Here is a 72,089-nt window from a genome sequence, read left to right as displayed (position 1 = left end):
TTTCCATATTTATAGAGAAATCTGTGTAGATATTTCCATGAATATGCAGATAGCTGTGCAGATATTTCCATGTTCATGCAGATAGCGGTGTAGATATTTCCATGTTCATTCAGATAGCAGTGTAGATATTTCCATGTTCATACAGATGGCGGTGTAGATATTTCCATGTTCATACAGATGGCGGTGTAGATATTTCCATGTTCTTACAGATGGGAGTGTAGATATTTCGAAGTTTATAGAGATAGCGCTGTAGATATTTCCATATTTATAGAGAAATCTGTGTAGATATTTCCATGTATCTGCAGATAGCTGTGTAGATATTTCCATGTTCATGCAGATAGCTGTGTGGATATTTCCATGTTCATACAGATAGCTGTGTAGATATTTCCATGTTCTTACAGATGGCGGTGTAGATATTTCCATGTTCATACAGATGGCGGTGTAGATATTTCCATGTTCATACACATGGCGGTGTAGATATTTCCATGTTCATAGAGATGGCGGTGTAGATATTTCCATGTTCATACAAATGGCGGTGTAGATATTTCCATGTTCATAGAGAAGGCGGTGTAGATATTTCCATGTTTATACAGATAGCAGTGTAGTTATTTCCGTGTTTATAGAGATAGCAGTGTAGATATTTCCATTGATATACAGATAGCTGTGTAGATAATTGCATGTTCATACAGATAGCGGTGTAGATATTTAAATGTTCATACTGATAGCGGTGTAGATATTTCCATGTTCATACAGATAGCGGTGTAGTTATTTCCATGTTCATGCAGATAGCGGTGTAGTTATTTCCATGTTCATACAGTTAGCGGTGTAGATACTTCCAGGTTCATACAGATGGCGGTGTAGATATTTCCGTGTTCGTACAGATGGCGGTGTAGTTATTTCCATGTTCATAGAGATGGAGGCGTAGATATTTCCATGTTTATGCAGATAGCGGTATAGATATTTCCATGTTTATACAGATGGTGGTGTAGATATTTCCATGTTTATAGAGATGGCAGAGTAGATATTTCCATGCTTATAGAGATAGTGGTGTAGTTATTTCCAAGTTTATAGAGACGGCGTTGTAGATATTTCCATGTTTATACAGATAGCGGTGAAGATATTTCCATGTTTATACAGATAGCGGTGTAGATATTTCCATGTTTATACAGATAGCGGTGTAGATATTTCCATGTTTATACAGATAGCGGTGTAGATATTTCCATGTCTATAGCGATAGTGGTTTAGGTAATTCCAATTTTATACAGATAGCAGTGTAGATATGTCACAGTTTATACATATAGCGGTGTAAATATTTCCACGTTTATAGAGATGGCGGTGTAGATATTTCCATGTTCATACAGATGGCGGTGTAGATATTTCCATGTTTATAGAGATGGCTGTGTATATATTTTCATGTTTACACAGATCGCGGTGTAGATATTTCCATGTTTGCACAGATAGCGGTGTAGACATTTCCATGTTTACACAGATAGCGGTGTGGATATTTCCATGTTTACACAGATAGCGGTGTAGATTTTTCCATGTTTATACAGATAGCGGTGCGGATATTTCCATGTTTATACAGATAGTTGGGCAGATATTTCCATGTTTATACAGATAGCAGTGCAGATATTTCCATCTTAATACACATGGCGGTGTAGATATTTCCATCTTAATACAGATGGCGGTGTAGATATTTCGAAGTTTTTAGAGATAGCACTGTTGTTATTTCCATATTTATAGAGAAATCTGTGTAGATATTTCCATGTAGATGCAGTTAGCTGTGTAGATATTTCCATGTACATGCAGATAGCGGTGTAGATATTTCCATGTTCATCCAGATGCCGGTGTAGATATATCCATGTTCATACAGATGGCGGTGAAGATATTTCCATGTTCATACAGATGGCGGTGTAGATATTTCCATGTTCATACAAATGGCGGTGTAGATATTTCCATGTTCATAGAGATGGCGGTGTAGATATTTCCATGCTCTTACAAATGGCGGTGTAGATATTTCCATGTCCATAGAGATGGCGGTGTAGATATTTCCATGTTTATACAGATAGCACTGTAGTTATTTCCATGGTTATAGAGATAGCAATGTAGATATTTCTATTGATATACAGATAGCTGGGTAGATATTTGCATGTTCATACAGATAGCTGTGTAGATATTTCCATGTTCATACAGATAGCGGTGTAGATATTTCCATGTTCATACAGATAGCGGTGTAGATATTTCCATGTTCATACAGATAGCGGGGTAGATACTTCCATGTTCATACAGATAGCGGTGTAAATATTTCCATGTTCATACAGATGGCGGTGTAGATATTTACATGTTCATACAGATGTCGGTGTAGATATTTCCATGTTAGTACGGATGGCAGTGTAGATATTTCCATATTCATAAAGGTGGCGGCGTAGATATTTCCATGTTTATAGAGATAGCATTGTAGATATTTTCATTGATATACAGATAGCGGTGTAGATATTTCCATGTTCATACAGATAGCGGTGTAGATATTTCCATGTTTACACAGATAGCGGTGTAGACATTTCCATGTTTACACAGATAGCGGTGTGGATATTTCCATGTTTATACAGATAGCGGTGTAGATATTTCCATGTTTATAGGATAGTGGTGTAGATAATTCCAATTTTATACAGATAGCAGTGTAGATATTTCCCAGTTCATACAGATAGCGGTGTAGATATTTCCACGTTTATAGAGATGGCGGTGTAGATATTTCCATTTTCATACAGATGGCGGTGTAGATATTTCCATGTTTATAGAGATGGCGGTGTAGATATTTTCATGTTTACACAGATGGCGATGTAGATATTTCCATGTTTACACAGATAGCGGTGTGGACATTTCCATGTTTACACAGATAGCGGTGTTTATATTTCCATGTTTATGCAGATAGCGGTGTAGATATTTCCATGTTTATACAGATAGCGGTGCGGATATTTCCATGTTTATACAGATAGTTGGGCAGAAATTTCCATGTTTATACAGATAGCGGTGTAGATATTTCCATCTTAATACAGATGGTGGTGTAGATATGTCCATGTTCATACAGATGGTGGTGTAGGTATTTGGAAGTTTATAGAGATAGCGCTGTAGTTATTTCCATATTTATAGAGAAATCTGTGTAGATATTTCCATGTATATGCAGATAGCTGTGTAGATATTTCCATGTTCATGCAGATAGCCGTGTAGATATTTCCATGTTCATCCAGATGCCGGTGTAGATATATCCATGTTCATACAGATGGCGGTGAAGATATTTCCATGTTCATACAGATGGCGGTGAAGTTATTTCCATGTTCATACAAATGGCGGTGTAGATATTTCCATGTTCATAGAGATGGCGGTGTAGATATTTCCATGCTCTTACAAATGGCGGTGTAGATATTTCCATGTTCATAGAGATGGCGGTGTAGATATTTCCATGTTTATACAGATAGCACTGTAGTTATTTCCATGGTTTTAGAGATAGCAATGTAGATATTTCCATTGATATGCAGATAGCTGGGTAGATATTTGCATGTTCATACAGATAGCTGTGTAGATATTTCCATGTTCATACAGATAGCGGTGTAGATATTTCCATGTTCATACAGATAGCGGTGTAGATATTTCCGTGTTCATAGAGATAGCGGTGTAGATATTTCCCTGTTCATACAGATAGCGGTGTAGATATTTCCATGTTCATACAGTTAGCGGTGTAGATATTTCCATGTTCATACAGATGGCGGTGTAGATATTTACATGTTCATAGAGATGGCGGTGTAGATATTTCCATGTTAGTACGGATGGCAGTGTAGATATTTCCATGTTCATACTGGTGGCGGCGTAGATATTTCCATGTTTATAGAGATAGCAGTGTAGTTATTTCCATGTTTATAGAGATAGCATTGTAGATATTTCCATTGATATACAGATAGCTGTCTAGATATTTTCATGTTCATACAGATATCGGTTTAGATATTTCCATTTTCATACAGATAGCGGTGTAGATATTTCCATGTTTACACAGATAGCGGTGTTGACATTTCCATGTTTACACAGATAGCGGTGTTGACATTTCCATGTTTACACAGATAGCGGTGTGGATATTACCATGTTTATGCAGATAGCGGTGTAGATATTTCCATGCATATACAGATAGCGGTGCGGATATTTCAATGTTTATACAGATAGTTGGGCAGATATTTCCATGTTTATGCAGATAGCGGTGTTGATATTTCCATCTTAATACAGATGGTGGTGTAGATAAGTCCATGTTCGTACAGATTGCGGTGTAGATATTTCCATGTTCATACAGATGGCGGTGTAGATATTTCGAAGTTTATAGAGATAGCACTGTAGTTATATCCATATTTATAGAGAAATCTGTGTAGATATTTCCATGTATAGGCAGATAGCTGTGTAGACATTTCCATGTTCATGCAGATAGCAGTGTAGATATTTCCATGTTCATCCAGATGGCGCTGTAGATAATTCCATGTTTATAGAGATGGCGGAGTAGATATTTTCATGTTTACACAGATGGCGGTGTAGATATTTCCATGTTTACACAGAAAGCGTTGTAGACATTTCCATGTTTACACATATAGCGGTGTGGATATTTCCATGTTTATGCAGATAGCGGTGTAGATATTTCCATGTTTAAACTGATAGCGGTGCGGATATTTCCATGTTTTTACAGATATTTGGGCAGATATTTCCATGTTTATACAGATGGCGGTGTAGATATTTCCATCTTAATACAGATGGCGGTGTAGATATCTCCATGTTTGTACAGATGGCGGTGTAGATATTTCCATGTTCATACAGATGGCAGTGTAGATATTTCGAAGTTTATAGAGATAGCGCTGTGGTTATTTCCATATTTATAGAGAAATCTGTGTAGATATATCCATGAATATGCAGATAGCTGTGTAGATATTTCCATGTTCATGCAGATAGCGGTGTAGATATTTCCATGTTCATTCAGATAGCTGTGTAGATATTTCCATGTTCATTCAGATGGCGGTGTAGATATTTCCATGTTCATACAGATGGCGGTGTAGATATTTCCATGTTCTTACAGATGGGAGTGTAGATATTTCGAAGTTTATAGAGATAGCGCTGTATTTATTTCCACATTTATAGAGAAATCTGTGTAGATATTTCCATGTATATGTAGATAGCTGTGAAGATATTTCCATGTTCATGCAGATAGCAGTGTAGATATTTCCATGTTCATACAGATAGCTGTGTAGATATTTCCATGTTCATACAGATGGCGGTGTAGATATTTCCATGTTCATATAGATGGCGGTGTAGATATTTCCATGTTCATAGAGATGGCGGTGTAGATATTTCCATGTTCATAGAGATGGCGGTGTAGATATTTCCATGTTCATACAGATAGCAGTGTAGTTATTTCCGTGTTTATAGAGATAGCGGTGTAGATGTTTCCATTGATATACAGATAGCTGTGTAGATATTTGCATGTTCTTACAGATAGCAGTGTAGATATTTAAATGTTCATACAGATAGTGTTGTAGATATTTCCATGTTCATACAGATAGCGGTGTGGATATTTCCATGTTCATGCAGATAGCGGTGTAGTTATTTCCATGTTCATATAGTTAGCGGTGTAGATATTTCCAAGTTCATACAGATGGCGCTGTAGATATTTCCATGTTTATACAGCTAGCGGTGTAGATATTTCCATGTTTATACAGATAGCGGTGTAGATATTTCCATGTTTATAGAGATAGTGGTTTAGATAATTCCAATTTTATACGGATAGCAGTGTAGATATGTCCAAGTTTATACAGATAGCGGTGTAGATATTTCCACGTTTATAGAGATGGCGGTGTAGATATTTCCATGTTCATACAGATGGCGGTGTAGATATTTCCATGTTTATAGAGATGGCTGTGTAGATATTTTCATGTTTACACAGATCGCGGTGTAGATATTTCCATGTTTACACAGATAGTGGTGTAGACATTTCCATGTTTACACAGATAGCTTTGTGGATATTTCCATGTTTATGCAGATAGCGGTGTAGATATTTCCATGTTTATAGAGATATCAGTGTAGTTAATTCTATGTTTATAGAGATAGCATTGTAGATATTTCCTTTGATATACAGATATCTGTCTAGATATTTTCATGTTCATTCAGATAGCGGTATAGATATTTCCATGTTCATAGAGATGGCGGTGTAGATATTTCCATGTTTATACAGATAGCACTGTAGTTATTTCCATGGTTATAGAGATAGCAATGTAGATATTTCCATTGATATACAGATAGCTGGGTAGATATTTGCATGTTCATACAGATAGCTGTGTAGATATTTCCATGTTCATAAAGATAGCGGTGTAGATATTTCCATGTTCATACAGATAGCGGTGTAGATATTTCCATGTTCATACAGATAGCGGTGTAGATATTTCCATGTTCATACAGATAGCGGTGTAGATACTTCCATGTTCATACAGTTAGCGGTGTAGATATTTCCATGTTCATACAGATGGCGGTGTAGATATTTACATGTTCATACAGATGGCGGTGTAGATATTTCCATGTTAGTACGGATGGCAGTGTAGATATTTCCATGTTCATAAAGGTGGCGGCGTAGATATTTCCATGTTTATACAGATAGCAGTGTAGTTATTTCCATGTTTATAGAGATAGCATTTTAGATATTTCCATTGATATACAGATAGCTATGTAGATATTTTCATGTTCAGACAGATAGCGGTGTAGATATTTCCATGTTCATACAGATAGCGGTGTAGATATTTCCATGTTTATACAGATAGCATTGTTGTTATTTCCATGTTTATAGAGATAGCATTGTAGATATTTCCATTGATATACAGATAGCTGTGTAGATATTTTCATGTTCATACAGATAGCGGTGTAGATATATCCTTGTTCATACAGATAGCGGTGTAGATATTTCCATGTTTACACAGATAGCGGTGTAGACATTTCCATGTTTACACAGATAGCGGTGTGGATATTTCCATGTTTATACAGATAGCGGTGTAGATATTTCCATGCTTATAGGGATAGTGGTGTAGATAATTCCAATTTTATACAGATAGCAGTGTAGATATTTCCAAGTTCATACAGATAGCGGTGTAGATATTTCCACGTTTATAGACATGGCGGTGTAGATATTTCCATGTTCATACAGATGGCGGTGTAGATATTTCCATGTTTATAGAGATGGCGGTGTAGATATTTTCATGTTTACACAGATGGCGGTGTAGATATTTCCATGTTTACACAGATAGCGGTGTAGACATTTCCATGTTTACACAGATAGCGTTGTGGATATTTCCATGTTTATGCAGATAGCGGTGTAGATATTTCCATGTTTATACAGATAGCGGTGCGGATATTTCCATGTTTATACAGATAGTTGGGCAGAAATTTCCATGTTTATACAGATAGCGGTGTAGATATTTCCATCTTAATACAGATGGTGGTGTAGATATGTCCATGTTCATACAGATGGCGGTGTAGATATTTGGAAGTTTATAGAGATAGCGCTGTAGTTATTTCCATATTTATAGAGAAATCTGTGTAGATATTTCCATGTATAAGCAGATAGCTGTGTAGATATTTCCATGTTCATGCAGATAGCCGTGTAGATATTTCCATGTTCATCCAGATGCTGGTGTAGATATATCCATGTTCATACAGATGGCGGTGAAGATATTTCCATGTTCATACAGATGGCGGTGTACATATTTCCATGTTCATACAAATGGCGGTGTAGATATTTCCATGTTCATAGAGATGGCGGTGTAGATATTTCCATGCTATTACAAATGGCGGTGTAGATATTTCCATGTTCATAGAGATGGCGGTGTAGATATTTCCATGTTTATACAGATAGCACTGTAGTTATTTCCATGGTTATAGAGATAGCAATGTAGATATTTCCATTGATATACAGATAGCTGGGTAGATATTTGCATGTTCATACAGATAGCTGTGTAGATATTTCCATGTTCATACAGATAGCGGTGTAGATATTTCCATGTTCATAGAGATAGCGGTGTAGATATTTCCATGTTCATACAGATAGCGGTGTAGATATTTCCATGTTCATACAGATAGCGGTGTAGATATTTCCATGTTCATACAGTTAGCGGTGTAGATATTTCCATGTTCATACAGATGGCAGTGTAGATATTTACATGTTCATACAGATGGCGGTGTAGATATTTCCATGTTAGTACGGATGGCAGTGTAGATATTTCCATGTTCATACAGGTGGCGGTGTAGATATTTCCATGTTTATAGAGATAGCAGTGTAGTTATTTCCATGTTTATAGAGATAGCATTGTAGATATTTCCATTGATATACAGATAGCTGTCTAGATATTTTCATGTTCATACAGATAGCGGTTTAGATATTTCCATGTTCATACAGATAGCGGTGTAGATATTTCCATGTTTACACAGATAGCGGTGTTGACATTTCCATGTTTACACAGATAGCGGTGTGGATATTTCCATGTTTATGCAGATAGCGGTGTAGATATTTCCATGCTTATACAGATAGCGGTGCGGATATTTCAATGTTTATACAGATAGTTGGGCAGATATTTCCATGTTTATGCAGATGGCGGTGTAGATATTTCCATCTTAATACAGATGGTGTTGTAGATAAGTCCATGTTCGTACAGATTGCGGTGTAGATATTTCCATGTTCATACAGATGGCAGTGTAGATATTTCGAAGTTTATAGAGATAGCACTGTAGTTATATCCATATTTATAGAGAAATCTGTGTAGATATTTCCATGTATAGGCAGATAGCTGTGTAGACATTTCCATGTTCATGCAGATAGCAGTGTAGATATTTCCATGTTCATCCAGATGGCGCTGTAGATAATTCCATGTTTATAGAGATGGCGGTGTAGATATTTTCATGTTTACACAGATGGCGGTGTAGATATTTCCATGTTTACACAGAAATCGGTGTAGACATTTCCATGTTTACACATATACCGGTGTGGATATTTCCATGTTTATGCAGATAGCGATGTAGATATTTCCATGTTTATACCAATAGCGGTGCGGATATTTCCATGTTTATACAGATAGTTGGGCAGATATTTCCATGTTTATACAGATAGCAGTGTAGATATTTCCATCTTAATACAGATGGCGGTGTAGATATTTCCATCTTAATACAGATGGCGGTGTAGATATGTCCATGTTCATTCAGATGGCGGTGTAGATATTTCGAAGTTTTTAGAGATAGCACTGTTGTTATTTCCATATTTATAGAGAAATCTGTGTAGATATTTCCATGTATATGCAGATAGCTGTGTAGATATTTCCATGTTCATGCAGATAGCAGTGTAGATATTTCCATGTTCATCCAGATGCCGGTGTAGATATATCCATGTTCATACAGATGGCGGTGAAGATATTTCCATGTTCATACAGATGGCGGTGAAGATATTTCCATGTTCATACAAATGGCGGTGTAGATATTTCCATGTTCATAGAGATGGCGGTGTAGATATTTCCATGCTCTTACAAACGGCGGTGTAGATATTTCCATGTTCATAGAGATGGCGGTGTAGATATTTCCATGTTTATACAGATAGCACTGTAGTTATTTCCATGGTTATAGAGATAGCAATGTAGATATTTCCATTGATATACAGATAGCTGGGTAGATATTTGCATGTTCATACTGATAGCTGTGTAGATATTTCCATGTTCATACAGATAGCGGTGTAGATATTTCCATGTTCATACAGATAGCGGTGTAGATATTTCCGTGTTCATACAGATAGCGGTGTAGATATTTCCATGTTCATACAGATAGCGGTGTAGATATTTCCATGTTCATACAGTTAGCGGTGTAGATATTTCCATGTTCATACAGATGGCGGTGTAGATATTTACATGTTCATAGAGATGGCGGTGTAGATATTTCCATGTTAGTACGGATGGCAGTGTAGATATTTCCATGTTCATACAGGTGGCGGTGTAGATATTTCCATGTTTATAGAGATAGCAGTGTAGTTAATTCTATGTTTATAGAGATAGCATTGTAGATATTTCCATTGATATACAGATATCTGTCTAGATATTTTCATGTTCATTCAGATAGCGGTTTAGATATTTCCATGTTCATACAGATAGCGGTGTAGATATTTCCATGTTTACACAGATAGCGGTGTTGACATTTCCATGTTTACACAGATAGCGGTGTGGATATTTCCATGTTTATGCAGATAGCGGTGTAGATATTTCCATGCTTATACAGATAGCGGTGCGGATATTTCAATGTTTTTACAGATAGTTGGGCAGATATTTCCATGTTTATGCAGATGGCGGTGTAGATATTTCCATCTTAATACAGATGGTGTTGTAGATAAGTCCATGTTCGTACAGATTGCAGTGTAGATATTTCCATGTTCATACAGATGGCAGTGTAGATATTTCGAAGTTTATAGAGATAGCACTGTAGTTATATCCATATTTATAGAGAAATCTGTGTAGATATTTCCATGTATAGGCAGATAGCTGTGTAGACATTTCCATGTTCATGCAGATAGCAGTGTAGATATTTCCATGTTCATCCAGATGGCGCTGTAGATAATTCCATGTTTATAGAGATGGCGGTGTAGATATTTTCATGTTTACACAGATGGCGGTGTAGATATTTCCATGTTTACACAGAAATCGGTGTAGACATTTCCATGTTTACACATATAGCGGTGTGGATATTTCCATGTTTATGCAGATAGCGATGTAGATATTTCCATGTTTATACCGATAGCGGTGCGGATATTTCCATGTTTATACAGATAGTTGGGCAGATATTTCCATGTTTATACAGATAGCGGTGTAGATATTTCCATCTTAATACAGATGGCGGTGCAGATATCTCCATGTTCGTACAGATGGCGGTGTAGATATTTCCATGTTCATACAGATGGCAGTGTAGATATTTCGAAGTTTATAGAGATAGCGCTGTAGTTATTTCCATATTTATAGAGAAATCTGTGTAGATATTTCCATGAATATGCAGATAGCTGTGCAGATATTTCCATGTTCATGCAGATAGCGGTGTAGATATTTCCATGTTCATTCAGATAGCTGTGTAGATATTTCTATGTTCATACAGATGGCGGTGTAGATATTTCCATGTTCATACAGATGGCGGTGTAGATATTTCCATGTTCTTACAGATGGGAGTGTAGATATTTCGAACTTTATAGAGATAGCGCTGTAGTTATTTCCATATTTATAGAGAAATCTGTGTAGATATTTCCATGAATATGCAGATAGCTGTGCAGATATTTCAATGTTCATGCAGATAGCGGTGTAGATATTTCCATGTTCATTCAGATAGCTGTGTAGATATTTCCATGTTCATACAGATGGCGGTGTAGATATTTCCATGTTCATACAGATGGCGGTGTAGATATTTCCATGTTCTTACAGATGGGAGTGTAGATATTTCGAAGTTTATAGAGATAGCGCTGTAGTTATTTCCACATTTATAGAGAAATCTGTGTAGATATTTCCATGTATATGTAGATAGCTGTGAAGATATTTCCATGTTCATGCCGATAGCATTGTAGATATTTCCATGTTCATACAGATAGCTGTGTAGATATTTCCATGTTCATACAGATGGCGGTGTAGATATTTCCATGTTCATATAGATGGCGGTGTAGATATTTCCATGTTCATAGAGATGGCGGTGTAGATATTTCCATGTTCATAGAGATGGCGGTGTAGATATTTCCATGTTCATACAGATAGCAGTGTAGTTATTTCCGTGTTTATAGAGATAGCAGTGTAGATGTTTCCATTGATATACAGATAGCTGTGTAGATATTTGCATGTTCTTACAGATAGCGGTGTAGATATTTAAATGTTCATACAGATAGTGTTGTAGATATTTCCATGTTCATACAGATAGCGGTGTAGATATTTCCATGTTCATGCAGATAGCGGTGTAGTTATTTCTATGTTCATACAGTTAGCGGTGTAGATATTTCCAAGTTCATACAGATGGCGCTGTAGATATTTCCATGTTTATACAGTTAGCGGTGTAGATATTTCCATGTTTATACAGATAGCGGTGTAGATATTTCCATGTTTATAGAGATAGTGGTTTATATACTTCCAATTTTATACAGATAGCAGTGTAGATATGTCCAAGTTTATACAGATAGCGGTGTAGATATTTCCACGTTTATACAGATGGCGGTGTAGATATTTCCATGTTCATACAGATGGCGGTGTAGATATTTCCATGTTTATAGAGATGGCTGTGTAGATATTTTCATGTTTACACAGATGGCGGTGTAGACATTTCCATGTTTACACAGATAGCGGTGTGGATATTTCCATGTTTATGCAGATAGCGGTGTAGATTTTTCCATGTTTATACAGATAGCGGTGCGGATATTTCCATGTTTATACAGATAGTTGGGCAGATATTTCCATGTTTATACAGATAGCAGTGTAGATATTTCCATCTTAATACAGATGGCGGTGTAGATATTTCCATCTTAATACAGATGGCGGTGTAGATATGTCCATGTTCATTCAGATGGCGGTGTAGATATTTCGAAGTTTTTAGAGATAGCACTGTTGTTATTTCCATATTTATAGAGAAATCTGTGTAGATATTTCCATGTATATGCAGATAGCTGTGTAGATATTTCCATGTTCATGCAGATAGCCGTGTAGATATTTCCATGTTCATCCAGATGCTGGTGTAGATATATCCATGTTCATACAGATGGCGGTGAAGATATTTCCATGTTCATACAGATGGCGGTGTACATATTTCCATGTTCATACAAATGGCGGTGTAGATATTTCCATGTTCATAGAGATGGCAGTGTAGATATTTCCATGCTATTACAAATGGCGGTGTAGATATTTCCATGTTCATAGAGATGGCGGTGTAGATATTTCCATGTTTATACAGATAGCACTGTAGTTATTTCCATGGTTATAGAGATAGCAATGTAGATATTTCCATTGATATACAGATAGCTGGGTAGATATTTGCATGTTCATACAGATAGCTGTGTAGATATTTCCATGTTCATACAGATAGCGGTGTAGATATTTCCATGTTCATAGAGATAGCGGTGTAGATATTTCCATGTTCATACAGATAGCGGTGTAGATATTTCCATGTTCATACAGATAGCGGTGTAGATATTTCCATGTTCATACAGTTAGCGGTGTAGATATTTCCATGTTCATACAGATGGCAGTGTAGATATTTACATGTTCATACAGATGGCGGTGTAGATATTTCCATGTTAGTACGGATGGCAGTGTAGATATTTCCATGTTCATACAGGTGGCGGTGTAGATATTTCCATGTTTATAGAGATAGCAGTGTAGTTATTTCCATGTTTATAGAGATAGCATTGTAGATATTTCCATTGATATACAGATAGCTGTCTAGATATTTTCATGTTCATACAGATAGCGGTTTAGATATTTCCATGTTCATACAGATAGCGGTGTAGATATTTCCATGTTTACACAGATAGCGGTGTTGACATTTCCATGTTTACACAGATAGCGGTGTGGATATTTCCATGTTTATGCAGATAGCGGTGTAGATATTTCCATGCTTATACAGATAGCGGTGCGGATATTTCAATGTTTATACAGATAGTTGGGCAGATATTTCCATGTTTATGCAGATGGCGGTGTAGATATTTCCATCTTAATACAGATGGTGTTGTAGATAAGTCCATGTTCGTACAGATTGCGGTGTAGATATTTCCATGTTCATACAGATGGCAGTGTAGATATTTCGAAGTTTATAGAGATAGCACTGTAGTTATATCCATATTTATAGAGAAATCTGTGTAGATATTTCCATGTATAGGCAGATAGCTGTGTAGACATTTCCATGTTCATGCAGATAGCAGTGTAGATATTTCCATGTTCATCCAGATGGCGCTGTAGATAATTCCATGTTTATAGAGATGGCGGTGTAGATATTTTCATCTTTACACAGATGGCGGTGTAGATATTTCCATGTTTACACAGAAATCGGTGTAGACATTTCCATGTTTACACATATACCGGTGTGGATATTTCCATGTTTATGCAGATAGCGATGTAGATATTTCCATGTTTATACCAATAGCGGTGCGGATATTTCCATGTTTATACAGATAGTTGGGCAGATATTTCCATGTTTATACAGATAGCAGTGTAGATATTTCCATCTTAATACAGATGGCGGTGTAGATATTTCCATCTTAATACAGATGGCGGTGTAGATATGTCCATGTTCATTCAGATGGCGGTGTAGATATTTCGAAGTTTTTAGAGATAGCACTGTTGTTATTTCCATATTTATAGAGAAATCTGTGTAGATATTTCCATGTATATGCAGATAGCTGTGTAGATATTTCCATGTTCATGCAGATAGCAGTGTAGATATTTCCATGTTCATCCAGATGCCGGTGTAGATATATCCATGTTCATACAGATGGCGGTGAAGATATTTCCATGTTCATACAGATGGCGGTGAAGATATTTCCATGTTCATACAAATGGCGGTGTAGATATTTCCATGTTCATAGAGATGGCGGTGTACATATTTCCATGCTCATACAAATGGCGGTGTAGATATTTCCATGTTCATAGAGATGGCGGTGTAGATATTTCCATGCTCTTACAAACGGCGGTGTAGATATTTCCATGTTCATAGAGATGGCGGTGTAGATATTTCCATGTTTATACAGATAGCACTGTAGTTATTTCCATGGTTATAGAGATAGCAATGTAGATATTTCCATTGATATACAGATAGCTGGGTAGATATTTGCATGTTCATACTGATAGCTGTGTAGATATTTCCATGTTCATACAGATAGCGGTGTAGATATTTCCATGTTCATACAGATAGCGGTGTAGATATTTCCGTGTTCATACAGATAGCGGTGTAGATATTTCCATGTTCATACAGATAGCGGTGTAGATATTTCCATGTTCATACAGTTAGCGGTGTAGATATTTCCATGTTCATACAGATGGCGGTGTAGATATTTACATGTTCATAGAGATGGCGGTGTAGATATTTCCATGTTAGTACGGATGGCAGTGTAGATATTTCCATGTTCATACAGGTGGCGGTGTAGATATTTCCATGTTTATAGAGATAGCAGTGTAGTTAATTCTATGTTTATAGAGATAGCATTGTAGATATTTCCATTGATATACAGATATCTGTCTAGATATTTTCATGTTCATTCAGATAGCGGTTTAGATATTTCCATGTTCATACAGATAGCGGTGTAGATATTTCCATGTTTACACAGATAGCGGTGTTGACATTTCCATGTTTACACAGATAGCGGTGTGGATATTTCCATGTTTATGCAGATAGCGGTGTAGATATTTCCATGCTTATACAGATAGCGGTGCGGATATTTCAATGTTTATACAGATAGTTGGGCAGATATTTCCATGTTTATGCAGATGGCGGTGTAGATATTTCCATCTTAATACAGATGGTGTTGTAGATAAGTCCATGTTCGTACAGATTGCGGTGTAGATATTTCCATGTTCATACAGATGGCAGTGTAGATATTTCGAAGTTTATAGAGATAGCACTGTAGTTATATCCATATTTATAGAGAAATCTGTGTAGATATTTCCATGTATAGGCAGATAGCTGTGTAGACATTTCCATGTTCATGCAGATAGCAGTGTAGATATTTCCATGTTCATCCAGATGGCGCTGTAGATAATTCCATGTTTATAGAGATGGCGGTGTAGATATTTTCATGTTTACACAGATGGCGGTGTAGATATTTCCATGTTTACACAGAAATCGGTGTAGACATTTCCATGTTTACACATATAGCGGTGTGGATATTTCCATGTTTATGCAGATAGCGATGTAGATATTTCCATGTTTATACCGATAGCGGTGCGGATATTTCCATGTTTATACAGATAGTTGGGCAGATATTTCCATGTTTATACAGATAGCGGTGTAGATATTTCCATCTTAATACAGATGGCGGTGCAGATATCTCCATGTTCGTACAGATGGCGGTGTAGATATTTCCATGTTCATACAGATGGCAGTGTAGATATTTCGAAGTTTATAGAGATAGCGCTGTAGTTATTTCCATATTTATAGAGAAATCTGTGTAGATATTTCCAGGAATATGCAGATAGCTGTGCAGATATTTCCATGTTCATGCAGATAGCGGTGTAGATATTTCCATGTTCATTCAGATAGCTGTGTAGATATTTCTATGTTCATACAGATGGCGGTGTAGATATTTCCATGTTCATACAGATGGCGGTGTAGATATTTCCATGTTCTTACAGATGGGAGTGTAGATATTTCGAACTTTATAGAGATAGCGCTGTAGTTATTTCCATATTTATAGAGAAATCTGTGTAGATATTTCCATGAATATGCAGATAGCTGTGCAGATATTTCAATGTTCATGCAGATAGCGGTGTAGATATTTCCATGTTCATTCAGATAGCTGTGTAGATATTTCCATGTTCATACAGATGGCGGTGTAGATATTTCCATGTTCATACAGATGGCGGTGTAGATATTTCCATGTTCTTACAGATGGGAGTGTAGATATTTCGAAGTTTATAGAGATAGCGCTGTAGTTATTTCCACATTTATAGAGAAATCTGTGTAGATATTTCCATGTATATGTAGATAGCTGTGAAGATATTTCCATGTTCATGCCGATAGCATTGTAGATATTTCCATGTTCATACAGATAGCTGTGTAGATATTTCCATGTTCATACAGATGGCGGTGTAGATATTTCCATGTTCATATAGATGGCGGTGTAGATATTTCCATGTTCATAGAGATGGCGGTGTAGATATTTCCATGTTCATAGAGATGGCGGTGTAGATATTTCCATGTTCATACAGATAGCAGTGTAGTTATTTCCGTGTTTATAGAGATAGCAGTGTAGATGTTTCCATTGATATACAGATAGCTGTGTAGATATTTGCATGTTCTTACAGATAGCGGTGTAGATATTTAAATGTTCATACAGATAGTGTTGTAGATATTTCCATGTTCATACAGATAGCGGTGTAGATATTTCCATGTTCATGCAGATAGCGGTGTAGTTATTTCTATGTTCATACAGTTAGCGGTGTAGATATTTCCAAGTTCATACAGAAGGCGCTGTAGATATTTCCATGTTTATACAGTTAGCGGTGTAGATATTTCCATGTTTATACAGATAGCGGTGTAGATATTTCCATGTTTATAGAGATAGTGGTTTAGATAATTCCAATTTTATACAGATAGCAGTGTAGATATGTCGAAGTTTATACAGATAGCGGTGTAGATATTTCCACGTTTATACAGATGGCGGTGTAGATATTTCCATGTTCATACAGATGGCGGTGTAGATATTTCCATGTTTATAGAGATGGCTGTGTAGATATTTTCATGTTTACACAGATGGCGGTGTAGACATTTCCATGTTTACACAGATAGCGGTGTGGATATTTCCATGTTTATGCAGATAGCGGTGTAGATTTTTCCATGTTTATACAGATAGCGGTGCGGATATTTCCATGTTTATACAGATAGTTGGGCAGATATTTCCATGTTTATACAGATAGCAGTGTAGATATTTCCATCTTAATACAGATGGCGGTGTAGATATTTCCATCTTAATACAGATGGCGGTGTAGATATGTCCATGTTCATTCAGATGGCGGTGTAGATATTTCGAAGTTTTTAGAGATAGCACTGTTGTTATTTCCATATTTATAGAGAAATCTGTGTAGATATTTCCATGTATATGCAGATAGCTGTGTAGATATTTCCATGTTCATGCAGATAGCAGTGTAGATATTTCCATGTTCATCCAGATGCTGGTGTAGATATATCGATGTTCATACAGATGGCGGTGAAGATATTTCCATGTTCATACACATGGCGGTGTAGATATTTCCATGTTCATACAAATGGCGGTGTAGATATTTCCATGTTCATAGAGATGGCGGTGTAGATATTTCCATGCTCTTACAAACGGCGGTGTAGATATTTCCATGTTCATAGAGATGGCGGTGTAGATATTTCCATGTTTATACAGATAGCACTGTAGTTATTTCCATGGTTATAGAGATAGCAATGTAGATATTTCCATTGATATACAGATAGCTGGGTAGATATTTGCATGTTCATACAGATAGCTGTGTAGATATTTCCATGTTCATAAAGATAGCGGTGTAGATATTTCCATGTTCATACAGATAGCGGTGTAGATATTTCCATGTTCATACAGATAGCGGTGTAGATATTTCCATGTTCATACAGATAGCGGTGTAGATACTTCCATGTTCATACAGTTAGCGGTGTAGATATTTCCATGTTCATACAGATGGCGGTGTAGATATTTACATGTTCATACAGATGGCGGTGTAGATATTTCCATGTTAGTACGGATGGCAGTGTAGATATTTCCATGTTCATAAAGGTGGCGGCGTAGATATTTCCATGTTTATACAGATAGCAGTGTAGTTATATCCATGTTTATAGAGATAGCATTTTAGATATTTCCATTGATATACAGATAGCTATGTAGATATTTTCATGTTCAGACAGATAGCGGTGTAGATATTTCCATGTTCATACAGATAGCGGTGTAGATATTTCCATGTTTATACAGATAGCATTGTTGTTATTTCCATGTTTATAGAGATAGCATTGTAGATATTTCCATTGATATACAGATAGCTGTGTAGATATTTTCATGTTCATACAGATAGCGGTGTAGATATTTCCTTGTTCATACAGATAGCGGTGTAGATATTTCCATGTTTACACAGATAGCGGTGTAGACATTTCCATGTTTACACAGATAGCGGTGTGGGTATTTCCATGTTTATACAGATAGCAGTGTAGATATTTCCAAGTTCATACAGATAGCGGTGTAGATATTTCCACGTTTATAGATATGGCGGTGTAGATATTTCCATGTTCATACAGATGGCGGTGTAGATATTTCCATGTTTATAGAGATGGCGGTGTAGATATTTTCATGTTTACACAGATGGCGGTGTAGATATTTCCATGTTTAAACAGATAGCGGTGTAGACATTTCCATGTTTACACAGATAGCGTTGTGGATATTTCCATGTTTATGCAGATAGCGGTGTAGATATTTCCATGTTTATACAGATAGCGGTGCGGATATTTCCATGTTTATACAGATAGTTGGGCAGAAATTTCCATGTTTATACAGATAGCGGTGTAGATATTTCCATCTTAATACAGATGGTGGTGTAGATATGTCCATGTTCATACAGATGGCGGTGTAGATATTTGGAAGTTTATAGAGATAGCGCTGTAGTTATTTCCATATTTATAGAGAAATCTGTGTAGATATTTCCATGTATATGCAGATAGCTGTGTAGATATTTCCATGTTCATGCAGATAGCCGTGTAGATATTTCCATGTTCATCCAGATGCTGGTGTAGATATATCCATGTTCATACAGATGGCGGTGAAGATATTTCCATGTTCATACAGATGGCGGTGTACATATTTCCATGTTCATACAAATGGCGGTGTAGATATTTCCATGTTCATAGAGATGGCGGTGTAGATATTTCCATGCTATTACAAATGGCGGTGTAGATATTTCCATGTTCATAGAGATGGCGGTGTAGATATTTCCATGTTTATACAGATAGCACTGTAGTTATTTCCATGGTTATAGAGATAGCAATGTAGATATTTCCATTGATATACAGATAGCTGGGTAGATATTTGCATGTTCATACAGATAGCTGTGTAGATATTTCCATGTTCATACAGATAGCGGTGTAGATATTTCCATGTTCATACAGATAGCGGTGTAGATATTTCCATGTTCATACAGATAGCGGTGTAGATATTTCCATGTTCATACAGTTAGCGGTGTAGATATTTCCATGTTCATACTGATGGCAGTGTAGATATTTACATGTTCATACAGATGGCGGTGTAGATATTTCCATGTTAGTATGGATGGCAGTGTAGATATTTCCATGTTCATACAGGTGGCGGTGTAGATATTTCCATGTTTATAGAGATAGCAGTGTAGTTATTTCCATGTTTATAGAGATAGCATTGTAGATATTTCCATTGATATACAGATAGCTGTCTAGATATTTTCATGTTCATACAGATAGCGGTTTAGATATTTCCATGTTCATACAGATAGCGGTGTAGATATTTCCATGTTTACACAGATAGCGGTGTTGACATTTCCATGTTTACACAGATAGCGGTGTGGATATTTCCATGTTTATGCAGATAGCGGTGTAGATATTTCCATGCTTATACAGATAGCGGTGCGGATATTTGCATGTTTATACAGATAGTTGGGCAGATATTTCCATTTTTATGCAGATGGCGTTGTAGATATTTCCATCTTAATACAGATGGTGGTGTAGATAAGTCCATGTTCGTACAGATTGCTGTGTAGATATTTCCATGTTCATACAGATGGCGGTGTAGATATTTCGAAGTTTATAGAGATAGCACTGTAGTTATATCCATATTTATAGAGAAATCTGTGTAGATATTTCCATGTATAGGCAGATAGCTGTGTAGACATTTCCATGTTCATGCAGATAGCAGTGTAGATATTTCCATGTTCATCCAGATGGCGCTGTAGATAATTCCATGTTTATAGAGATGGCGGTGTAGATATTTTCATCTTCATACAGATGGCGGTGTAGATATTTCCATGTTCATACAAATGGCGGTGTAGACATTTCCATGTTCATTGAGATGGCGGTGTAGATATTTCCATGTTCATTCAAATAGCGGTGTAGATATTTCCATGTTCATAGAGATGGCGGTGTAGATATTTCCATGTTTATACAGATAGCAGTTTAGTTATTTCCATGTTTATAGAGATAGCAGCTTAGATATTTCCATTGATATACAGATAGCTGTGTAGATATTTGCATGTTCATACAGATAGCGGTGCAGATATTTCCATGTTCATACAGATAAAGGCGTAGATATTTCCATGTTCATACAGATAGCGGTGTAGATATTTCCATGTTCATACAGATAGCGGTGTAGATATTTCCATCTTCATAGAGATAGCGGTGTAGATATTTCCATGTTCATACAGATGGCGGTGTAGATATTTCCATGTTCATACAGATGGTGGTGTAGATATTTACATGTTCATACAGATGGCGGTGTAGATATTTCCATGTTCGTACGGATGGCAGTGTAGATATTTCCATGTTCATACAGGTGGCGGTGTAGCTATTTCCATGTTTTCACTGATAGCAGTGTAGTTATTTCCATGTTTATAGAGATAGCTGTGTAGATATTTCCGTTGATATACAAATAGCTTTGTAGATACTTGCATGTTCATACAGATAGCAGTGTAGATATTTCCATGTTCATAGAGATAGCGGTGTAGATATTTCCATGTTCATACACATAGTGGTGTAGATATTTCCATGTTCATACAGATAACGGTGTAGATATTTCCATGTTCATACAGATAGCGGTGTAGATATTTCCATGTTCATACAGATGGCGGTGTAGATATTTACATGTTCATACACATGGCGGTGTAGATATTTCCATGTTCATACAGATGGCGGTGTAGATATTTCCATGTTCATAGAGATGGTGACGTAGATATTTCCATGTTTAGGCAGATAGCGGTAGAGATATTTCCATGTTTATACAGATGGTGGTGTAGATATTTCCATGTTTATACAGATAGCGGTGTAGATATTTCCATGTTTATAGACATAGTGGTGTAGATAATTCCAATTTTATACAGATAGCAGTGTAGATATTTCCAAGTTCATACAGATAGCGGTGTAGATATTTCCACGTTTATAGAGATGGCGGTGTAGATATTTCCACGTTCATACAGATGGTGGTGTAGATATTTCCATGTTTATAGAGATGGCGGTGTAGATATTTTCATATTTACACAGATGGTGGTGTAGATATTTCCATGTATAGACAGATAGCGGTGAAGACATTTCCATGTTTACACAGATAGCTGTGTGGATATTTCCATGTTTATGCAGACAGCGGTGTAGATATTTCCATGTTTATAGAGATAGCAGTGTAGATATTTCCATGTTCATACAGATAGCGCTGTATATATTTCCATGTTCATACACATAGCGGTGTAGATATTTCCATGTTCATACACATAGCGGTGGAGATATTTCCATGTTCATACAGATAGCGGTGTAGATATTTCCATGTTCATACAGATAGCAGTGTAGATATTTCCGTATTCATACAGATAGCGGTGTAGATATTTCCATGTTCATAGAGATAGCGGTGTAGTTATTTCCATGTTCATACAGATTGCAGTGTAGTTATTTCCATGTTTATAGAGATGGCGGTCTAGGTATTTCCATGTTTATAGAGATAGTGGTGTAGTTATTTCCAGGTTTATAGAGAGATCGGTGTAGATATTTCCATGTTTATACAGATAGCGGTGTAGATATTTCCATGTTTATACAGATAGCGGTGTAGATATTTACATGTTTATAGAGATGGCGGTCTAGATATTTTCTTGTTTATACAGTTAGCGGTTTAGATATTTCCATGTTTATAGAGATAGCAGTGTAGATATTTCCAATTTTATAAAGATAGCAGTGTAGATATTTGCATCTTCATACAGAGAGTGGTGTAGATATTTCCATGTTCATAATGATGGTGGTGTAGATATTTACATGTTCATACAGGTGGCAGTGTAGATATTTCCATGTTCATGCAGGTGGCGGTGTAGATATTTCCATGATTATACAGATAGCAGTGTAGTTATTTCCATGTTATAGAGATAGCAGTGTAGATATTTCCATGTTTATACAGATAGCTGTGTAGATATTTGCATGTTCATACTGATATCCGTGTAGATATTTCCATGTTCATACAGATAGCGGTGTAGATATTTCCACATTCATACAGATAGCGGTGTAGATATTTCCATGTTCATACAGATAACGGTGTAGATATTTCCATGTTCATACAGATAGCGGTGTAAATATTTCCAAATTTATATGGATAGCGGTGTAGGTATTTCCATGTTTATAGAGATAGCAGTGTAGATATTTCCAGTGATATACTGATAGCGGTGTAGATATTTCCATGTTCATACAGATAGCGGTGTAGATATTTCCATGTTCATACAGATAGCGTTGTAGATATTTCCATGTTCATACAGATAGCGGTGTAGATATTTCCATGTTTATACACATGGCAGTGTAGTTATTTCCATGTTTATAGAGATGGCGGTGTAGATTTTTCCATGTTTATAGAGAGAGTGGTGTAGTTATATCCAAGTTTATAGAGAGATCGGTGTAGATATTTCCATGTTTATACTGATAGTGGTGTAGATATTTACATGTTTATAGAGATGGCGGTCTAGATATTTTCTTGTTTATACAGATAGCGGTTTATATATTTCCATGTTTATGGAGATAGCGGTGTAGATATTTCCAATTTTATAAAGATAGCAGTGTAGATATTTCCATGTTCATACAGATAGCGGTGTAGACATATCCATGTTTACACAGATAGCGTTGTAGATATTTACATGTTTATAGAGATAGCGGTGTTGTTATTTCCATGTTTATACACATAGTGGTGTAGATATTTCCATGTTTACACAGATAGCGGTGTGGATATTTCCAAGTTTATACAGATAGAGGTGTAGATATTTCTCTGTTTATAGAGGTGGCGGTGTAGATATTTCCATGTTTACAGATATAGTGTTGTGGTTATTTCCAAGTTTATACAGATAGCGGTGTAGATATTTCCATCTTAATACAGATGGCGGTGTAGATATCTCCATGTTCGTACAGATGGCGTTGTAGATATTTCCATGTTCATACAGATGGCGGTGTAGATATTTCGAAGTTTATACAGATAGCGCTGTAGTTATTTCCATATTTATAGAGAAATCTGTGTAGATATTTCCATGTATATGCAGATAGCTGTGTAGATACTTCAATGTTCATGCAGATAGCGGTGTAGATATTTCCATGTTCATCCAGATGCCGGTGTAGATATATCCATGTTCATACTGATGGTGGTGAAGATATTTAAATGTTCATACTGATGGCTCTGTAGATATTTCCATGTTCATACAAATGGCGGTGTAGACATTTCCATGTTCATAGAGATGGCGGTGTAGATATTTCCATGTTCATTCAAATAGCGGTGTAGATATTTCCATGTTCATAGAGATGGCGGTGTAGATATTTCCATGTTTATACAGATAGCAGTGTAGTTATTTCCATGTTTATAGAGATAGCAGCTTAGATATTTCCATTGATATACATATAGCTGTGTAGATATTTGCATGTTCTTACAGATAGCAGTGTAGATATTTCCATGTTCATACAGATAGCGGTGTAGATACTTCCATCTTCATACAGATAGCGGTGTAGATATTTCCATGTTCATACAGATGGCAGTGTAGATATTTACATGTTCATACAGATGGCGGTGTAGATATTTCCATGTTCGTACGGATGGCAGTGTAGATATTTCCATGTTCATACAGGTGGCGGTGTAGGTATTTCCATGTTTATAGAGATGGCGGTGTAGATATTTCCATGTTTATACAAATGGCTTTGTAGATATTTCCATGTTTATAGAGATGGCGGTGTAGATATTTCCATCTTTATACAGATGGCGGTGAAGGTATTTACATGTTTATAGAGATGGCGGCGTAGATATTTCCATGTTTATACAGAAAGTGGTGTAGATGTTTCCATGTTTACACAGATAGTGGTGTAGACTTTTCCATACTTACACAGATAGCTTAGATATTTACTTGTTTATAGAGTTAGCGGTGTAGCTATTTCCATGTTTACACAGGTAGCGGTGAAGATATTTCCATGTTTACACACATAGCGGTGTGGATATTTCCATGATTATACAGATAGCGGTGCAGATATTTCCATGTTTATGCAGATATCGGTGCAGATATTTCCATGTTTATAAAGATAGCGGTGTAGATATTTCCATGTTTATACAGGTAGCGGTGTAGATAATTCCAAGTTTATACAGATAGCGGTGTAGATATTTCCATTTTTATACAGATAGCGGTGTAGATATTTCCATCTTAATACAGATGGCGGTGTAGATATTTCCATGTTCCTACAGATGGCCGTGTAGATATTTCCATGTTCATACAGATGGCGGTGTAGATATTTCCAAGATTATTGAGATAGCGGTGTAGTTATTTCCATGTTTATAGAGAATGCTCTGTAGATATTTCCATGTATATGCAGATAGCTGTGTAGTTATTTCCATGTTCATACAGATAGCGCTGTAGATATTACCCTGTTCATCCAGATTGCGGTGTTGATATATCCATGTTCATACAGATGGCGGTGAAGGTATTTCCATGTTCATACAGATTGCGGTGTAGATATTTCCATGTTCATAGAGATGGCGGTGTAGATATTTCCGTGTTCATACAGATGGCAGTGTAGATATTTCCAAGATTATTGAGATAGCGGTGTAGTTATTTCCATTTTTATAGAGAATGCTCTGTAGATATTTCCATGTATATGCAGATAGCTGTGTAGTTATTTCCATGTTCATACAGATAGCGCTGTAGATATTACCCTGTTCATCCAGATGGCGGTGTAGATATATCCATGTTCATACAGATGGCGGTGAAGGTATTTCCATGTTCATACAGATTGCGGTGTAGATATTTCCATGTTCATAGAGATGGCGGTGTAGATATTTCCTTGTTCATAGAGATGGCAGTATAGATATTTACTTGTTCATACGGATGGCAGTGTAGATATTTCCATGTTCATACAGGTGGAGGTGTACATATTTCCATGTTTATTGAGATGGTGTTGTAGATATTTCCATGTTTATACAGAGGTCGGTTTAGATATTTCCATGTTTACACAGATAGCTTTGTAGATATTTCCATGTTGATACACATAGCGGTGTAGATATTTCCAAGTTGATAGAGATAGCGGTGTAGATATTTCCATGTTTATAGAGATAGCGATGTAGAAATTTCCATGTTTATGCAGATAGCGGTATAGATATTTCCATGTTTATACAGATGGTGTTGTAGATATTTCCATGTTTATAGAGATGGCGGTCTAGATATTTCCATGTTTACAGAGATAGTGGTGTAGTTATTTCCAAGTTTATACAGATAGCGTTGTAGATATTTCCATGTATATACAGATAGCGGTGAAGATATTTCCATGTTTATACGGATAGCGGGGTAGATATTTCCATGTTTATATAGATAGCGGTGTAGATATTTACATGTTTATAGAGATGGCGGCCTAGGTATTTTCTAGTTTATACAGATAGCGGTGTAGATATTTCCTTGTTTATGGAGATAGCGGTGTAGATAATTCCAAATTTATACAGATAGCAGTGTAGATATTTCCATGTTCATACAGATAGCGGTGTAGACATTTCCAAGTTTATACAGATAGTGGTGTAGGTATTTCCATGTTTATACAGATAGCGGTGTAGATATTTCCATCTCAATACAGATGGCGGTGTAGATATTTCGAAGTTTATAGAGATAGCACTGTAGTTATTTCCATATTTATAGAGAAATCTGTGTAGATATTTCCATGTATATGCAGATAGCTGTGTAGATACTTCCATGTTCATGCAGATAGCGGTGTAGATATTTCCATGTTTATGCAGATGATGGTGTAGATATTTCCATGTTTATAGAGATGGCATTCTAGATATTTCAATGTGTATAGAGATAGTTGTGTAGTTATTTCAAAGTTTATAGAGACAGCATTGTAGATATTTCCATGTTTATGCTGATAGCGGAACGATATTTCCATGTTTATACAGATAGCGGTGTAGATATTTCCATGTTTATTCAGAGAGCGGTGTAGATATTTCCATGTTTAAAGAGATAGTGGTGTAGATAATTCCAATTTTATACAGATAGCAGTGTAGATATCTCCAAGTTCATACAGATAGCAGTGTAGATATTTCCATTGATACACAGATAGCTGTGTAGATATTTGCAAGTTCATACAGATAGCGCTGTAGATACTTCCATGTTCATACAGAGAGCGGTGTAGATATTTCCATGTTCATACAGATAGCGGTGTAGATATTTCCATGTTCATACAGATGGCAGTGTAAATATTTACATGTTCATAGAGATGGTGCTGTAGATATTTCCATGTTCGTACGGATGGCAGTGTAGATATTTTCATGTTCATACAGCTGGCGGTGTAGATATTTCCATGTTTATACTGATAGCAGTGTAGTTATTTCCATGTTTACAGAGATAGCAGTGTAGATATTTCCATTGATATACAGATAGCTGTGTAGATATTTGCATGTTCATACAGATAGCGGTGTAGATATTTCCATGTTCATACAGATAGCAGTGTAGATATTTCCATGTCCATACAGAGAGCGGTGTAGATATTTCCATGTTCATACAGACGGCGGTGTAGATATTTCCATGTTCATACAGATGGCGGTGTAAATATTTCCATGTTCTTACAGATGGCGGTGTAGATATTTCCATGTTCATAGAGATGGCGGTGTAGGTATTTCCATGTTTATGCAGATAGCGGTATAGATATTTCCATGTTTATACAGATAGCGGTGTAGATATTTCCATGTTTATAGAGATAGTGGTGTAGATAATTCCAATTTTATACAGATAGCAGTGTAGATATTTCCAAGTTCATACAGATAGCAGTGTAGATATTTCCACGTTTATAGAGATGGCGGTGTAGATATTTCCATGTTCAAACACATGGCGGTGTAGATATTTCCATGTTTATAGAGATGGCGGTGTAGATATTTTCATGTTTACACAGATGGCGGTGTAGATATTTCCGTGTTTACACAGATAGCGGAGTAGACATTTCCATGTTTACACAGATAGTGGTGTGGATATTTCCAAGTTTATGCAGATAGCAGTGTAGATATTTCCAAGTTTATACAGAGAGCGGTGCGGTTATTTCCATGTTTATACAAATATTCTTGCAGATATTTCCATGTTTATTCAGATAGCGGTGTAGATATTTCAATCTTAATACAGATGGCGGGGTAGATATGTATATGTTCGTACAGATGGAGGTGTAGATATTTCCATGTTCATACAGATGGCAGTGTAGATATTTCGAAGTTTATAGAGATAGCGCTGTAGTTATTTCCATATTTATGGAGAAATCTGTGTAGATATTTCCATGTATATGCAGATAGCTGTGTAGATATTTCCATGTTCAGGCAGAAAGCGGTGTAGATATTTCCATGTTCATCCTGATGCCGGTGTAGATATATCCATGTGAATACAGATGGCGGTGAAGATATTTCCATGTTCATACTAACGGCGGTGTAGATATTTCCATGTTCATACAAATGGCGGTGTAGATATTTCCATGTTCATAGAGATGGCGGTGTAGATATTTCCATGTTCATACAAATGGCGGTGTAGATATTTCCATGGTCATAGAGATGGCGGTGTAGATATTTCCATGTTTATACAGAAAGCAGTGTAGTTATTTCCATGTTTATAGAGATAGCAGTGTAGATATTTCCATTGATATACAGACAGCTGAGTAGATATTTGCATGTTCATACAGATAGCGGTGTAGATATTTGCATGTTCATACAGATAGCGGTGTAGATATTTCCATGTTCATACAGATAGCGGTGTAGATATTTCCATGTTCATACCAATAGCAGTGCAGATATTTCCATGTTCATACAGTTAGCAGTGTAGATATTTCCATGTTCATACAGATGGTGGTGTAGACATTTCCATGTTCGTACGGATGGCAGTGTAGATATTTCCATGTTCATACAGGTGGCGGTGTAGATAGTTCCATGTTGATATGGATAACGGTCCGTATATTTCCATGTTTATACAGATAGTTGGGCAGATATTTCCATGTTTATACAGATAGCGGTGTAGATATTTCCATCTTAATACAGATGGCGGTGTAGATATGTCCATTTTTGTACAGATGGCGGTGCAGATATTTCCATGTTCATACAGATGGCGCTGTAGATATTTCGAAGTTTATAGAGATAGCGCTGTAGTTATTTCCATATTTATAGAGAAATCTGTGTAGATATTTCCATGTTCATGCAGATAGCGGTGTAGATATTTACATGTTCATCCAGTTGCCAGTGTAGATATATCCATGTTCATACTGATGGCGGTGTAGATATTTCCATCTTCATACAGTTAGCGGTGTAGATATTTCCATGTTCATACAGAGGGCGGTGTAGATATTTACACGTTCATACAGATGGCGGTGTAGATATTTCCATGTTCGTATGGATGGCAGTGTAGATATTTCCATGTTCATACAGGTGGCGGTGTAGGTATTTCCATGTTTATACAGATAGCAGTGTAGTTATTTCCATGTTTACAGAGATAGCAGTGTAGATATTTCCAATGATATACAGATAGCTCTGTAGATATTTGCATGTTCATACACATAGCGGTGTAGATATTTCCATTTTCATACAGATAGCGGTGTAGATATTTCCATGTTCATACAGAGAGGGGTGCAGATATATCCATGTTCATACAGATAGCGGTGTAGATATTTCCATGTTCATACAGATAGCGGTGTAGGTATTTCCATGTTCATACAGTTAGCGGTGTAGATAATTCCATGTTCATACAGATATCGGTGTAGATAATTCCATGTTCATACAGATGGCAGTGTAGATATTTCCATGTTCATACAGATGGCGGTGTAGATATTTCCATGTTCGTACGGATGGCAGTGTAGATATTTTCGTGTTCATACAGGTGGCGGTGTAGATATTTCCATGTTTATACTGATAGCAGTGTAGTTATTTCCATGTTTACAGAGATAGCAGTGTAGATATTTCCATTGATATACAGATAGCTGTGTAGATATTTGCATGTTCATACAGATTGCGGTGTAGATATTTCCATGTTCATACTGATAGCAGTGTAGTTATTTCCATGTTTACAGAGATAGCAATGTAGATATTTCCAATGATATACAGATAGCTGTGTAGATATTTCCATGTTCATACAGATAGCGGTGTAGATATTTCCATGTTCATACAGATAGCGGTGTAGATATTTCCATGTCCATACAGAGAGCGGTGTAGATATTTCCTTGTTCATACAGATGGCGGTGTAGATATTTACATGTTCATACAGATGGCGGTGTAAATATTTCCATGTTCTTACAGATGGCGGTGTAGATATTTCCATGTTCATAGAGATGGCGGTGTAGATATTTCCATGTTTATGCAGATAGCGGTATAGATATTTCCATGTTTATACAGATAGCGGTGTAGATATTTCCATGTTTATAGAGATAGTGGTGTAGATAATTCCAATTTTATACAGATAGCAGTGTAGATATTTCCAAGTTCATACAGATAGCAGTGTATATATTTCCACATTTATAGAGATGGCGGTGTAGATATTTCCATGTTCATACAGATGGCGGTGTAGATATTTCCACGTTTATAGAGATGGCGGTGTAGATATTTCCATGTTCATACAGATGGCGGTGTAGATATTTCCATGTTTATGGGGATGGCGGTGTAGATATTTTCATGTTTACACAGATGGCGGTGTAGATATTTCCATATTTACACAGATAGCGGTGTAGACATTTCCATTTTTACACAGATGGCGGTGTGGATATTTCCACGTATATGCAGAGAGCAGTGTAGAGATTTCCATGTTTGTAAAGATAGCGGTGCGTATATTTCCATGTTTATACAGATATTTGGGCAGATATTTCCATGTTTATACAGATAGCGGTGTAGATATTTCCATCTTAATACAGGTGGCGGTGTAGATATATCCATGTTTGTACAGATGGCGGAGTAGATATTTCCATGTTCACACAGATGGCGGTGTAGATATTTCGAAGTTTATAGAGATAGCGCTGTAGTTATTTCCATATTTATAGAGAAATCTGTGTAGATATTTCCATGTATATGCAGATAGCTGTGTAGATATTTCCATGTTCAGGCAGAAAGCGGTGTAGATATTTCCATGTTCATCCTGTTGCCGGTGTAGATATATTCATGTTCATACAGATGGCGGTGAAGTTATTTCCATGTTCATACAGATGGCGGTGTAAATATTTCCATATTCTTACAGATGGCGGTGTAGATATTTCCATGTTCATAGAGATGGCGGTGTAGATATTTCCATGTTTATGCAGATAGCGGTATAGATATTTCCATGTTTATACAGATGGTGGTGTAGATATTTCCATGTTTATAGAGATAGTGGTGTAGTTATTTCAAAGTTTATAGAGACAGCGTTGTAGATATTTCCATGTTTATACACGTAGCGGTGAAGTTTTTTCCATGTTTATACAGATTGCAGTGTAGATATTTCCATGTTTATAGAGATAGTGGTGTAGATAATTCCAATTTTATACAGATAGCAGTGTAGATATTTCCAAGTTCATACAGATAGCAGTGTAGATATTTCCACGTTTATAGAGATTGCGGTGTAGATATTTCCATGTTCATACAGGTGGCGGTGTAGATATTTCCATGTTTACAGAGATGGCGGTGTAGATATTTTCATGTTTACACAGATAGCGGTGTAGACATTTCCATGTTCACACAGAAAGCGGTGTGGATATGTCCATGTTTATGCTGATAGCGGTGTAGATATTTCCATGTTTATACAGATAGCGGTGTAGATATTTCCATCTTAAAGCCGATGGCAGTGTAGATATGTCCATGTTCGTACAGATGGCGGTATACATATTTCCATGTTTATGCAGATGGTGGTGTAGATATTTCCATGTTTATAGAGATGGCATTCTAGATATTTCCTTGTGTATAGAGATAGTGGTGTAGTTATTTCAAAGTTTATAGAGACATCATTGTAGATATTTCCATGTTTATACAGATAGCGGTGAAGATATTTCCATCTTTATACAGATAGCGGTGTAGATATTTCCATGTTTATACAGACAGCGGTGTAGATATTTCCATGTTTATAGAGACAGTGGTGTAGATAATTCCAATTTTATACAGATAGCAGTGTAGATATTTCCAAGTTCATACAGATAGCAGTGTAGATATTTCCACTGATACACAGATAGCTGTGTAGATATTTGCATGTTCATACGGATAGCGGTGTAGATATTTCCATGTTCATACAGATAGTGGTGTAGATATTTCCATGTTCATACAGATGGCGGTGTAGATATTTCCATGTTCATACAAATGGCAGTGTAGATATTTATATGTTCATACAGATGGCGGTGTAGATATTTCCATGTTCGTATGGATGGCAGTGTAGATATTTCCATGTTCATACAGGTGGCGGTGTAGATATTTCCATGTTTATACTGATAGCAGTGTAGTTATTTCCATGTTTACAGAGATAGCAGTGTAGATATTTCCATTGATATACAGATAGCTGTGTAGATATTTGCATGTTCATACAGATTGCGGTGTAGATATTTCCATGTTCATACAGATAGCGGTGTAGATATTTCCATGTTCATACAGATAGCGGTGTAGATATTTCCATGTTCATACAGATAGCGGTGTAGATACTTCCATGTTCATACAGTTAGCGGTGTAGATATTTCCATGTTCATACAGATGGCGGTGTAGATATTTACATGTTCATACAGATGGCGGTGTAGATATTTCCATGTTAGTACGGATGGCAGTGTAGATATTTCCATGTTCATAAAGGTGGCGGCATAGATATTTCCATGTTTATACAGATAGCAGTGTAGTTATTTCCATGTTTATAGAGATAGCATTTTAGATATTTCCATTGATATACAGATAGCTATGTAGATATTTTCATGTTCAGACAGATAGCGGTGTAGATATTTCCATGTTCATACAGATAGCGGTGTAGATATTTCCATGTTTATACAGATAGCATTGTTGTTATTTCCATGTTTATAGAGATAGCATTGTAGATATTTCCATTGATATACAGATAGCTGTGTAGATATTTTCATGTTCATACAGATAGCGGTGTAGATATTTCCTTGTTCATACAGATAGCGGTGTAGATATTTCCATGTTTACACAGATAGCGGTGTAGACATTTCCATGTTTACACAGATAGCGGTGTGGATATTTCCATGTTTATACAGATAGCGGTGTAGATATTTCCATGCTTATAGGGATAGTGGTGTAGATAATTCCAATTTTATACAGATAGCAGTGTAGATATTTCCAAGTTCATACACATAGCGCTGTAGATATTTCCACGTTTATAGACATGGCGGTGTAGATATTTCCATGTTCATACAGATGGCGGTGTAGATATTTCCATGTTTATAGAGATGGCGGTGTAGATATTTTCATGTTTACACAGATGGCGGTGTAGATATTTCCATGTTTACACAGATAGCGGTGTAGACATTTCCATGTTTACACAGATAGCGTTGTGGATATTTCCATGTTTATGCAGATAGCGGTGTAGATATTTCCATGTTTATACAGATAGCGGTGCGGATATTTCCATGTTTATACAGATAGTTGGGCAGAAATTTCCATGTTTATACAGATAGCGGTGTAGATATTTCCATCTTAATACAGATGGTGGTGTAGATATGTCCATGTTCATACAGATGGCGGTGTAGATATTTGGAAGTTTATAGAGATAGCGCTGTAGTTATTTCCATATTTATAGAGAAATCTGTGTAGATATTTCCATGTATAAGCAGATAGCTGTGTAGATATTTCCATGTTCATGCAGATAGCCGTGTAGATATTTCCATGTTCATCCAGATGCTGGTGTAGATATATCCATGTTCATACAGATGGCGGTGAAGATATTTCCATGTTCATACAGATGGCGGTGTACATATTTCCATGTTCATACAAATGGCGGTGTAGATATTTCCATGTTCATAGAGATGGCGGTGTAGATATTTCCATGCTATTACAAATGGCGGTGTAGATATTTCCATGTTCATAGAGATGGCGGTGTAGATATTTCCATGTTTATACAGATAGCACTGTAGTTATTTCCATGGTTATAGAGATAGCAATGTAGATATTTCCATTGATATACAGATAGCTGGGTAGATATTTGCATGTTCATACAGATAGCTGTGTAGATATTTCCATGTTCATACAGATAGCGGTGTAGATATTTCCATGTTCATAGAGATAGCGGTGTAGATATTTCCATGTTCATACAGATAGCGGTGTAGATATTTCCATGTTCATACAGATAGCGGTGTAGATATTTCCATGTTCATACAGTTAGCGGTGTAGATATTTCCATGTTCATACAGATGGCAGTGTAGATATTTACATGTTCATACAGATGGCGGTGTAAATATTTCCATGTTAGTACGGATGGCAGTGTAGATATTTCCATGTTCATACAGGTGGCGGTGTAGATATTTCCATGTTTATAGAGATAGCAGTGTAGTTATTTCCATGTTTATAGAGATAGCATTGTAGATATTTCCATTGATATACAGATAGCTGTCTAGATATTTTCATGTTCATACAGACAGCGGTTTAGATATTTCCATGTTCATACAGATAGCGGTGTAGATATTTCCATGTTTACACAGATAGCGGTGTTGACATTTCCATGTTTACACAGATAGCGGTGTGGATATTTCCATGTTTATGCAGATAGCGGTGTAGATATTTCCATGCTTATACAGATAGCGGTGCGGATATTTCAATGTTTATACAGATAGTTGGGCAGATATTTCCATGTTTATGCAGATGGCGGTGTAGATATTTCCATCTTAATACAGATGGTGTTGTAGATAAGTCCATGTTCGTACAGATTGCGGTGTAGATATTTCCATGTTCATACAGATGGCAGTGTAGATATTTCGAAGTTTATAGAGATAGCACTGTAGTTATATCCATATTTATAGAGAAATCTGTGTAGATATTTCCATGTATAGGCAGATAGCTGTGTAGACATTTCCATGTTCATGCAGATAGCAGTGTAGATATTTCCATGTTCATCCAGATGGCGCTGTAGATAATTCCATGTTTATAGAGATGGCGGTGTAGATATTTTCATGTTTACACAGATGGCGGTGTAGATATTTCCATGTTTACACAGAAATCGGTGTAGACATTTCCATGTTTACACATATACCGGTGTGGATATTTCCATGTTTATGCAGATAGCGATGTAGATATTTCCATGTTTATACCAATAGCGGTGCGGATATTTCCATGTTTATACAGATAGTTGGGCAGATATTTCCATGTTTATACAGATAGCAGTGTAGATATTTCCATCTTAATACAGATGGCGGTGTAGATATTTCCATCTTAATACAGATGGCGGTGTAGATATGTCCATGTTCATTCAGATGGCGGTGTAGATATTTCGAAGTTTTTAGAGATAGCACTGTTGTTATTTCCATATTTATAGAGAAATCTGTGTAGATATTTCCATGTATATGCAGATAGCTGTGTAGATATTTCCATGTTCATGCAGATAGCAGTGTAGATATTTCCATGTTCATCCAGATGCCGGTGTAGATATATCCATGTTCATACAGATGGCGGTGAAGATATTTCCATGTTCATACAGATGGCGGTGAAGATATTTCCATGTTCATACAAATGGCGGTGTAGATATTTCCATGTTCATAGAGATGGCGGTGTAGATATTTCCATGCTCTTACAAACGGCGGTGTAGATATTTCCATGTTCATAGAGATGGCGGTGTAGATATTTCCATGTTTATACAGATAGCACTGTAGTTATTTCCATGGTTATAGAGATAGCAATGTAGATATTTCCATTGATATACAGATAGCTGGGTAGATATTTGCATGTTCATACTGATAGCTGTGTAGATATTTCCATGTTCATACAGATAGCGGTGTAGATATTTCCATGTTCATACAGATAGCGGTGTAGATATTTCCGTGTTCATACAGATAGCGGTGTAGATATTTCCATGTTCATACAGATAGCGGTGTAGATATTTCCATGTTCATACAGTTAGCGGTGTAGATATTTCCATGTTCATACAGATGGCGGTGTAGATATGTACATGTTCATAGAGATGGCGGTGTAGATATTTCCATGTTAGTACGGATGGCAGTGTAGATATTTCCATGTTCATACAGGTGGCGGTGTAGATATTTCCATGTTTATAGAGATAGCAGTGTAGTTAATTCTATGTTTATAGAGATAGCATTGTAGATATTTCCATTGATATACAGATATCTGTCTAGATATTTTCATGTTCATTCAGATAGCGGTTTAGATATTTCCATGTTCATACAGATAGCGGTGTAGATATTTCCATGTTTACACAGATAGCGGTGTTGACATTTCCATGTTTACACAGATAGCGGTGTGGATATTTCCATGTTTATGCAGATAGCGGTGTAGATATTTCCATGCTTATACAGATAGCGGTGCGGATATTTCAATGTTTATACAGATAGTTGGGCAGATATTTCCATGTTTATGCAGATGGCGGTGTAGATATTTCCATCTTAATACAGATGGTGTTGTAGATAAGTCCATGTTCGTACAGATTGCGGTGTAGATATTTCCATGTTCATACAGATGGCAGTGTAGATATTTCGAAGTTTATAGAGATAGCACTGTAGTTATATCCATATTTATAGAGAAATCTGTGTAGATATTTCCATGTATAGGCAGATAGCTGTGTAGACATTTCCATGTTCATGCAGATAGCAGTGTAGATATTTCCATGTTCATCCAGATGGCGCTGTAGATAATTCCATGTTTATAGAGATGGCGGTGTAGATATTTTCATGTTTACACAGATGGCGGTGTAGATATTTCCATGTTTACACAGAAATCGGTGTAGACATTTCCATGTTTACACATATAGCGGTGTGGATATTTCCATGTTTATGCAGATAGCGATGTAGATATTTCCATGTTTATACCGATAGCGGTGCGGATATTTCCATGTTTATACAGATAGTTGGGCAGATATTTCCATGTTTATACAGATAGCGGTGTAGATATTTCCATCTTAATACAGATGGCGGTGCAGATATCTCCATGTTCGTACAGATGGCGGTGTAGATATTTCCATGTTCATACAGATGGCAGTGTAGATATTTCGAAGTTTATAGAGATAGCGCTGTAGTTATTTCCATATTTATAGAGAAATCTGTGTAGATATTTCCATGAATATGCAGATAGCTGTGCAGATATTTCCATGTTCATGCAGATAGCGGTGTAGATATTTCCATGTTCATTCAGATAGCTGTGTAGATATTTCTATGTTCATACAGATGGCGGTGTAGATATTTCCATGTTCATACAGATAGCGGTGTAGTTATTTCTATGTTCATACAGTTAGCGGTGTAGATATTTCCAAGTTCATACAGATAGCGGTGTAGTTATTTCTATGTTCATACAGTTAGCGGTGTAGATATTTCCAAGTTCATACAGATGGCGCTGTAGATATTTCCATGTTTATACAGTTAGCGGTGTAGATATTTCCATGTTTATACAGATAGCGGTGTAGATATTTCCATGTTTATAGAGATAGTGGTTTAGATAATTCCAATTTTATACAGATAGCAGTGTAGATATGTCCAAGTTTATACAGATAGCGGTGTAGATATTTCCACGTTTATACAGATGGCGGTGTAGATATTTCCATGTTCATACAGATGGCGGTGTAGATATTTCCATGTTTATAGAGATGGCTGTGTAGATATTTTCATGTTTACACAGATGGCGGTGTAGACATTTCCATGTTTACACAGATAGCGGTGTGGATATTTCCATGTTTATGCAGATAGCGGTGCGGATATTTCAATGTTTATACAGATAGTTGGGCAGAAATTTCCATGTTTATACAGATAGCGGTGTAGATATTTCCATCTTAATACAGATGGTGGTGTAGATATGTCCATGTTCATACAGATGGCGGTGTAGATATTTGGAAGTTTATAGAGATAGCGCTGTAGTTATTTCCATATTTATAGAGAAATCTGTGTAGATATTTCCATGTATAAGCAGATAGCTGTGTAGATATTTCCATGTTCATGCAGATAGCCGTGTAGATATTTCCATGTTCATCCAGATGCTGGTGTAGATATATCCATGTTCATACAGATGGCGGTGAAGATATTTCCATGTTCATACAGATGGCGGTGTACATATTTCCATGTTCATACAAATGGCGGTGTAGATATTTCCATGTTCATAGAGATGGCGGTGTAGATATTTCCATGCTATTACAAATGGCGGTGTAGATATTTCCATGTTCATAGAGATGGCGGTGTAGATATTTCCATGTTTATACAGATAGCACTGTAGTTATTTCCATGGTTATAGAGATAGCAATGTAGATATTTCCATTGATATACAGATAGCTGGGTAGATATTTGCATGTTCATACAGATAGCTGTGTAGATATTTCCATGTTCATACAGATAGCGGTGTAGATATTTCCATGTTCATAGAGATAGCGGTGTAGATATTTCCATGTTCATACAGATAGCGGTGTAGATATTTCCATGTTCATACAGATAGCGGTGTAGATATTTCCATGTTCATACAGTTAGCGGTGTAGATATTTCCATGTTCATACAGATGGCAGTGTAGATATTTACATGTTCATACAGATGGCGGTGTAGATATTTCCATGTTAGTACGGATGGCAGTGTAGATATTTCCATGTTCATACAGGTGGCGGTGTAGATATTTCCATGTTTATAGAGATAGCAGTGTAGTTATTTCCATGTTTATAGAGATAGCATTGTAGATATTTCCATTGATATACAGATAGCTGTCTAGATATTTTCATGTTCATACAGACAGCGGTTTAGATATTTCCATGTTCATACAGATAGCGGTGTAGATATTTCCATGTTTACACAGATAGCGGTGTTGACATTTCCATGTTTACACAGATAGCGGTGTGGATATTTCCATGTTTATGCAGATAGCGGTGTAGATATTTCCATGCTTATACAGATAGCGGTGCGGATATTTCAATGTTTATACAGATAGTTGGGCAGATATTTCCATGTTTATGCAGATGGCGGTGTAGATATTTCCATCTTAATACAGATGGTGTTGTAGATAAGTCCATGTTCGTACAGATTGCGGTGTAGATATTTCCATGTTCATACAGATGGCAGTGTAGATATTTCGAAGTTTATAGAGATAGCACTGTAGTTATATCCATATTTATAGAGAAATCTGTGTAGATATTTCCATGTATAGGCAGATAGCTGTGTAGACATTTCCATGTTCATGCAGATAGCAGTGTAGATATTTCCATGTTCATCCAGATGGCGCTGTAGATAATTCCATGTTTATAGAGATGGCGGTGTAGATATTTTCATGTTTACACAGATGGCGGTGTAGATATTTCCATGTTTACACAGAAATCGGTGTAGACATTTCCATGTTTACACATATACCGGTGTGGATATTTCCATGTTTATGCAGATAGCGATGTAGATATTTCCATGTTTATACCAATAGCGGTGCGGATATTTCCATGTTTATACAGATAGTTGGGCAGATATTTCCATGTTTATACAGATAGCAGTGTAGATATTTCCATCTTAATACAGATGGCGGTGTAGATATTTCCATCTTAATACAGATGGCGGTGTAGATATGTCCATGTTCATTCAGATGGCGGTGTAGATATTTCGAAGTTTTTAGAGATAGCACTGTTGTTATTTCCATATTTATAGAGAAATCTGTGTAGATATTTCCATGTATATGCAGATAGCTGTGTAGATATTTCCATGTTCATGCAGATAGCAGTGTAGATATTTCCATGTTCATCCAGATGCCGGTGTAGATATATCCATGTTCATACAGATGGCGGTGAAGATATTTCCATGTTCATACAGATGGCGGTGAAGATATTTCCATGTTCATACAAATGGCGGTGTAGATATTTCCATGTTCATAGAGATGGCGGTGTAGATATTTCCATGCTATTACAAATGGCGGTGTAGATATTTCCATGTTCATAGAGATGGCGGTGTAGATATTTCCATGTTTATACAGATAGCACTGTAGTTATTTCCATGGTTATAGAGATAGCAATGTAGATATTTCCATTGATATACAGATAGCTGGGTAGATATTTGCATGTTCATACTGATAGCAGTGTAGATATTTCCATGTTCATACAGATAGCGGTGTAGATATTTCCATGTTCATACAGATAGCGGTGTAGATATTTCCGTGTTCATACAGATAGCGGTGTAGATATTTCCATGTTCATACAGATAGCGGTGTAGATATTTCCATGTTCATACAGTTAGCGGTGTAGATATTTCCATGTTCATACAGATGGCGGTGTAGATATGTACATGTTCATAGAGATGGCGGTGTAGATATTTCCATGTTAGTACGGATGGCAGTGTAGATATTTCCATGTTCATACAGGTGGCGGTGTAGATATTTCCATGTTTATAGAGATAGCAGTGTAGTTAATTCTATGTTTATAGAGATAGCATTGTAGATATTTCCATTGATATACAGATATCTGTCTAGATATTTTCATGTTCATTCAGATAGCGGTTTAGATATTTCCATGTTCATACAGATAGCGGTGTAGATATTTCCATGTTTACACAGATAGCGGTGTTGACATTTCCATGTTTACACAGATAGCGGTGTGGATATTTCCATGTTTATGCAGATAGCGGTGTAGATATTTCCATGCTTATACAGATAGCGGTGCGGATATTTCAATGTTTATACAGATAGTTGGGCAGATATTTCCATGTTTATGCAGATGGCGGTGTAGATATTTCCATCTTAATACAGATGGTGTTGTAGATAAGTCCATGTTCGTACAGATTGCGGTGTAGATATTTCCATGTTCATACAGATGGCAGTGTAGATATTTCGAAGTTTATAGAGATAGCACTGTAGTTATATCCATATTTATAGAGAAATCTGTGTAGATATTTCCATGTATAGGCAGATAGCTGTGTAGACATTTCCATGTTCATGCAGATAGCAGTGTAGATATTTCCATGTTCATCCAGATGGCGCTGTAGATAATTCCATGTTTATAGAGATGGCGGTGTAGATATTTTCATGTTTACACAGATGGCGGTGTAGATATTTCCATGTTTACACAGAAATCGGTGTAGACATTTCCATGTTTACACATATAGCGGTGTGGATATTTCCATGTTTATGCAGATAGCGATGTAGATATTTCCATGTTTATACCGATAGCGGTGCGGATATTTCCATGTTTATACAGATAGTTGGGCAGATATTTCCATGTTTATACAGATAGCGGTGTAGATATTTCCATCTTAATACAGATGGCGGTGCAGATATCTCCATGTTCGTACAGATGGCGGTGTAGATATTTCCATGTTCATACAGATGGCAGTGTAGATATTTCGAAGTTTATAGAGATAGCGCTGTAGTTATTTCCATATTTATAGAGAAATCTGTGTAGATATTTCCATGAATATGCAGATAGCTGTGCAGATATTTCCATGTTCATGCAGATAGCGGTGTAGATATTTCCATGTTCATTCAGATAGCTGTGTAGATATTTCTATGTTCATACAGATGGCGGTGTAGATATTTCCATGTTCATACAGATAGCGGTGTAGTTATTTCTATGTTCATACAGTTAGCGGTGTAGATATTTCCAAGTTCATACAGATAGCGGTGTAGTTATTTCTATGTTCATACAGTTAGCGGTGTAGATATTTCCAAGTTCATACAGATGGCGCTGTAGATATTTCCATGTTTATACAGTTAGCGGTGTAGATATTTCCATGTTTATACAGATAGCGGTGTAGATATTTCCATGTTTATAGAGATAGTGGTTTAGATAATTCCAATTTTATACAGATAGCAGTGTAGATATGTCCAAGTTTATACAGATAGCGGTGTAGATATTTCCACGTTTATACAGATGGCGGTGTAGATATTTCCATGTTTATAGAGATGGCTGTGTAGATATTTTCATGTTTACACAGATGGCGGTGTAGACATTTCCATGTTTACACAGATAGCGGTGTGGATATTTCCATGTTTATGCAGATAGCGGTGCGGATATTTCAATGTTTATACAGATAGTTGGGCAGATATTTCCATGTTTATGCAGATGGCGGTGTAGATATTTCCATCTTAATACAGATGGTGTTGTAGATAAGTCCATGTTCGTACAGATTGCGGTGTAGATATTTCCATGTTCATACAGATGGCAGTGTAGATATTTCGAAGTTTATAGAGATAGCACTGTAGTTATATCCATATTTATAGAGAAATCTGTGTAGATATTTCCATGTATAGGCAGATAGCTGTGTAGACATTTCCATGTTCATGCAGATAGCAGTGTAGATATTTCCATGTTCATCCAGATGGCGCTGTAGATAATTCCATGTTTATAGAGATGGCGGTGTAGATATTTTCATGTTTACACAGATGGCGGTGTAGATATTTCCATGTTTACACAGAAATCGGTGTAGACATTTCCATGTTTACACATATAGCGGTGTGGATATTTCCATGTTTATGCAGATAGCGATGTAGATATTTCCATGTTTATACCAATAGCGGTGCGGATATTTCCATGTTTATACAGATAGTTGGGCAGATATTTCCATGTTTATACAGATAGCAGTGTAGATATTTCCATCTTAATACAGATGGCGGTGTAGATATTTCCATCTTAATACAGATGGCGGTGTAGATATGTCCATGTTCATTCAGATGGCGGTGTAGATATTTCGAAGTTTTTAGAGATAGCACTGTTGTTATTTCCATATTTATAGAGAAATCTGTGTAGATATTTCCATGTATATGCAGATAGCTGTGTAGATATTTCCATGTTCATGCAGATAGCAGTGTAGATATTTCCATGTTCATCCAGATGCCGGTGTAGATATATCCATGTTCATACAGATGGCGGTGAAGATATTTCCATGTTCATACAGGTGGCGGTGTAGATATTTCCATGTTTATAGAGATAGCAGTGTAGTTAATTCTATGTTTATAGAGATAGCATTGTAGATATTTCCATTGATATACAGATATCTGTCTAGATATTTTCATGTTCATTCAGATAGCGGTTTAGATATTTCCATGTTCATACAGATAGCGGTGTAGATATTTCCATGTTTACACAGATAGCGGTGTTGACATTTCCATGTTTACACAGATAGCGGTGTGGATATTTCCATGTTTATGCAGATAGCGGTGTAGATATTTCCATGCTTATACAGATAGCGGTGCGGATATTTCAATGTTTATACAGATAGTTGGGCAGATATTTCCATGTTTATGCAGATGGCGGTGTAGATATTTCCATCTTAATACAGATGGTGTTGTAGATAAGTCCATGTTCGTACAGATTGCGGTGTAGATATTTCCATGTTCATACAGATGGCAGTGTAGATATTTCGAAGTTTATAGAGATAGCACTGTAGTTATATCCATATTTATAGAGAAATCTGTGTAGATATTTCCATGTATAGGCAGATAGCTGTGTAGACATTTCCATGTTCATGCAGATAGCAGTGTAGATATTTCCATGTTCATCCAGATGGCGCTGTAGATAATTCCATGTTTATAGAGATGGCGGTGTAGATATTTTCATGTTTACACAGATGGCGGTGTAGATATTTCCATGTTTACACAGAAATCGGTGTAGACATTTCCATGTTTACACATATAGCGGTGTGGATATTTCCATGTTTATGCAGATAGCGATGTAGATATTTCCATGTTTATACCGATAGCGGTGCGGATGTTTCCATGTTTATACAGATAGTTGGGCAGATATTTCCATGTTTATACAGATAGCGGTGTAGATATTTCCATCTTAATACAGATGGCGGTGCAGATATCTCCATGTTCGTACAGATGGCGGTGTAGATATTTCCATGTTCATACAGATGGCAGTGTAGATATTTCGAAGTTTATAGAGATAGCGCTGTAGTTATTTCCATATTTATAGAGAAATCTGTGTAGATATTTCCATGAATATGCAGATAGCTGTGCAGATATTTCCATGTTCATGCAGATAGCGGTGTAGATATTTCCATGTTCATGCAGATAGCTGTGTAGATATTTCTATGTTCATACAGATGGCGGTGTAGATATTTCCATGTTCATACAGATAGCGGTGTAGTTATTTCTATGTTCATACAGTTAGCGGTGTAGATATTTCCAAGTTCATACAGATAGCGGTGTAGTTATTTCTATGTTCATACAGTTAGCGGTGTAGATATTTCCAAGTTCATACAGATGGCGCTGTAGATATTTCCATGTTTATACAGTTAGCGGTGTAGATATTTCCATGTTTATACAGATAGCGGTGTAGATATTTCCATGTTTATAGAGATAGTGGTTTAGATAATTCCAATTTTATACAGATAGCAGTGTAGATATGTCCAAGTTTATACAGATAGCGGTGTAGATATTTCCACGTTTATACAGATGGCGGTGTAGATATTTCCATGTTTATAGAGATGGCTGTGTAGATATTTTCATGTTTACACAGATGGCGGTGTAGACATTTCCATGTTTACACAGATAGCGGTGTGGATATTTCCATGTTTATGCAGATAGCGGTGCGGATATTTCAATGTTTATACAGATAGTTGGGCAGATATTTCCATGTTTATGCAGATGGCGGTGTAGATATTTCCATCTTAATACAGATGGTGTTGTAGATAAGTCCATGTTCGTACAGATTGCGGTGTAGATATTTCCATGTTCATACAGATGGCAGTGTAGATATTTCGAAGTTTATAGAGATAGCACTGTAGTTATATCCATATTTATAGAGAAATCTGTGTAGATATTTCCATGTATAGGCAGATAGCTGTGTAGACATTTCCATGTTCATGCAGATAGCAGTGTAGATATTTCCATGTTCATCCAGATGGCGCTGTAGATAATTCCATGTTTATAGAGATGGCGGTGTAGATATTTTCATGTTTACACAGATGGCGGTGTAGATATTTCCATGTTTACACAGAAATCGGTGTAGACATTTCCATGTTTACACATATACCGGTGTGGATATTTCCATGTTTATGCAGATAGCGATGTAGATATTTCCATGTTTATACCAATAGCGGTGCGGATATTTCCATGTTTATACAGATAGTTGGGCAGATATTTCCATGTTTATACAGATAGCAGTGTAGATATTTCCATCTTAATACAGATGGCGGTGTAGATATTTCCATCTTAATACAGATGGCGGTGTAGATATGTCCATGTTCATTCAGATGGCGGTGTAGATATTTCGAAGTTTTTAGAGATAGCACTGTTGTTATTTCCATATTTATAGAGAAATCTGTGTAGATATTTCCATGTATATGCAGATAGCTGTGTAGATATTTCCATGTTCATGCAGATAGCAGTGTAGATATTTCCATGTTCATCCAGATGCCGGTGTAGATATATCCATGTTCATACAGATGGCGGTGAAGATATTTCCATGTTCATACAGATGGCGGTGAAGATATTTCCATGTTCATACAAATGGCGGTGTAGATATTTCCATGTTCATAGAGATGGCGGTGTAGATATTTCCATGCTCTTACAAACGGCGGTGTAGATATTTCCATGTTCATAGAGATGGCGGTGTAGATATTTCCATGTTTATACAGATAGCACTGTAGTTATTTCCATGGTTATAGAGATAGCAATGTAGATATTTCCATTGATATACAGATAGCTGGGTAGATATTTGCATGTTCATACTGATAGCTGTGTAGATATTTCCATGTTCATACAGATAGCGGTGTAGATATTTCCATGTTCATACAGATAGCGGTGTAGATATTTCCGTGTTCATACAGATAGCGGTGTAGATATTTCCATGTTCATACAGATAGCGGTGTAGATATTTCCATGTTCATACAGTTAGCGGTGTAGATATTTCCATGTTCATACAGATGGCGGTGTAGATATGTACATGTTCATAGAGATGGCGGTGTAGATATTTCCATGTTAGTACGGATGGCAGTGTAGATATTTCCATGTTCATACAGGTGGCGGTGTAGATATTTCCATGTTTATAGAGATAGCAGTGTAGTTAATTCTATGTTTATAGAGATAGCATTGTAGATATTTCCATTGATATACAGATATCTGTCTAGATATTTTCATGTTCATTCAGATAGCGGTTTAGATATTTCCATGTTCATACAGATAGCGGTGTAGATATTTCCATGTTTACACAGATAGCGGTGTTGACATTTCCATGTTTACACAGATAGCGGTGTGGATATTTCCATGTTTATGCAGATAGCGGTGTAGATATTTCCATGCTTATACAGATAGCGGTGCGGATATTTCAATGTTTATACAGATAGTTGGGCAGATATTTCCATGTTTATGCAGATGGCGGTGTAGATATTTCCATCTTAATACAGATGGTGTTGTAGATAAGTCCATGTTCGTACAGATTGCGGTGTAGATATTTCCATGTTCATACAGATGGCAGTGTAGATATTTCGAAGTTTATAGAGATAGCACTGTAGTTATATCCATATTTATAGAGAAATCTGTGTAGATATTTCCATGTATAGGCAGATAGCTGTGTAGACATTTCCATGTTCATGCAGATAGCAGTGTAGATATTTCCATGTTCATCCAGATGGCGCTGTAGATAATTCCATGTTTATAGAGATGGCGGTGTAGATATTTTCATGTTTACACAGATGGCGGTGTAGATATTTCCATGTTTACACAGAAATCGGTGTAGACATTTCCATGTTTACACATATAGCGGTGTGGATATTTCCATGTTTATGCAGATAGCGATGTAGATATTTCCATGTTTATACCGATAGCGGTGCGGATATTTCCATGTTTATACAGATAGTTGGGCAGATATTTCCATGTTTATACAGATAGCGGTGTAGATATTTCCATCTTAATACAGATGGCGGTGCAGATATCTCCATGTTCGTACAGATGGCGGTGTAGATATTTCCATGTTCATACAGATGGCAGTGTAGATATTTCGAAGTTTATAGAGATAGCGCTGTAGTTATTTCCATATTTATAGAGAAATCTGTGTAGATATTTCCATGAATATGCAGATAGCTGTGCAGATATTTCCATGTTCATGCAGATAGCGGTGTAGATATTTCCATGTTCATTCAGATAGCTGTGTAGATATTTCTATGTTCATACAGATGGCGGTGTAGATATTTCCATGTTCATACAGATAGCGGTGTAGTTATTTCTATGTTCATACAGTTAGCGGTGTAGATATTTCCAAGTTCATACAGATAGCGGTGTAGTTATTTCTATGTTCATACAGTTAGCGGTGTAGATATTTCCAAGTTCATACAGATGGCGCTGTAGATATTTCCATGTTTATACAGTTAGCGGTGTAGATATTTCCATGTTTATACAGATAGCGGTGTAGATATTTACATGTTTATAGAGATAGTGGTTTAGATAATTCCAATTTTATACAGATAGCAGTGTAGATATGTCCAAGTTTATACAGATAGCGGTGTAGATATTTCCACGTTTATACAGATGGCGGTGTAGATATTTCCATGTTCATACAGATGGCGGTGTAGATATTTCCATGTTTATAGAGATGGCTGTGTAGATATTTTCATGTTTACAGAGATGGCGGTGTAGACATTTCCATGTTTACACAGATAGCGGTGTGGATATTTCCATGTTTATGCAGATAGCGGTGTAGATTTTTCCATGTTTATACAGATAGCGGTGCGGATATTTCCATGTTTATACAGATAGTTGGGCAGATATTTCCATGTTTATACAGATAGCAGTGTAGATATTTCCATCTTAATACAGATGGCGGTGTAGATATTTCCATCTTAATACAGATGGCGGTGTAGATATGTCCATGTTCATTCAGATGGCGGTGTAGATATTTCGAAGTTTTTAGAGATAGCACTGTTGTTATTTCCATATTTATAGAGAAATCTGTGTAGATATTTCCATGTATATGCAGATAGCTGTGTAGATATTTCCATGTTCATGCAGATAGCCGTGTAGATATTTCCATGTTCATCCAGATGCTGGTGTAGATATATCCATGTTCATACAGATGGCGGTGAAGATATTTCCATGTTCATACAGATGGCGGTGTACATATTTCCATGTTCATACAAATGGCGGTGTAGATATTTCCATGTTCATAGAGATGGCGGTGTAGATATTTCCATGCTATTACAAATGGCGGTGTAGATATTTCCATGTTCATAGAGATGGCGGTGTAGATATTTCCATGTTTATACAGATAGCACTGTAGTTATTTCCATGGTTATAGAGATAGCAATGTAGATATTTCCATTGATATACAGATAGCTGGGTAGATATTTGCATGTTCATACAGATAGCTGTGTAGATATTTCCATGTTCATACAGATAGCGGTGTAGATATTTCCATGTTCATAGAGATAGCGGTGTAGATATTTCCATGTTCATACAGATAGCGGTGTAGATATTTCCATGTTCATACAGATAGCGGTGTAGATATTTCCATGTTCATACAGTTAGCGGTGTAGATATTTCCATGTTCATACAGATGGCAGTGTAGATATTTACATGTTCATACAGATGGCGGTGTAGATATTTCCATGTTAGTACGGATGGCAGTGTAGATATTTCCATGTTCATACAGGTGGCGGTGTAGATATTTCCATGTTTATAGAGATAGCAGTGTAGTTATTTCCATGTTTATAGAGATAGCATTGTAGATATTTCCATTGATATACAGATAGCTGTCTAGATATTTTCATGTTCATACAGATAGCGGTTTAGATATTTCCATGTTCATACAGATAGCGGTGTAGATATTTCCATGTTTACACAGATAGCGGTGTTGACATTTCCATGTTTACACAGATAGCGGTGTGGATATTTCCATGTTTATGCAGATAGCGGTGTAGATATTTCCATGCTTATACAGATAGCGGTGCGGATATTTCAATGTTTATACAGATAGTTGGGCAGATATTTCCATGTTTATGCAGATGGCGGTGTAGATATTTCCATCTTAATACAGATGGTGTTGTAGATAAGTCCATGTTCGTACAGATTGCGGTGTAGATATTTCCATGTTCATACAGATGGCAGTGTAGATATTTCGAAGTTTATAGAGATAGCACTGTAGTTATATCCATATTTATAGAGAAATCTGTGTAGATATTTCCATGTATAGGCAGATAGCTGTGTAGACATTTCCATGTTCATGCAGATAGCAGTGTAGATATTTCCATGTTCATCCAGATGGCGCTGTAGATAATTCCATGTTTATAGAGATGGCGGTGTAGATATTTTCATGTTTACACAGATGGCGGTGTAGATATTTCCATGTTTACACAGAAATCGGTGTAGACATTTCCATGTTTACACATATACCGGTGTGGATATTTCCATGTTTATGCAGATAGCGATGTAGATATTTCCATGTTTATACCAATAGCGGTGCGGATATTTCCATGTTTATACAGATAGTTGGGCAGATATTTCCATGTTTATACAGATAGCAGTGTAGATATTTCCATCTTAATACAGATGGCGGTGTAGATATTTCCATCTTAATACAGATGGCGGTGTAGATATGTCCATGTTCATTCAGATGGCGGTGTAGATATTTCGAAGTTTTTAGAGATAGCACTGTTGTTATTTCCATATTTATAGAGAAATCTGTGTAGATATTTCCATGTATATGCAGATAGCTGTGTAGATATTTCCATGTTCATGCAGATAGCAGTGTAGATATTTCCATGTTCATCCAGATGCCGGTGTAGTTATTTCCACGTTCATCCAGATGCCGGTGTAGATACATCCATGTTCATACAGATGGCGGTGCAGATATTTCCATGTTCATACAGATGGCTGTGTAGATATTTCCATGTTCATACAAATTTCGGTGAAGATATTTCCATGTTCATAAAGATGGCGGTGTAGATATTTCCATGTTCATACAAATGGCGGTGTAGATATTTCCATGTTCATAGAGATGGCGGTGTGGATATTTCCATATTTATACAGATAGCCGTGTAGTTATTTCTATGTTTATAGAGATAGCAGTGTAGATATTTCCATTGATATACAGATAGCGGTGTAGATATTTCCATGTTGATACAGATAGCGGTGTAGATATTTCCATGTTCATACAGAGAGCGGTGTAGATATTTCCATGTTCATACAGATAGCGGTGTAGATATTTCCATTTTCTACAGATAGCGGTGTAGATATTTCCATGTTCATACAGTTAGCGGTGTAGATATTTCCATCTTCATACAGATGGCGGTGTAGATATTTACATGTTCATACAGAAGGCGTGTAGATATTTCCATGTTCATACAGATAGCAGTGTAGATATTTCCATGTTCCTACAGATGGCGGTGTAGATATTTCCATGTTTATACAGATAGCAGAGGGGATATTTCCATGTTTATACAGATAGTTGTGAAGATATTTCCGTGTTTATACAGATAGCGGTGTAGATATTTCCATCTTAATACAGATGGCGGTGTAGATATGTAGATGTTCATACAGATCGCGGTGTAGATATTTCCATGTTCATACAGATGGCGGTTTAGATATTTGGAAGTTTATAGAGATAGCGCTGTAGTTATTTCCATATTTATAGAGAAATCTGTGTAGATATTTCCATGTATATGCAGATAGCTGTGTAGATATTTCCATGTTCATGCAGAAAGCGGTGTAGATATTTCCATGTTCATCCAGATGCCGGTGTAGATATTTCCATGTTCATAGAGATGGCGGTGTAGATATTTCCATGTTCATACAAATGGCGGTGTAGATATTTCCATGTTCATAGAGATGGCTGTGTAGATATTTCCATGTTTATACAGATAGCCGTGTAGTTATTTCCATGTTTATGGAGATAGCAGTGTAGATATTTCCATTGTTATACAGATAGCGGTGTAGATATTTCCATGTTCATACAGATAGCGGTGTAGATATTTCCATGTTCATACAGAGAGCGGTGTAGATATTTCCATGTTCGTACGGATGGCAGTGTAGATATTTCCAGGTTCATACAGGTGGCGGTGTAGATATTTCCATGTTTATACTGAGAGCAGTGTAGTTATTTCCATGTTTACAGAGATAGCAGTGTAGTTATTTCCATTGATATACAGATAGCTGTGTAGATATTTGCATGTTCATACAGTTAGCGGTGTAGATATTTCCATCTTCATACAGATTGCGGTGTAGATATTTCCATGTTCATACAGAGAGCGGTGTAGATATTTCCGTCTTCATACAGGTGGCTATGTAGATATCTACATGTTCATACAGATGGCGGTGTAAATATTTCCATGTTCTTACAGATGGCAGTGTAGATATTTCCATGTTCATAGAGATGGCAGTGTAGATATTTCCATGTTTATGCAGATAGCAGTATAGATATTTCCATGTTTATACAGATGGTGGTGTAGATATTTCCATGTTTATTGAGATGGCAGTTTAGATATTTCCATGTTTATAGAGATAGTGGTGTAGTTATTTCAAAGTTTATAGAGACATCATTGTAGATATTTCCATGTTTATGCAGATAGCGGTGAAGATATTTCCATGTTTATACAGATAGCGGTGTAGATATTTCCATGTTTATACTGATAGCGGTGTAGATATTTCCATGTTTATAGAGATAGTGGTGTAGATAATTCCAATTTTATACAGATAGCAGTGTAGATATTTCCAAGTTCATACAGATTGCAGTGTAGATATTTCCACATTTATAGAGATGGCGGTATAGATATTTCCATGTTCATACAGATGGCGGTGTAGATATTTCCATGTTTATAGAGATGGTAGTGTAGATATTTTCATGTTTACACAGATGGCGGTGTAGGTATTTCCATGTTTACACAGATAGCGGTGTAGACATTTCCATGTTTACACAGATAGCGGTGTGGATATTTCCAAGTTTATGCAGATAGCGGTGTAGATATTTCCATGTTTATACACATAGCGGTGCGGTTATTTCCATGTTTATAGAGATAGTCGTGCAGATATTTCCATGTTTATACAGATAGCGGTGTACATATTTCCATCTTAATACAGATGGCGGTGTAGATATGTAGATGTACAGATCGCGGTGTAGATATTTCCATGTTCATACAGATGGCGGTGTAGATATTTTGAAGTTTATAGAGATAGCGCTGTAGTTATTTCCATATTTATAGAGAAATCTGTGTAGACATTTCCATGTGTATGCAGATAGCTGTGTAGATATTTCCATGTTCATGCAAAAGCGGTGTAGATATTTCCATGTTCATCCAGATGCCGGTGTAGATATATCCATGTTCATACAGATGGCGGTGAAGATATTTCCATGTTCATACAGATGGCGGTGTAGATATTTCCAAGTTCATACAAATGGCGGTGTAGATATTTCCATGTTCATAGAGATGGCGGTGTAGATATTTCCATGTTCATACAAACGGTGGTGTAGATATTTCCATGTTCATAGAGATTGCGGTGTAGATATTTCCATGTTTATACAGATAGCAGTGTAGTTATTTCCATGTTTACAGAGATAGCAGTGTAGATATTTCCATTGATATACATATAGCTGAGTAGATATTTGCATGTTCATACAGAGAGCGGTGTAGATATTTCCATGTTCATACAGTTAGCGGTGTAGATATTTCCATGTTCATACAGATGGTGGTGTAGATATTTACATGTTCATACAGATGGCGGTGTAGATATTTCCATGTTCATACAGATGGCCGTGTAGATATTTCCATGTTCATAGAGATGGCGGTGTAGATATTTCCATGTTTATGCAGATAGCGGTATAGATATTTACATGTTTATACAGATGGTGGTGTAGATATTTCCATGTTTATAGAGATGGCGGTCTAGATATTTCCATGTTTATAGAGATAGTGGTGTCGTTATTTCCAAGTTTAGAGACAGCGTTGAAGATATTTCCAAGTTTATGCAGATAGCGGTGAAGTTATTTCCATGTTTATACAGATAGCGGTGTAGATATTTTCATGTTTATACAGATAACAGTGTAGATATTTCCATGTTTATAGAGATAGTGGTGTACATAATTTCAATTTTATACAGATAGCAGTGTAGTTATTTCGAAGTTCATACAGATAGAGGTGTAGATATTTCCACGTTTATAGAGATGGCGGTGTAGTTATTTCCACGTTCATACAGATGGCGGTGTAGATATTTCCATGTTTATAGAGACGGCGGTGTATATATTTCTATGTTTACACAGATGTCGGTGTAGATATTTCCATGTTTACACAGATAGCGGTGTAGACATTTCCATGTTTACACAGATAGCGGTGTGGATATTTCCATGTTTATGCAGATAGCAGTGTAGATATTTCCGTGTTTATACAGATAGCGGTGCGGATATTTCCATGTTTATACAGATAGTAGGGCAGATATTTCCATGTTTATACAGATAGCGGTGTAGATATTTCCATCTTAATACAGATGGCGGTGTAGATATGTCCATGTTTGTACAGATGGCAGTGTAGATAATTCCATGTTCATGCAGATAGCGGTGTAGATATTTCCATGTTCATCCACATGCCGGTGTACATATATCCATGTACATCTGATGGCGGTGAAGATATTTCCATGTTCATACAGATGGCGGTGTAGATATTTCCATGTTCATACAAATGGCGGTGTAGATATTTCCATGTTCGTACAGATATCGGTGTAGATATTTCCATGTTCATACATATAGCGATGTAGATATTTCCATGCTCATACAGATAGCGATGTAGATATTTCCATGTACATAGAGATATCGGTGTAGATATTTCCATGTTCATCCAGATGGTGGTATAGATATTTCCATATTTATACAGATAGCGGTGTAGATATTTCCACGTTTATACAGATAGCGATGCAGATATTTCCATTTTTATACAGATATCAGTGTAGATATTTCCATGTCATACAGAGATCGGTGTAGATATTCCACCTTTACAGAGATTGCGGTGTAGATATTTCCATGTTCATACAGATGGCGGTGTAGATATTTCGAAGTTTATAGAGATAGAGCTGTAGTGATTTCCATATTTATAGAGAAATCTGTGTAGATATTTCCATGTATGTGCAGATAGCTGTGTAGATATTTCCATGTTCATGCAGATAGCGGTGTAGATATTTCCATGTTCATCCAGATGCCGGTGTAGATATATCCATGTTCATACAGATGGCGGTGAAGATATTTCCATGTTCATACAGATGGCAGTGTAGATATTTCCATGTTCATACAAATGGCGGTGTAGATTTTCCATGTTCATAGAGATGGCGGTGTAAATATTTCCATGTTCATACAAATGGCGGTGTAGATATTTCCATGTTCATAGAGATGGCGGTGTAGACATTTCCATGTTTATACAGATAGCAGTGTAGTTATTTCCATGTTTATAGAGATAGTGGTGTAGATAATTTCAATTTTATACAGATAGCTGTGTAGATATTTGCATGTTCATACAGATAGCGGTGTAGATATTTCCATGTTCGTACAGATAGCGGTGTAGATATTTCCATGTTCATACAGATAGCGGTGTAGATATTTCCATGTTCCTGCCAATAGCGGTGTAGATATTTCCATGTTCATACCAATAGCGGTGTAGATATTTCCATGTCCATACAGTTAGCGTTGTAGATATTTCCATGTTCATGCAGATGGCGGTGCAGATATTTACATGTTCATACAGATGGCGGTGTAGATATTTCCATGTTCGTACGGATGGCAGTGTAGATATTTCCATGTTCATACACGTGGCGGTGTAGATATTTCCATGTTTATACAGATAGCAGTGTAGTTATTTCCATGTTTATAGAGATAGCAGTGTAGATATTTCCATTGATATACAGATAGCTGTGTAGATATTTGCATGTTCAGACAGATAGCGGTGTAGATATTTCCATGTTCATACAGATAGCGGTGTAGATATTTCCATGTTCATACAAATGGCGGTGTAGATATTTCCATGTTCATAGAGATGGCGGTGTAGATATTTCCATGTTCATACAAATGGCGGTGTAGATATTTCCATGTTCATAGGATGGCGGTGTAGATATTTCCATGTTTATACAGATAGCAGTGTAGTTATTTCCATGTTTATAAAGATAGCAGTGTAGATATTTCCATTGATATACAGATAGCTGTGTAGATATTTGCATGTTCATACAGATAGCGGTGTAGATATTTCCATGTTCATATAGATGGCGGTGTAGATATTTCCATGTTCATACAGATAGCGGTGTAGATATTTCCATGTATATACAGATAGCGGTGTAGATACTTCCATGTTTATGCAGATGGCAGTGTAGATATTTCCATGATTATTGAGATGGCGGTGTAGATATTTCCGTGTTTATACAGACAGCGGTGTAGATATTTCCATGTTTAAAGTGATAGCGGTGTAGATATTTCCATGTTTATACAGATAGCGGTTTAGTTATTTCCATGTTCATACAGATAGCAGTGTAGATATTTCCATGTTCATACAGTTGGCGGTGTAGATATTTCCATGTTCATACTGACGGCAGTGTAGATATTTCCATGTTCATAGATATGGCGATGTAGATATTTCCATGTTCATACAGACGGCGGTGTAGATATTTCCATGTTCATACAGATGGCAGTGTTGATATTTCCACGTTTATAGAGATGGTGGTGTAGATATTTCCATCTTTATATAGATAGCGGTGTAGATATTTCCATGTTTATACAGATGGCAGTGTTAATATTTCCACCTTTATAGAGATAGCGGTGTAGATATTTCCATGTTCATACAGATGGCAGTTTAGATATTTCCATGTTTATAGAGATGGCGGTGTAGATATTTCCATGTTTATACAGATGGCGGTGTAGGTATTTCCATGTTTATAGAGATGGTGGTGTAGATATTTCCATGTTTGTACAGGTAGCGGTGAAGATATTTCCATATTTATACAGGTAGCGGTGCAGATATGTGAATTCATTAAACCTCTTCTTCTTTATAAATTACCCTGTCTTGGGTATGTCTTTATCAGCAGCTTGAACATTGACTAATACACTCACTATCCATGAATGATACTCTTTTAGCCCATTTGCATTGTTATAAAGAAGTACCAGAGGCTGGGTGGTTTATAAAGAAATGAGGTTTATTTGGCTCCTTGTTCTGAAGGCTGTACGTGTAGCATAGTACTGGTACCTGCTTCCACGGAGGGCCTCAGGAACCTTCCAATCATGGTGGAAAGTGGAGGGAAACCAGCATATCACATGGTGAGAGAGGAAGCAAGAGAGACAGGGAGGAGGTGTCAGTCTCTTTTAAACAACCAGATATCGCATGAACTCACAGGGTAAGAACTCATTCATTACCAAGAGGACAGCACCAAGCCATTCAGGGGGCATCTGTCTCCAACATTGGGGATCACATTTTAACGTGAGATTTGAAGGGGACAAACATCCAAACTATGTCAGATACCAAAGCTGACAATGCTTAGGATCTTTAGCTGTTCCAGGTCCTGGGAAAAGGGAGAGAGTTAGCTTCCCTCGTTTATGCTGTGCTACTGCATATTATATTAGTAATTATAGTTCTCTAAAGGTTCTTAAAAGCAAATAAACAAATGCAATGCAAAACATATGAAATGCAAGGCAAAACGTACGAAATGCAAGGCAAATGCATTAAAAACTTTTGAGTGTTAATATATAGATTTTATTTTATCTTTTTAATTTCTTTTGCTTAACCAAATAGATTATGTAGTTTTGATTAACTGGCCATGAAATAGCTCTGCCTACATAGAATTTCCCATGAATAATTGGTTGTGGAGACTTTTGTGTGTGACCCAAATCCTCCCTCAAAACTGAAGTTTGCCCAGCTATTGGGAGTGTTGGCAAATCATGCCTCTCAGCTGATTCTCTCTAGAATTTATTCTCAGGAGATCTAATTAATAACTTGTCAAGCTGATGTCCATCCTTGGGGACAACTCGTATCTGAATAATGGCCAGTGAAAGGTATTAAAACTCCATACTCCTGCCTCAATTTAGGGCAACTCTGAAGGGTCACCCCAGCTTCTCAGCTCCCCCTTGAGATTAGCTGAGGTATTTGTTGTGACTGCCTCACATCTCAACTCCCTTTATCCAATTCAGCTTTTTTGCCACAGTTGTTGGTTCCTAGGATTTTACCCAGTTAAATGTTCTCTACACAAATCTCTATCTCAAATCTGCTTTACAGGGAATGTGGCCTCAGACAGGTTTTCATTAGGTTCTGGACATAACTCTCATTAGTCACTGATATGATTCGGCTGTGACTCTGCCCGAATCTCACCTTGATTGCAATTATCCCCGCATGTCAAGGATGGAGTCAGGTGGAGATAATTGAATCATAGGGGCGTGTTCCCCCTACTGTTCTCCTGGTAGCGAATAAGTCTCACGAGATCTGATGGTTTTCAAATGGGAGTTTCCCTACACAAGCTTTCTTCTCTGCTACCATTTAAGATGTGCCTTTGCTTCTTTTTTGCCTTCTACCATGACTGTGAGGCCTCCCCAGCCATGTGGAATTGTGAGTTCATTAAACCTCTTTCCTTTATAAATTACCCGGTCTTGGGTAGGACTTTATTAGCAGCATGAGAACAAACTAGTACAGTCTGTTCTATAAGCCCAAGTCGGATCACAGAGTCCCGCTTTCTGTTTCTTTTTTTTTTCTAGCCCATATTTCTACTAAAACTTGACTCATGTAGACTTAAAACAAAATAATTAAGCATGGCTAATATTTATTTAATATTTTATACGTGTCAGGTACTGTATTTTGTAACTTATCTTTTAATAATCTTTCCAAATCTCTAAAAGGAGAATTCTGCTCTTTTATAGAGAAAATAAGGATGGCTCAATCTTTTGATTTTTATTACCAGCTTTATTTTGTATAACATATAATAAACTAAAAATATTGAAAGTTTAGAAAGCATCAGCACACAATCGAGGTGATGGAAATATACTTCACCTCCAGTTTCCTGATGCCTGTTTATAATACATTTCTCTGGCCCCTCATTCCTGGCCCTTAAAAACCACCAAACTGCTTTCTGTCACTGGACAGTAATTTATAAAGTCAAAAAATGTATATAAATAAAATTTTACACTATGCACTTTTTTGTCTGACATTTTATGTTTTTTTCTCTGCATGTTTTACCTCTAGAGTCTGCCTTGTTTCACTTAGTATAATTATTTTGAGATTCATTCATGTTACAGTATGTATCCATAATTAATTCGGATAAAGCAAGTTAATTCATTAATGTATTGATTGATATTTAGACTGTTTCTAGTTTGGGCTATTATGAATACATGTGCTATGAACATTTGTGTTGATATCATTATATGAACACCTACTTTTATCTCTCTTGGGTAAATACCCAGGAGTGCAATGGCTGAGTCTTACGGCAGAAGTATGTTTAACTTTTTAAGGGACTCTTGAACTGTTTTTCAAAGGTTACACTTTTTTGTATTCCCATCAGCAGTGTATGAGAGTTTCAGCTTCTCCACATCCAAGCCAGTGCTTGGCTATTATCAGTCATGCTAATCTTAGCTATTTAAAAATAGATAGTGGCGTCTCATTTTGGTTTTAATTTGCATTGCCCTAAGCATTAATTATGTTGAGCATATGTGCTTATTTACCAAACAAATGTCTACTTTGAAATGTCTGTTGCAGTCTTTCACCCAAGTTTTAAATGGGGTTGTTTGTTTTTCATTATTAAATTTTGAGCTTTTAAAATATATTTTTGATGCAAGCCTTTTATCAGATATATGAGTTGCAAATATTTTCTCCCAGCCTGCAGCTTGTCTTTTCAGTCTCTTAATAGATTCTTTTGAAGAGCAGATTTTTTTTTAAATTCGATGAGTTCTTCTTATCAATATATTATTATATAAATCATGCTGTGGGGTCATATCAAAGAAAGCTTTGCCTGACTCAAAGTCCCAAATGTTTTCACATCTTCCCTCTCCTCTCCTTTGGGAACTGAGATTACACGTAAATTCAGTTACTTGAAATTTACTGTCTACTATTGCTCTGTTCATGTTTTTTAAAAATTTATTTTCTCTCTATATTTTATTTTGAGAGGTGTCTATCTTTTCTTCTTTAATGACTAATGTGCTATCAGCCTACCATGTAGCTGGGACTACAGCTGCATGCTACTATGCCCCGCTAATTTTTGTATTTTTAGTAGAGATGGGATTTCACCATATTGGTCAGGCTGGTCCTGAACTCCTGACTTCGTGATCCACCTGCCTCGGCCTCCCAAAATGCTGAGATTACAGGCGTGAGCCACTGCGCCCAGCCTCCTTTAGTGTATCTTGCATGTCTCTATTTTAGAACATATAGAATACTGTTTCAATAAGCATTTTAATGTTCTTAACTGATAACTCTGGCACCTTGATTTACTCTGGATCAGTTCTGACTCAGTGATTTTTCTCCTTATTATGAGCCACGTTCTTCTGTCTTTTGTTGTTACTGTTGCATCTCTGCTAAACTGTGTCTGGATGTCAGATACGGTGACTTTTATCTTATTGAGTGCTGGAAGTATATGTAAATATTCTTGATCTTTGTATTGGTATGTATTTAAGTTTAGTTGGAAAGAGTTTGACTCTTTTTGGTCTTGCTTTAAAAATTCATTAGGTGGGATCAGACCAGTTCTCATTTTAGAGCTAATCACTCCCAACTAGTGAGGCAAGATCCTTCTGGGTATCCCTGGGAATCTTGAGGTGTTTCTGGTTTGGCTGATAAAATAAGCACTATTACTGGACCTTGGTGAGCATGTGTACTGTTACTTTTCATCTTATCTGTGTGTTGTTTCCCCAACCGTAGGTACTTTTCTCTAGGCCTGTCCTAACAATTACTTAGCTATGTATTTTAGGTGGACCCTTTGCAGAGCTCTGGAGTTCTCTTTCTGTGCAGCCCCTTCTTCTCAGAAACCTTGTCCTGAGAGCTCATGTCAACATGGTTTCTATGGACTCTCAGCTCTGTCCCCTCAGCTCAGAGAGAACAATGAGCTCCTCTTGGGCTCTTCTCCTGGAGTAGTGGGCTGGAAAACTTTCTCCAGGCATAAATTAGGGCAGTTGATAGGCTCACCTTGTTTGAGACTGACTTTACAGGGTCTTGCAAACTTTTGTGGCATACATTTTGGTCATTTTTTTGGTTGTTTCAGGAGGGAGAGAAAGTCTAGTTCTTGTTACTCCATCATGGTCATTGCAGAAGTCAACCTAACTGATATTTATCAATACAGTCTGTTGCTACACATTGAACTTGCTTAAGATAATTTTTAGATGGCACAGAACTTTCTGTCCATTGAGTGAGACTCTCTGCTTATTTTGCAAGTGCTCATTTGTATAGAGACGTTTGTATGGAGAAACTTCAAAAAGTTTGTGGAAAAATGAAGTTAAAAGATAAACATTGAAAATGTGATCTTCGGTTTTCATCCCTAAAGAACCGATGGTCCTGGGAACTTAACAATGTCAATGCAGTCTCTTATATATTATTAACTTAAGAAAAATGGGTGCCCTTTCCACATTTGTTGAGATTGGGAAACAAAAAGAAGTCAGAAGGAGCCAAATCAGAGCTGTAAGGTGGATGCCTGACAATTTCCCATTAAGACTCTCACAAAATTGCCTTTGCTTGATGACAGGAATGAGCAGAAACATTGTGGTGTTAGAGGACTGTCTGCTAAAGCTTTCCCAGGTATTTTGCCCTAAAACTTTGGCTAACTTATTCAAAACACTCTCATGATATGCAGATATTATTGTTCTTTGACCTTCCACAAGGTCAACAAGCAAAATGCCTGGAATGTCCCCAAAAAACTGTTGCCGTGACCTTTGCTCTTGAGTGATCCCCTTTTGCTTTGACTGGACCACTTCCACCTTTGGTAGCCATTGCTTTGATTGTGTTTTGCCCTCAGGATCATACTGGGAAAGCCATGTTTTATCTTCTGTTACAATTCTTCAAAGAAATCCTTCGGGATCTTGACCCTAGTTCTTTAAAATTTCCATTGAGAGCTCTCCTCTTGTCTGCAGCTGATCTGAGCACAACACTTTTGACACCCATGCAGTGGAAAGTTGGTTCAACTTTAATTTTTTAGTCAGAACTGTGTAAGCTGAACCAATTAAAATGTCTACGATGTTGGCTATTGTTTGTGCTGTTGATTATCAGTCCTCTTCAATTAGGGCACAAACAAGATTAATTTTTTTCCTTGCCAATTGATATGGATGATCTGTCCCTGTGGACTTCATCTTCCACATCATCTCGTTTCTTACTTAAAAAAGCTGTCTGCTTGTGAACTACTGATTTCTTTGGTGCATTGTCCCCTCAAGCTTCTTGTAAAACATCAGTGATTTCACCATTCTTTCACTCAAGCTTCATCATAACCTAATGTTTGTTCTTGCTTCAATTTTAGCAGAATTTACATTGCTCTGCTAGGGGCTCTTTTCAAACTAATGTCTACTCCTTCTTACTGTCTCAAACTAGATCCTGTTCAAACATGCTATAATAAATTAGTATGAGTTTATTTTGCTCCCAAAATTGAAACCTTTGCATAGTTTTTTTCATAATATACATTTTCCATGAACTTTTTAAGGCCTCTCATGTATCCACAGGTAGAGTGCCTTACCTATTCTGACTTCAGTCAATTATTCAAGGCCTTTCCTTGTCAGTGATACATTAGAAAGGTAGAGAATTGAAAAATAAGAGTAGCTTCTGCTGATTAAGAAACACTATATCTTTTTCTACTTCTTTCTTTTTTTTTTTTTTTTTTGAGACAGCATCTTTCTCTGTCACCCAGGCTGGAGTGCAGTGGTGTGATCTCAGCTCACTGCAACCTCTGCCTCCCAGGGTCAAGTGATTCTCCTGCCTCAGCCTCCCGAGTAGCTGGGACTATAGGTGCCTGCCACCACACCCAGCTAATTTTTGTATTTTTAGTGGAGACAAGGTTTCACCATATTGGCCAGGCTGGTCTTGAACTCCTGACCTTGTGATCTGCCTGACTCGGCCTCCCAAAGCGCTGGGATTACAGTCATGAGCCACCGTACCTAGCTTTCTACTTCTTTCTTATTATTTTCCTCCTCTCTCATTCCTATATTCTCTCCTTTCTCCTACTTTCCTCCCCACTCCCTGTTTCCTTCCTTTCATCTTTCCTATTTTCAAGACTTAATATTTCTTGAACCTCAGATGTTATCATAGTATGTTATTTGTTTAATTTTCACATAACAATAATAGTTTAAATACAAATAATATTTATTTTCATCCCCATGTTATCAGTATAACAGTAAAGATGTGGAGAGGCCAGCTGGGCATGGTGGCTCAAGCCTGTAATCCCAGCACATTGCGAGGCCGAGGTGGGTGGATCACGAGGTCAGGAGATCGAGACCATCCTGGCTAACACGGTGAAACCCCATCTCTACTAAAAAAAGAGAAAAAATTAGCTGGGCGTGGTGGCGCGTGCCTGTAGTCCCAGCTACTCGGGAGGCTGAGGCAGGAGAATAGTGTGAACCCAGGAGGCAGAACTTGCAGTGAGCCAAGATCACGCCACTGCACTCCAGCCTTGGTGACAGAGCGAGACTCTGTCTCAAAAAAAAATAAATAAATGAAAATAAAATTTAAAAACATGATGTGGAGAGGCCAAACCAATGGCTCTTATATCCACGTTCTTTCTTCTAAATGATTTCACCTTAGTTTTGGTCTGCATCTCTAACCATAGCTAGTTGCAGTAGGACCTTCTATCTGGCCTTGCTGCTCTCATTTTTGGACCTCCTCACTGAAATCAAATTGATCTTTCTAAAATGCAAACCTGGTCTTAGTATTTTATTACTTAAAACCCATTGGTGGCTTTCCATGATTTATGGAATAAAGTCAAAATTCCTGTTTTTGCCCATGTTTCTGTGTGCCTCTCATCCCTACATTTACTGATTCCTGTGTGCCATAAATTGCCAGTTGTCCAGAGTTCATTCTCTTTTTGTACTTGGGAGGACTTCTGCATCCCGCAACTTTTCCCCTGAAACATGCTTGGAAAATACCTACTCATTTTTTTCAGATTCAGGTTAGTTTTTTACTTCAGTTTCTTTTCCTGAAGCTTGTACTGACTGCTCCATATGGCTTTGGGGATTAGCTACTCATTCCTTTGTGCCCTTTGTAGATACACATTTATCATGGAGTCTTTTTTTTTTTTTTTGAGACAGAGTCTCACTCTGTCACCAGGCTGGAGTGCAGTGGTGTGATCTCAGCTCACTGCAACCTTTACCTTCCAGGTTCAACTGATTCTCTTGCCTCAGCCTCCCAAGTAACTACAGCCGTGCACCACCGTGCCCAGCTAATTTTTGTATTTTTAGTAGAGACGGGGTTTCACTATGTTGGCCAGGATGGTCTCGATCTCTTGACCTCGTGATCTGCCCACGTTGGCCTCCCAAAGTGCTGGGATTACAGGCATGAGCCACCGCTCCCAATCAGTCATGCAGTCTTTATACTTACTTGTTTACTTGCCTGTGAGCTCACGAAATGCAGGGAATATTTCCTTGTTGCTCTAGCACCTACACCAGTACCTGGTATCCAGAAGCTGTATGCTAAATGTTTGTTGAGTGGCTGTTTGACTGAATGATTGTACTCCTAATTAGTAGATAGAAAGCCATGAACTTCCCAGTTCATCATTCTTTGTGCTCAATTCTGGTTTCTTTATTGTGTTCAAAAGAGTTCCTTAGTGACATAAAACTATGGAGCTAGTATGTCAGCTCATTTAAGCAATGATTGGTTTATGTATATAAGAGGCTTCAATAATTATATATTTTTATTTCAGTTTCAATAAATGATCAATTGATTAATTTTCTCTGTTTTGGCTTATTGTTCACATTTAATATCAAATAAAAGTGTTTTACTTAAAATTATTCATGCCAATTATGACAGTTAGGTGAATATTACTTTGATTTACATTCCAGTAGTAGTTTTGGTTGAACCCTGAATATGCTAAGACGTCACTTTTCTTTTTTCTTATGAACAGGCTACTGTGTTTACATATATTATTAAAATCTTCTTTGAAAATACGAAGTGTTACATTTCTTATATTTAGTTCTCTGTGCTTCAGAATTCCTGTGATACTTGCACTTAAGTCCTTCTGAGCAGTTGATGTTAATATTTATGTGGTTAATTTCATGAAACATGGTGGTTTTCATTTCTATCATTAATTTATACAGGAGATAGACTGTTTTCCAGGTGTAAGCTCAGTCATATAATTAGAAAATTTATAAGCAGAAGGGAGTTATTTGGTCTAACCCATTTATTCTACAGATAGAGAAATTAGAGTCCAGAAACTCTGTCTTCTTTAAAGTCTTACAGGTATTTAAGAAAAAAGAATAGACTTGAGGTTTCTGTGTTCTGAACCCAGTGATCTTGACACTGTAATGATCTTCATCCATATTATTCACAGAAGTAAATATAATCACATATTAAATAAGAAACAAAAATACTAAGGAGATATTATACTGAAAATGAAATAATATTATCTTAATTATTTTGATCAGATTCAATATATAGCAGCTTGAAGGCTAATAATTCCAATGATTCTCTGAATAAACCATTTTTCTAATAAGATTACAGGTTTTAGTAATCTAATTATTTTGACTGATGCAAATGTTACCCCGCCAGTCTGAAAAATGTGTTTATTTATATGTCATAAAGAATAATTTATTCCAAAAAGGCTAATTTTCAAAATATATGTATCTTCTGAAACTGTATCTATTTTTTTCCCACGTTTTCTAAATATAGTTTAGAGGGCGTTTGTAGATATTCATGGTGCTGAAACATTAAGGTATAATGGTCTCATGAAGGAGAATAATGTCATTTAGACATTGTAATTTTGGAGGATCACAATACTTTTTGGAATGTGGTTGTTGCAGCACTGGTCACTTATACTAATTATATAATAACATACTATACTAATGCAATAATATACCATATGAAATTATTAAATGGTAAATTTGTCTTAAATCCTCTAGAATACTGCAAAGAAATAGTTTATATAAGAAAGAGTACCATAGCATATGTGAACACAATGTTTCCTATTTTTTTCTTCTTTTTTATTTTTTTGAAGACAAGTTCTCACTCTGTTGCCCAGACTGGAGTTCAGTGCCATGTTCATAGTTCACTGCAACCTCAAACTCCCAAGCTCAAGTGATCCTCTTGATTCAGCCTCTGAAGTAGCTGTGCCTATAGGTGTGCACCACCACACTGGCTAATTTTTAAAATTTTTTATAGATATGTTGCCCAAGCTGGTCTCAAATTCTTGAGCTCAAGAGATCTTCTCACCTTGGCCTCCCAGAGTGTTGGGATTACAGGCATGAGCCACCATACTCAGCCAATATTTCTTTTCTAAAAGACATTTTCTAACATACTTCTCATTTTAACTAACATAATATTCAAAGTGTGGATCTGAGAAAGAGATAGTGCCTGCAGATCTGGGATCCTACATGCTAATATTATGGGATGCATTCAGATTTGATCAGCAGATATTCCATTTATTCTAGAACACCACCAGCAGAAGAATGTAATTACGTCTATCACTAAAACTTTGTGTCAATACAGACTACTGTATTACTGTATTTGTTATCATAGATGGTCCTTGGATGGCAGCCTTAAGCAATTTTAAACCTAGACAGGTGATGTACTTTTTCTTCTTGGATAATTTTCATTGTTTTATCTAATTTGGTTGTAACTAATGTGTTTAATATGGCTTGCTTGTTTTTTAAAAAGTTGTTCAGTATCCTTAGAACTCAGTGCTGATTTCTTTTTCTAGCAGGCCTTTTATATAGGACATCTCACTTTCTCCTGGCTCTCTACTACTAGCATGAGGTCTCTGAAAAAAATCAAGACAGCCAAGTAATTTGTTATAGAATAGCCTATGTAGAGGGAAAGGGGAGGAGTCATATTCCAAGAGGGAAAGACCTTTGAGCCAGGCTCAATTTGTAGAGGCTGTTGAATAAAAATGAGAGAGAGAGAATGCACACTTTATTGCACTATTAAAGCAAAATTCTGACAATAACTTCTAAAAATGATTCCACTCTTATACATTGAGAATATGACAGACCTTCTGAAAGTATAATTTCTTACATGAACGTCCAGGTATATAAGGAAAAATAACTATTTCATGCCAATATCTTCAGCCGCCTTTATTGTTGGTTCACCACATAGATTTTTATCAGAATCGCAGAACATTAATTTTTTAAATTAGCTACCATTACAACTAGCTTGAGAAGAACTTTCTTTTTAATAATTCGACCCAGATGCATTCTAGATACTCCAGTGTTACGAATCAATGGCTTCATGAGGAGCCGCTGTTGACTCATGCTATCTCTGGACACACTGACAGGAAATGTTTTCTTACACCTGTTTTCCTCCTGCTTTTCCTTGGTAGGACTTAGTTCCTTGGCATAGTTCAGTATCAATGGCAGTCATAGAGAAGTGTTACAAAAACCCAGCTTATTCCAACTTGTGAATTATTTGGCACCCAGGAACCAGGTCTTACAATCTTCAACCCACTTTTTCCTAACATGGCCCCTTTTCTGAAATGTTTATTTATATATGATGTAGGCCTGGGGAAAGGACATGGACTTTCAAAGAAAATATTCTCCAATAGATCTCTCAACTCCAGAGAACCTTCTGACTAAACCTGAAAGAATTCCACTGTGCTCTGATAACATCCTTTAATAATGAAGGAAATGATATTTTTCCCCCAGGAGGATTTTGTAGTGAAAGAGATGGCATAATTTTTTTTAAATGTTGTTTATAATCTAATTTGTTTTTTCATTTGTGGGGTGTGTCTTAAATCCTAAATGGTACATCCTTTTTAAAATACTTCTAGTAATAAAATGTTTCTGAAGTTATGTTGTAAATATCATTGGACTCTGTTTAATAATGTTAAGTTGATCCCACTTCCCCTGAAATTATATACATAAATGCTGAAAGTATAAATTTCCATATACAACTTCATGGAACATTTTTCTTCCAAGTGTGCATTTGCTAGAATTTGCATTGAAAGGTTTTGGAAGGAGCCTGTTGGTATGAATCCTGTGTGAGCAACACTCAGATTTGTTGCATACTGAACAGCATGCTAAATCTCACTTCACAAGCTTAGATTTCTCATCTACCATCTTGAGCTGAATTTAAAATATAACTGCAGTTTATTATGTCACCTGTTCGTCAAACACTGATGCAAAGCTTAGTTTTCAGTGTGAAGAACCCATGACTAGAGAAGGGAAGAAGAAAGGGTCAAGCAGACCTCATTAAAGAGTGTATGGGCAAGAAAACACATCAGATGTCTTGATAGGTTTTTTAAAGTCCTGTTAGACTTGTCATGATTTCCAAAACACTAAATGCCATCTAGTATTTTGGACCCTCCAAAATTACAGTAGAATATTATTATGGGTCATCTTAATTGGAAATATACAGGAAAATCCTGATGATTAATGTAGACTAGTGATAGCTCTCACACATTTATATAACCTATGTTGAAAAGAAAGAAGAAAGGCAGGAAGGAAAGAAGGAAAAAGAGCGGAGAGAGAGGAACAAGAAAACACGTGGATTTGTGGAAATGAAAATTTTTAAATTACTAATTTGCAAGAATGGGTAAGAAAAATACCGAGTATGAACATAAGCGCTTTCAATTCCGTTTGTCTCTTAATCCTTCTCAGTCTGTGGCCAGTTTTGAAACTTGGTGTAACTTCCTTCCTTTATTCCTCCCTCCCTTGCTCCCTCCATCCCTTCTTGCCAGCCTCCTTCCCTTCCTCTCTCCTTGAGTTTCCTTCTTCTTTCTTGTTCCCTCCCTCCCTCCCTCTCTCTTTTTTTCCCTTAGTTTCCCCGGAAGCACATATACCAGCCATTTGAATGCTTTCTGCTCATAGATACTGCCAAGCCCCCTCACCCAGACTGCTGACTAGATTTGGTAGAATGGAATGAGAAACATAGACTTTGTGTCTGTGGCGGCCACCTCTGATGTTGCAGATTTTTGCCGTGATTATGCACTCCAGCCGAGGGACGCTAGAGAGGTTGAAATTTCAACTGTGGGATTTGCCATTTTGGAATTTGCAGTAATGTACTGGATATGCTAACAGCAGCCTGGCTAGCCACCACTTCACAAGGAAGTATTTAAATATACACGTGTAATATGAAGAAAATTGCATTAGATCATAAGGGATGAATTATTTTGTAAATGACTATACCATCAAATACCATACCTGATATCAATCATCTTCATCAGACAGTATCTGTGTATGTAAGTAGATAAACAAAAAAGCAGGAGTTTATTTCTCTCTAATGTATCCTTGACTCTCTAGCGGTGACCTCTGAAATGTCTCTTCTGATCCAGACTTGTTTGAATCATGTGCAACATTTTAGATTTGTCTTTTCTCTGCAAGCTTTTTTTGTTAAGTACCATAACATATTGAACCAAATAGTTTTGCTTGCTTTCTATTGATGACACATGATTTTGGCTTTTATCTTCAGTGGAAAATCAATGTGTCACATGGCGTTCACTAAGAAAAAGGTATGGGGCCTCTTTGTAATTCTTTGTCAGATGGTTGCTTTATCTTGATTTATGCCTTCAAACTTTTTCCCATTCAGCAGAAAATATTGTGTCGCTATCTGTGAGAGCAAAGCGATCTATACCAATTTATGCTCTAAGTGTAGCCTCCTTCCAGAACTGCTTATGGAACATATCAACTCACTATAGATTAGGGACATAATGGATTCTTCTTTCTTAAAAGTGGCAGATTGACAATTTTAGTTCATATACAAGCTTTTATATTAACATTAAAACAATATTTCTATGTAAAGTAAAATATTGTAGTTGATTATTATTCGAGGGCCTCCCAGAATTTCAAGGTCTGAAAATAAATTCAATGTTCCTGGTGGTAACAAAATTGCCCCTACTTCCTTGTATCAGGACTGCCATTTGGAACTGCTGGGGAAGCTCTTTTCAGAAATTATTTTCAAAACAGCATTGTTGCCTTTTGCCAAACTGAAATCTGGTTGTAAACTTTTGAAAACTAGTTCCTTGGAATGGAATTCAAGTTGTCTTCTAAGCAATTTTTTTTAACTCAAACATACATTCTATCTTGCTTTATTATGTCACTATTTGTGTAGGAAACATATTTCTATTTTTACCATTTTCAATTTATTTACATTTACATTTACATTTGTGTGTATATATATACACACATACATACACTTTAAGTTCTGGGATACATATGCAGAACTTGCAGTTTTGTGAAACAGGTATACATGTGCTGTCGTGGTTTGCTGCACCCATCAACCCGTCATCTACATTAAGTATTTCTCCTGATGCTATCCCTCCTCTTTCCTTCCTACCCACTGACAGGCCCCAGTGTGTGATGTTCCCCTCCGTGTGTCTATGTGTTCTCATTGTTCAACTCCCACTTATGAGTGAGAACATGTGGTGTTTGGTTTTCTGTTCTTGTGATAGTTTGCTGAGAATGATGGTTTCCAGCTTCATCCATGTCTCTGCAAAAGACATTAATCCATCCTTTTTTATAGCTGCATAGTATTCCATGGTGTATATGTGCCACATATTCTTTATCCAGTCTATCATTGATGGGCATTTGGGTTGGTTCCTAGTCTTTGCTATTGTGAATAGTGCTGCAATAAACATATGTGTGAATGTGTCTTTATAGTAGAATGATTTATAATCCTTTGGATGTGTACCTAGTAATGAGACTGTTAGGTCAAATGGTATTTCTAGTTCTGGATCCTTGAGGAATTGCTACACTGTCTTCCACAATGGTTGAACTAATTTACACTCCCACCAACAGTGTAAAAGCATTCCTATTTTTCCACATCCTCTCTAGCACCTGTTGTTTCCTGACTTTTTAATGATTGCCATTCTAACTGGCGCGAGGTGGTATCTCATTGGACCAGGGGTGATGAGCTTTTTTTTTTTTTTCTTCGAGACAGCCTCACTCTGTCACCCAGGGTGGAGTGCAGTGGCACAATTTCGGCTCACTGCAACCTCCACCTAATGGGTTCAAGCAATTCTCCTGCCTTAGCCTCTTGAGTAGCTGGGATTACAGATATATACCACCACGCCTGGCTAAAGTTTTTTTGTGTGTTTTGGTAGAGACAGAGTTTCACCATAGTGGCCAGGCAAGTCTCAAACTCCTGACCTTGTGATCCACTCGCCTTGGCCTCCCAAAGTGATGGGATTACAGGCGTGAGCCACCACGCCCAGCCTATGATGAGCTTTTTTTCATGTGTTTATTGGCCGCATAAATGTCTTCTTTTGAGAAGTGTCTGTTCATATCCTTTTCCCACTTTTTGATGGGGTTGTTTTTTTCTTGTAAATTTGTTTAAGTTCCTTGTAGATTCTGGATATTAGCCCTTTGTTAGACGGATAGATTGCAAAAATTTTCTCCCACTCTGTAGGTTGTGTGTTCACTCCGATGATAGTGTCTTTTGTTGTGCAGAAGCTATCTTTAGTTTAATTAGATCCCATTTCTCAATTTTGGCTTTTGTTGCCACTGCTTTTGGTGTTTTAGTCATGAAGTCTTTGCCTATGCCTATGTTCTGAATGGTATTGGCTAGGTTTTCTTCTAGAGTTGTTATGGTTTTAGATCTTATGTTTAAGTCTTTAATCCATCTTGAGTTAATTATTTTATAAGGTGTAAGGAAGGGGTCCAGTTTCAGCTTTCTTCATATGGCTAGCCAGTTTTCCCATCACCATTGATTAAATAGTCAATCTTTCCCCATTGTTTGTTTCCGTCAGGTGTGTCAGAGATATGTTGTATATTTCATGGTACAATGCCTTCTGTCAATGGGGAAAAATAACAAGCATATATGGGATGAATGAAGTCTGCTATGGTTAAGGTTGAGAATATTTACTGATCCTTGAGTTCAGTCTCCAGGAATGTTGGAAATAGAGAATGGAGATAATGGAGATAAAGAAAAGTTCTGAAAATGACACTTCCCATAGTGTCAAAATTGTGATCTATTGGAGAATTCTGTGATACATCAAAATCTCTGTTTATACTGATGTTTGTTATTGTGTATGAGCATATCTTTATCAGGTGTAGGCTATTTCTATACTTTCATGTCTTTAAATCAATGTTTCTATTCACATATGTATATGTGCAAATAGAAGCATGTTAATATTATATATATATATTTTCTGTCATTACCATGATTGCTATGATTATCATTAGCATGTATTATTAGTGTGACCGAAGTATCATCAGTATCAGTTTCTTTTTAACTGCAGTGCTCCTGTAATGCTTCATTTCTACAGAGCCAACCTACACCCACCGTTTCCCTGACTATAACTTTACCTAAAGTATAAGCCCTTATAAAGCCATGAAAGCCTACCAAGAATTGTCAAAGAAGCTAGGCAGCAGCCAGGCTCTGCCTTAGGAAAAGACTTTACTTTTTATTATCATGTGCAGTACTTAACTACTTGTTTTGACCTCTAAGATTTTGCTCTCCTATATTTCTATCCCCTGGCTTTCTGATATTTCATGTGATTATATTTGAAATTTTAACCTTGCTTTTCTTTTTGGAATCTCTGATATCTCTGCTGCCACAGGTAATGACAGGTTCCTCTCTAACTGTTGGTGTTATCCCTGGTCAGATTATTACTGATGACAGAAGTAGATGTTTTACGTGGATTCTCTCGATATCAGAAACAAATACAGATATCACAACTCAAAAATGACAGACTGATAACCATTATGAACTTAGATGCAACATTCTTAATACAATATTAGCAAGTCGAGTCTAGGAATATTTAAAAATGATCATGTGTTTTAACCAAGTGGGGTATATCTCAAGTTGGTTTCAACAACTGAAAATCTACCATGCTGACAGAAAAAAGAAAAATCACGTGACACTCTCAATAGATGCAAAAAGGGAATTTACAAAATGTAACACATTTTTTAAATTAAAAACTCCCAGCAAACTGAGGATAGAAAAGTACATTTTCAAACTGATTATGTGTTTACAAAAAATCTATAGCAAACATCTTACTTAAAATGGTGAAAGCC

This window comes from Gorilla gorilla, chromosome 9 (genome assembly GCF_029281585.2).
Source record: "Gorilla gorilla gorilla isolate KB3781 chromosome 9, NHGRI_mGorGor1-v2.1_pri, whole genome shotgun sequence".
NCBI classification, from domain to species: Eukaryota; Metazoa; Chordata; class Mammalia; order Primates; family Hominidae; genus Gorilla; species Gorilla gorilla.
Note: the sequence above shows the minus strand (reverse complement) of the source record.